Source organism: Mobula hypostoma, chromosome 12, assembly GCF_963921235.1.
Source record: "Mobula hypostoma chromosome 12, sMobHyp1.1, whole genome shotgun sequence".
NCBI lineage: Eukaryota > Metazoa > Chordata > Chondrichthyes > Myliobatiformes > Myliobatidae > Mobula > Mobula hypostoma.
In genome coordinates, this window is record NC_086108.1 from 35,867,638 (window position 1) to 35,939,726 (window position 72,089).

Sequence of the window (72,089 nt, forward strand, 5' to 3'; positions counted from 1 at the left end):
AAACTATCTGTTCTATTTTCTTTGGCCGTTTATAAATCTGAAGCTACTTCTTGCGACGACAATGTGACTGCAATAGGCCATAAATTTATCAAGCATTTCATGTTTCAGCCCCGCAATGGAAAATCAGTTCGAGACTGTTTAGTGAGTCAATGCTTTCATATACCCATCGTCAGTCACACCACTCTGAGGCATCACTGAAATCTTAAAATATTGCAGTTTGTGAGGTCACGAACAGTACTTCCTGATTTCTTTTGCTGGTTAAATCATGAAGCATGAACGCTGATGGCCAACTTCCTTCTTCTCACTCTCAGCTCCCCCTCTGTATCACCACGCACACATCACCTGCTGCTGTGAAGCCTTCACAAGCTGTAGTTCACGCAGGGCAGCCTGCGTGGTCAGCTTCCCCGAATTCAGGTCACATTGGAATCATCAGAGCCGTTACCCCATCCTCCCAATGAGTGAAATCTGGAATTTGTTAACTGAAGGAGATGGGCACATGACTTTCGATGGGAATTGGAGAAAAACATAAAGAGGAAACATCTACAGAGCTACAGGCAATGAGAATCAGAATAAAGTTTAATATCACCAGCAAATGTCACGAAATTTGTTTTTTGCTGCAGCAGTATATTGCAATACATAATATGAAAAACTGTGAAATACACTAACTGTATAGTTATATTCAATGAGTAGTGCAGAAAGTAGTGAGGTAGTGTTCTATGTCTATTCAGAAATTTGAGCAGAGGAGTGGAGGTAAAGAGACAGCGTGGGTAAGGAAGGTTGAGTTGCTTCCTTCGGTTCTGCATAAACTTCACTTCAGAAGCTGGAAATCCACAAGCAAATGAAGAACAAAACATATTCATGGCTCATTCCTGCCAAGTCACCAAAATTAAATCTCGCCCAGTGCAATCACTACCCAGGGATATGTTCCTCTTCCTCTCATAAACTCACAAGTTAATATAATAAAAAGCCCTGGTTTCTACAAGGTGAAATAACATTTGAAGTAAACAGATTCACACCTTCACATTAACTTGTGAATGTTTTAACAGCCTATAATGGGATACCATGGCACTTGCATATCTACATAAAGTCTGTGACACATGTCAGTACAGGTGAGGGCACATCCTCAACTCCCTCTCATTGCCAATGTCTGATTGGTTGTGGGAGGACAATGCAGTCCTTAGCTTGGTTCACTGTCAGCCTGGCTGCAGTCCAAAGTCCATCATATCACGTGTAAAGTTTACTCCCTACTGCTGTTTGTACCAAGCAATGGCACGGTAACTGAAAAATTGCCCATGTGCGATTAGCCTTAAGCGTAAAGTACAAAAATAAATCACTGTGGATCCAGACAATCTGAAATCAAAGCAGAAAATGCTGGAAATACTCCACAGCATCTGTGGATAGAGAAATCTTCCTAGAGATTCGGATTTTTGGAACATTGTGATTTGTTTTGGTTCTGAGAATAATGTACTGTTGCATGATTTTTTTGATGTTGTTCTCTGGGAGGGGAATGAGGTAGAGGAGCAGGAACATAGAACATAGAACATAGAATAGTACAGCACAGTACAGGCCTTTCAGCCCACTTTGTTGTGCCAACCCTCAAACCCTGCCTCCCATATAATGCCCCCCCCAAGAAGGAAAGGGACAACTGACAAAAAAAAATGGAAGGCAGAGAGACAAATGGGGCTAGATTTCCAAAACAAAAGCTGAAACATAATAATGTTATTGTAACGGTACGCACCCGACCGCACCAGCCTCCGGGTTTAGACACTCCGATTCTCAGGAATATGGCTATCTGGTGCAGTTCCTTTAAAGGTTCAGGCCTGCTCCACTAAATGGTGGCCATTTTGGCATGAAGATTTGGATATTTAAAGAGCACCTGAACTTGGGTACGGTACTCAATTGTCAGCCCAACTTTGGGGTTCAGTCTGCGATTGCATTTAGGATTTCTGTCTCATTTGGATTCTCATCTAGTCTCATCAGGTTCTTGTCTAGCATCTAGTCAAGAACACTACTCTCATTTCAGTCTCGAAATCATGTCTCAATTCTAGTCTCTGCACTTGGGTTCTTACCATCCTCGCCTTGGCCTCTCGTCACAGTTATTAAGAAATGCCTGAAAGCAGTGCACCTTGATGTGTGGGGCAATCAAAATTGGGTAGATGAATGAGCAATGCCAATAAATATAAAATGTTATGATACCACACGGGTGACAGAGATGTGACTGCAGTGTGTCAAAGAATGGGAACTGACCGTCAAGGAGTATGCATCACTTAGGAAGGACAGGTAGGAATGGAAAGAACTTTGGCTATTTTTGCTTCTAAAAGAGGAAACCAGTGGGGTCAGAAGTGGAAAGAGTGAGCAATTTCAAGTTCCTGAGTTTCAATATCCTAACCTGGTCCCCACATATCAATGCAGCTGTAAAGAAGACAAGACAACATCTATATTTTAATAGGAGTTAGAGGAGATTTGGTTTGTCACCTAAAACACTCAAAAACTTCCACAGATATACCATGGAGAGCATTCTGACTGGCTGTATCACTGTCTGGTATGGGGCAGTCGGGGTGGAGGGGGAGCTACTGCACAGGATCGAAAGAAGCTACAGACAGTTGTAAGATTAGTCAGATCCATAATGGGTACTAGCTTCCATAGTATCCAAGATATCTTCTGGGAGCAGTGCCTCAGAAAGACAACGTCCATTATTAAGGGCCCCCCCCTGCCCCCGCACCGCACTCCATCACCCAGGGCATGCCCTTTTCTCATTGTTACGATCAGAAAGGTGGTACAGAAGCCTGAAGGCACACACTCAGTGATTCAGGAACAGCTTCTTCCCCTCTGCCATCCGATTTCCAAATGCACATTGAACCTGTGAACACGACCTCATTTTTTTATTACTTCTGCTTCTGCACTCTTTTTAATTTAACTATTTAATATACATATATATAATTACTGTAATCTGTTTGTTTATTTATTTATTTATTTCTCTGTTTACCATGTGTTGCATTGTACTGCTGCCACTAGCAAATTTTACAACATATGCTGGTGATATTAAACCTGATTCAGATTATGATAGTGAGGAATGACATTGTTTCAAATTCTGATTATATGGAATCTGGATGGGTACAATTAAAAACATTAACTGACAGAAAACTTCAATGGGGGTTAATTACAGCCTCCCAAACACTGATGATAATGTAGAGGATGCAATCAAACAGTATATTACAGAAGCATGCAATAAAGGTACACTTAAAACCAAGGGTGTCATTAATAGGCAGAACTCAGCATGGTTTCCTTAAAGGAAAATCCTGCTTGACAAACCTATTTAAATTTTTTGAGGAAATTACAAGTAGGCTAGACAAGGGAGATGCAGTGGACGTTGTATATTTGGATTTTCAGAAGGCCTTTGACAAGGTGCCACACATGAGGCTACTTAACAAGATAAGAGCCCATGGAATTATGGGAAAGACATACATGGATAGAGCGTTGGCTGATTGGCAGGAAACAGAGAGTGGGAATAAAGGGATCCTATTCTGGCTGGCTGCCGGTTACTAGTGGTGTTCCACAGGGGTCCGTGTTGCGGCCACTTCTTTTTACGTTGTACATCAACAATTTGGATTATGGAATAGCTGGCTTTGTGGCTAAGTTTGCTGATGATACGAAGATAGGTGGAGGGGCCGGTAGTGCTGAGGAAACAGAGAGTCTGCAGAGAGACTTGGATAGATTGGAAGAATGGGCAAAGAAGTGGCAAATGAAATACAATGTTGGAAAGTGTATGGTTATGCACTTTGGCAGAAGAAATAAACAGGCAGACTATTATTTAAATGGGGAGAGAATTCAAAGTTCTGAGATGCAACAGGACTTGGGAGTCCTCGTACAGGATATCCTTAAGGTTAACCTCCAGGTTGAGTCGGTAGTGAAGAAGGCGAATGCAATGTTGGCATTCATTTCTAGAGGAATAGCGTATAGGAGCAGGGATGTGATGTTGAGGCTCTATAAGGCACTGGTAAGGCCTCACTTGGAGTACCGTGGGCAGTTTTCGTCTCCTTATTTAAGAAAGCATGTGCTGACGTTGGAGAGGGTACAGAGAAGATTCACTAGAATGATTCCGGGAATGAGAGGGTTAACATATGAGGAACGTTTGTCCGCTCTTGGACTGTATTCCTTGGAGTTTAGAAGAATGAGGGGGGACCTTATAGAAACGTTTCGAATGTTGAAAGGCATGGACAGAGTGGATGTGGCAAAGTTGTTTCCCATGATGGGGGAGTTTAGAACGAGAGGGCATGACTTATAGATTGAAGGGCGCCCATTCAGAACGGAGATGCAAAGGAATTTTTTTAGCCAGAGGGTGGTGAATCTATGGAATTTGTTGTCATGGGCGGCAGTGGAGGCCAAGTCATTTGGTGTATTTAAGGCAGAGATTGATAGGTATCTGAGTAGCCAGGGCATCAAAGGTTATGGTTAGAAGACGGGAGAGTGGGACTAAATGGGAGAATGGATCAGCTCATGATAAAATGGCGGAGCAGACTCGATGGGCCAAATGGCCGACTTCTGCTCCTTTGTCTTATGGTCTTATGGTCTAATCTACACTTAGATGTTCAATCCAGACTCTGGAGGATTGTTCCTGTGCATGATGTTTTAACGGTTAATATATTGAGAAACTATCCAGACAGCAGGTTAATTTGGACTGGGTGCAGTGCAATAAGAAATGAATAAATAAACAAATGGTTTCTTCGAGAATAATGCCCACCTACTCAACTATGTAGATGGAACTCGCCAGCCTGGGAAAGCAGTCCATCTAAGAGAGGGAAAACTCTGATTTCAAACCTCCGCTGCTTTGCAGCCATACCCATTCATGGGAGAGGCTTTGGGAGTAAACCCTGAGGACAAATCCGGAGCTGCAGTCCCGAAGGCAGTCCGACGTTGCTTTCAACCTCGTCCTGGCAACTCCTGTGACGACACTAATGCCAAGCTGTATCAGCCCTTGCCCTTCCCTTGGACGACATCAGTGTCCTGGAGAGGGGAGACTTGCTGCATGGGCAACTGCCGGACTTCCATACAACCTTGCCCAGGCCTGCGCCCTGGAGAGGACACTCCAGCATAGACTTTCCAGATGCAGATCCATGGTCTCACGAGACTAACGGATGCCACCACCACTCAACTATGTGATAGGTACTGTGAGTAAGCTCAGAGCAGCCATCTATATAGTCCATAGTCATCTATATCATATGCACATGGGAACACACATGGGAATTGACCCTCAAGGGGTATGCATCACTTAGGAAGGACAGGTAGGAATGGAAAGAACTTTGGCTATTTTTGCTTCTAAAAGAGGAAACCAGTGGGGTCAGAAGTGGAAAGAGTGAGCAATTTCAAGTTCCTGGGTGTCAATATCCTAACCTGGTCCCCACATATCGATGCAGCTATAAAGAAGGCAAGACAACAGCTATATTTCACTAGAGTTTGAGGAGATTTGGTTTGTCACCTAAAACACTCAAAAACTTCTACAGATGTACCATGGAAAAATACCCTGGGTATTAATGTCATTAATGACCCTATCAAACGATGTAAAAAATCTTTCCTGATACAGAGTTACAGAGAGAGACCAAAAAGAATGGAGAAAACTAAATACCTCTCAAACTAACAGCTAGATTTTCCAGGTGATGAATTATGATATAGACAAATATATCCATGGTTCTTCTTTACTAAAAGCAATTTTTGTTAATCTACCCCAGATTGGGTTAACCTAAAAATAAACTCAGTTTAAAAATTTGAATCCATGTAGATCTACGCTCAAGTTATTGCTAAATGTATGCTCTTGGAGGAAGATTAAACATTGAGTTCGAGCTTTGTACCAGTGGCCTCTTTCCACCAACACCTCTCCCAATCCATCTCCAGCACTTCCATCAATCCCACCACTTTTATTTGGTGTCAGCACAGGTTTGATAAAACCAACATGCCACTGGGAATGGAAACTAATTTTGCACCCACAGTCCCAGTTGACATTTCTCAGCAAGTTCCTTGGGGCATTAAAAGATGGATTTATATTTATGCTTTTCTCACTGTTTGCAGAACATCTCATCCTCTTTTCCAGCTAATGAAGAACAACTGAAATATAATGCAGACAATATGACAGCCAATTTATTCACAGCAAACTCTAACAAAGAGTAGGGTGATAATAATTGCTTTTTGTTTTAGTAATCTCAATCAATGGTTAAAGGCAGGAGACATTTCTCTTGTTTCTTCAAAATAGCACCTTAGGAACTTTTGGATTCACTTGAAGAAGTAGGCATAGAACATAGAACACAGAATATAGAACATAGAACACAGGACATAGAACAGAAAATATTGAACACAGAACAGTGCAGCCCAGGGACAGGCCCTACAGACTACCATGTCTGTACTGAACATGATATCAAATTAAACCACTTTTCTTCTACCTGTGCATGATCCATATCCTTTCATTTCCTGTACATTCATGTATCTTTCTAAAAGCCACTTAAAGGCCGCATTGTATGTGCTTCCACCACTGTCCCTGACTGCTCATTCCAGGCGCGCTACCACTATCAGTGCAAAAAACTTGCCCCATACTTTTTCTCCAAACATCCCCTCCCCCATCTTAAATATATAAACACAAGATGCGGGAAATCTGAAGGGCCACCCACAAAGTGCTGGAGGAACCCAGCAGGTCAGGCAGCATCTGTGGAGAAGAGTAAACTTGCCCACTCATTCCTCCCCATTGATCTCTCTGATGGCACTTACCCCTGCAAGCAGGACAGGTGCTAGACCTGCCCCTACACCTCTTCCCTCAACACCACTCAGGGCCCCAAATAATCCTTCCAGGTGAGCCGACACTTCGCCTGCGAGTCTGTCAGGTCATCTACTGTATCTGGTGCTCCCAGTGTGGCCTCCTGTATATTGATGACCCCCGATGTAAAGTGTGGTACCGTTTCATCAAACACCTTCACTCTCTCCAACACAAAAGGTGGGATTTCACAGCGGAAACCCATTTTAATCCAACTTCCCGTTGTCATTCCAACATGTCAGTCCGTTGCCTCCTCCCCTGCCGTGATGAGGCCACACTCGTGTTGGAGGAGCAACACTTCATTTTCTGTTTGGGTAGCCTCCAATCTGATGGCATGAACGTCAGTTTCTCTCCCCTTCCTTCCCTTTCTCCCATTGCCACTGTCCTCTCCTCTCTAAATAATTCTTCTTCAACCCTTTACCTCTTCTGCCTACCAACTCCCAGCTTCTTCCATGATCCCCCTAACACACTCACTCACCTTCCCCATCACCTGGCTTCACCTATCAGATGCCACCTGCCAACAAGAGGTTGGACAAACTTGGATTGTTTTCTCTGGTGTGCAGGAGGCTGAGAGGAGGCATGTCCAGGAAAGTTTCCTTAGTGAATATATAGAGGGCTCAACTCAGGAGGGTCCAATATTAGACTTTCTCTGAGGGAACAAGGTAGGGCTGGTAACTCAAGTGGCAGTTAGGGTGCACTTTGGCTCTAGTGACCACAATTCTATTAATTTTAAAATAGTGATGGCAGAGGATAGGACATGTCCTTTGGTTAAGGTCCTAAAGTAGAACAGGCTAATTTTGTGGGAATTAAGCAGATTCTTGTGGAGATCAAATGGGTGACCCTATTGAAAGGAAAAGAACAAATGGCAAGTGGCAGGCTTTTAAGAATTTGATATCAAGATTCCAGTGTCAGAATGTTTCTGTTAGGGAGGGGCAAGTTTAGGGAGCCCTCACTGACGAGAGATATTGAGGCTTTGGTCAAGGAAAGTAAAGAAGTGTGCCTTGCATTTAGAAAATCAAGGATTTGTGATTCCCTTGATGACTATAAACAGATTGAAAATAAATTTTAAGAATAAACCAGAAGAACAAAGAGAGGGTATGAAATGGATCTTATAAGTAAGGCTAGGGAAAATCCCAAAAGGTTCACAACTATATTAAGAGTAAAGGGGTGGCTAGGGAAAGAATAGGGCACCAAGGTTGTGTAAAGAAGGAGATTGGAGAGATTTTTAACAGGCACTCTTCCTCAGTGCTTACTGAGGAGAAGCTCATGGTTGTTCAAAAGATAAGGGGAACAAATGGAGATGTTGGAGAATATTCATTTTACAAGGAAGGAGGTGTTTGCAGCCATACAGTCCATTAAGGCTGATAAATCCCCAAGGTGTTTGCATCCTTGGACTTTGTGGAAGACTAGAGAAGAGATTATGGAGACACTTCCTGAGATATTCACTTCATTATCAACCACTAGTGAAGTTCCTGAGGACTGGGAGGGAGCTAATTGTGTTCTGTTATTTAAGGGTAGAAAGGAAAAGCTAGAGAAATGCAAGCCAGTCAGTGGCTGTGAAGTTACTGGATGAAATTCTGAATGACAGGATCTATCAGGCATTTGGAAAGGAAGAGTCAGCATGACTTTCTCTGTGGTAATTCAAGCCTGACAAATATTTTAGAGCTTTTGAAAAGATATCCAAAAGGTAGGGCAGTACACTTCCGCTAATTGGACTTTATCAAGGTCTTTGACATGGTAGGCTGTTCTGGAAGGTACAGTAAGTTCACATGGAATTCAAGGAAGGCTGTCTAAAATTGGCTTAGAGGTAGGAAACGGAGGGTAATGTTGAAATTTACTCCTGGAATGAAGGCCAGTGACTAGTGATGCACTGCAGGGGTTGGTTCAGGAACCCTTGTAATTTGCTATTTATATAAATGATTTAGAAATGAATATAGACAATAGACAATAGGTGCAGGAGTAGGCCATCCAGCCCTTTGAGCCAGCACCACCATTCACTGTGATCATGGCTGATCATCCACAATCAGTACCCTTTTCCTGCCTTCTCCCCATATCCCTTCACTCCACTATATTTAAGAGCTCTATATAACTCTTTCTTGAACGAATCCAGAGAATTAGCCTCCATTGCCTTCTGAGGCAGAACATTCCACAGAACCACAACCCTCTGTGTGAAAAAGTTTTTCCTCAACTCCGTTCTAAATTGTCTACCCCTTATTCTTAAACTGAGGCATCTTGTTCTGGACTCCCCCAACATCGGGAACATGTTTCCTGCCTCTAGCGTGTCCAATCCCTTAATAATCTTATATATTTCAATCAGATCCCCTCTCATCCTTCTAAATTCCAGTGTATACAACCCCAGTCACTCCAATCTTTCAACATATGACAGTCCCGCCATCCCGGGAATTAACCTTGTGAATTTACGCTGTACTCCCTCAATAGCTAGAATGTCCTTCCTCAAATTTGGAGACCAAAACTGTACACAATACTCCATGGCCCTGTACAACTGCAGAAGGACCTCTTTGCTCCTATACTCAACTCCCCTTGTTATGAAGGCCAACATGCCATCAGCTTTCTTCACTGCCTGCTGTACCTGTATGCTTATTTTCAGTGACTAATGAACAAGGACACCTAGATCTTGTTGCACTTCCCCTTTTCCTAACTTGACACCATTCAGATAGTAATCTGCCTTCCTGTTCTTGCCACCAAAGCGGATAACCTCACATTTATCCACATTAAACTGCATCTGCCATGCATCTGCCCACTCACCCAACCTGTCCAAGTCACCCTGCATTCTCATAACATCCTCCTCACATTTCACACTGCCACCCAGCTTTGTGTCATCTGCAAATTTTCTAATGTTACTTTTAATCCCTTCATCTAAATCATTGATGTATATTGTAAACAGCTGCGGTCCCAGCACCGAGCCTTGCGGTACCCCACTAGTCACTGCTTGCCATTCTGAAAAGGACCCATTAATCCCTACTCTTCATTTCTTGTCTGCCAACCAATTTTCTATCCATGTCAGTACCCTACCCTCAGTACCATTTGCTCTAATTTTGCACACTAACCTCCTATGTGGGACCTTATCAAAGGCTTTCTGGAAGTCCAGGTACACTACATCCACTGGCTTTCCCACGTCCATTTTCATAGTTACATTCTCAAGAAATTCCAGAAGATTAGTCAAGCATGATTTCCCCTTCTTAAATCCATACTGACTCGGACCTATCCTGCGACTGCTAGCCAAATATGCGCTATTGTATCTCTTATAATTGATTCCAGCATCTTCCCCGCCACTGATGTCAGACTAACTGGTCTATAATGGCCTGCTTTCTCTCTCCCTCCTTTCTTAAAAAGTGGGATAACATTAGCTACCCTCCAATCCGCAGGAACTGATCCTCCTGAATCTATAGAACATTGGAAAATGATTACCAATGCATCCACGATTTCTAGAGCCACCTCCTTAAGTACCCTGGGATGCAGACCATCAGGCCCTGGAGATTTATCAGCCTTCAGTCCCTTCAGTTTACCCAACACCATTTTCCGCCTGATGCGAATATCCTTCAGTTCCTCTGTTACCCTAGGTCCTCTGGCCACTATTACATCTGGGAGATTGTTTGTGTCTTCCCTAGTGAAGACAGATACAAAGTACCTGTTCAGCTCGTCTGCCATTTCCTTGTTCCCCATGTTTACCATTTATATTGACGATTTGGAAGAGGGGACTGAGTGTAGCGTAGCAAAATTTACTGATGACACCAAACTGAGTGGAAAAGCAAATTGTGCAGAGGATGTGGACAGTCTGCAAAGGGATATAGATAGGTTAAGTGGGTGGGCCAAGGTCTGGCAGATGGAATACAATGTTGTTAAATGCGAGATCATCCACTTTGGAAGGAATAATAGAAGAGCAGATTATTATTTAAATGGTGAAAGATTGCAGCATGCTGTTGTGCAGAGGGACTTGGGAGTGCTTGTTCATGAATTGCAAAAAGTTGGCTTGCAGGTACAAACAGGTTATTAAAAAGGCAAACGGAATATTGGCCTTCCTTGCTAGAAGGATTGAATTCAAGAGCAGGGAGGTCGTGCTGCAACTATACAGGGTACTGGTGAGGCCGCACCTGGAGTACCGTGTGCACTTCTGGTCTCCGTACTTGAGGAAGAATGTACTGGCTTGGAGGCAGTGAAGAGGAGGTTCACCAGGTTGATTCCAGGGATGAAGGGGTTAACCTGTGAGGAGAGATGGAGTCGCCTGGGACTATACTCTCTGGAATTCAGAAGAATGAGAGGGGATCTTATAGAAACATACAAAATTTTGAAAGGGATAGATAAGATAGAAATAGGAAAGTTGTTTCCATTGGTAGGTGAGACTAGAACTAGGGGACATTGCCTCAAGATTCAAGGGAGAAGATTTAGGATAGAGATGAGGAGAAACTGTTTTTCCCGGAGAGTGGTGAATCTGTGGAATTCTCTGTGCAGGGAAGCAGTTGAGGCTTCTTCACCAAATATATTTAAGATACAGTTAGATAGGTTTTTACATAGTAAGGGAATTAAGGGTTATGGGGAAAAGGCAGGTAGATGGAGCTGAGTTTACGGACAGATCAGCCATGATCATATTCAGTGGCGGGGCAGGCTCGATGGGCCAGATGGCCTACTCCTGCTCCTGTTTCTTATATTCTTATGAAGGATGTCCATATAGAACTGAGTTGCAGAGAAATTACTTTAGTCAGAGGGTGGTAAATCTGTGGAATTTGTTGCCATGAGCGGCTGTGGAGGCCAAGTCATTGGGTGTATTTAAGGCAGAGATAGATAGGTTCTTGATTAGCCAGGGCATCAAAGGGTATGGGGTGAAAGCAGGGGAGTGGGGATGACTGGAAGAATTGGATCAGCCCATGATTGAATGGCGGAGCAGACTCGATGGGCCGAATGGCCTACCTGCTCCTATATCTTATGAATCTTATAATAATTTCACCCGTTTCTGTCTTCAAGGGCCCAACTTCGGTCTTAACTAATTTTTTCCTCTTCACGTACCTAAAGAAGCTTTTACTATCCTCCTTTATACTCTTGGCTAGCTTACCTCATCTTTCCCCCTGTATTGCCTTTTTAGTTATCTTCTGTTGCTCCTTAAAAGTCTCCCAATCCTCTGGCTTCCCACAAGGCTTGATCAGTAAGTTTGCAGTTGACACAAAATTAGTTCAAGTTTAACATTATTATTCAACCATACATGAATACCCATGAACACAGCCAAATGAAACAGCATTATTCCTGGGCCAAAGTGCATAACACGGCACCAATAGTCATACACACATAGCACACATAGGATAGAGAGTAAACATATGGTCACACAAAAAAAAATATCGAGCCCAGTCCCTGAGTGACAAGTCCTGTAAATAGATGGTGTGTGGGTTTTATCGGCAAGAACAAGCACTTCTCTGCAGACCACAGAGAAATGTATGCATGCACGTAACCCAAATTATCTTCCACCAAGTTAACGCTGGAGAACAGCACCAATAGGGAGGGCAGTCCCCAGCCCAGCAAGGATGCCGTGCTACACCGTCTCCAGCATCTCCTCTCCTGGACTCTTAGGAAGTGTTGTGGATAGTGAAGAAGTTTATAATAGGTTACAGGGAAATCTTGATCAATTAGAGAAGTGGGACAAGGAGTGACCAATGGATTTCCATGCAGGCAAGTGTGAGGTGGTACATTTTGGAAAGTCAAACCAGCAAATATAGAGTTAATTGGAAGTGGCATAATGGGTAGAGAAGGTGGTGAAAAAGGTATCTGGCATTCTAGCCATCATCAGTCAGGGCAGTGAGCATCAAATTCGAGAATTATGCTGCAATTTGTATAAGCTGATGGTGAGGCTGCACATGGTGTAGTGTGTACAGTTATAAGAAGGACATAGTTAAAATGGAAAAAGTTCAGAGAAGATTTATGAGGATGTTAATAGGACCAGAGGGTCTGAGTTATAGGGAGAGGTGGGCCAGGTGGGTCTTTATTCCTCAGAGCATAGGAGAACAAAGGGCAACCACACAGAAATGTTAAGGCAGATGGCAAGAGTCTATTGTCCAGGGTAGGAGAGTCCAAAGCTAAGACTCATGTTAGCTCTTAGCTTTGGACACATAACCGTATATGTTTAGGGGCAAGAGGGGGAATGATTTAAAAAGGATTGAGGGATAAATGCCTTGTTTCACATTTGCACACATGTAAGAGGGAAAATGTTAGAAACTATCGAATATTAAAGCAAGACACTTCGAAAATAAAGACATAAATGTTAATCAAATACAATGTGGTTTTGTAAAAGGGGAAATAACGTTTGCCCACTTGATTATAGTTCTTTGAAGAGGTAATATATCCTGCGGATAAAGCCAAACAGGAAAATGCATTGTGCTTAGAATACCAGAAGGCACATGATAACGTGCTGCACATTGATATGGATTGAACTTTAGCCTGGTTATGGGATGCAGAAGCAGTTTTAAAAGGGTCCTATTATCCCAAAGAGAAGTGAGTCATGGGGATTAATGCCGAACCTTTTTAGAATTTACATAAATAACTTAGATGAAAGCATAAAAGCTACAGTTGCTGAGTTGGCTGATGACACAAAGGGAGGTACGAAGTAAGTTGTGCAGATGACATAAAAGAATACAAATGGATAGACTGACATTAAATGGATACAGATGTGGGAAATGGAATATGATATGGAAAAATGTCAATCATCCATTTAGCAAGAAAACTAAAAATAGCATATTATCTAAATGATGAGAGGCTGCAAAGCGGTATCAAAAGTGCTTGAAGAACTCAGCAAGTCAGGCTATGCACTTTGGAGTGATATGGACAGTTGATGTTTCAGTTTGAGACCCTTTTATCTGGGCTGAAGATGAAGGGGGAGATAGCCAAAATAAAGGGAGGAGACTGCAGAGCTCTAAGATGCAGATGGATCTGGATATCCTCGTGCATGAATCACAAAAGACAGGTATTCAGGTACAAGTAATTAGACAAGCTAACAGAATGCTCTTGTTTATTACTAAAGGAATAGAAAACAAACGTAAGGTGATTATGCTTCAGTGACCCCACATATTCGTGAAACTGTATCATGTACAGTATTGGCTTAGTTACTTAAGGAATGATATTCATACATTGGATACAGTTCAGAGAAGTTTATGAGACTAATACCTGGAAATGGAAGGATGTCTTATGAGGAAATAATACAATAAAACACAGTATATGGAGTCATAGAGTCATAGAACAGAAAATTGCACAGAAACAGGCCCTTTGGCCCATCTAATCCATGCCGAACTATTATTCTGAAGAGTTCCATCAACCTGCTCCCGGACCATAGCCCTCCAAACCTTTCCCATCCATGTTCCTATCCAAACTTATCTTAAATGTTGAAATCAAACGCACATCCACCACTTCTGCTGCAGCTCGTTCCCCCACTCTCACCTCCCTCTGAGTGAAAAAGTTCCTCCTCATGTGGCCCTTAAACATTTCACCTTTCACCCTTAACCCATAACTCTAGTTCACACCCAACCTCAGTAGAAAAAGCCTGCTTGCATTTTCCCCAATCTATACCCCTCATAACTTTGTATATCTCAATCAAATTCCCCTCAATCTCCTCTGCTCCAGGGAATAAAGACATAAGCTATTTAACCTTTCCCTATGACTCATGTTCTCATGTCCCAACAACATCCTTGTAAATTTTCTCTGCTTGTACTGGATTATACTGCATATTTCCATATTTTATGAACATGACATATTTTTGGAAAAGAAATTGGGCAGCTCTCTCAGAGAGATTGGAAAGCCACAATGGATCCAGGGACAATGATGTCCTTGGAGATTCATTAAGTGCATGGTGGCTTCAGCATAACTATTAGAGGTTGATTCAGGAATGAACATTGGCCAAGGTTGTGGTCTTCCACATCTGCACCTGGGCACCGGCTGTGCTGGAGTAGGTCAGCAATTCTGACTTCTTGTGGGGATAGAACTGAGTACGGACATCCTTGCAAATGAAGTGAGACGTGCCAATGATATGCACATTAGGGACCTACTTAGAACAAAGGAGAAATGTGTGGAAACCTAAAAATAGTTTAATCATAACTGTGCTAAAATAGAACTGGTGAAGGAATGTAGGAAGATCACAAGTCACCGATTGTGGACTGCGAGGGGAGGGCCACAGGTCAGACAGACCACAAGGATCAGAGTAACAGCATCTAAATTTGCACACAAGGTTTTAGCGATGTCATCTGAAAGGTAAACAGTGGCCAACCGCCAAATGAAAACTCATTTTGCTTGTTTAAAGGGTGTCCTGGTACATTCTCTTTTTCCAATAACTTTAGTTCGTTATCTTCTCTTGCTGATGGTAGTCTTGATTGTGCAGCATTAAACTTCTGTACTTTGTCTCCAGAATGAGATTTTAACAATCAAACCACTATGCAGGGGTACAAATGACACATTTGAAAATCCTGTCCATCCAGTCTAATTAGAATTGCATTAACCACACCCAGAGCTGTTACGCCTTTTGACAGAGAGTACATGATCAATTATAACTACAAACCAGTGCTACAGGTATTTATCTCTATTGTTAGGTATATAGTTATTTTAGTACTGTACCAAAATAGATTCTATTTGAGGTGTGGTTGATGAAGTAGAACATTCTTTTCATAGTATTCTGCACACTAAAGTATCAAGCTGCTGATTTAATGTATTTCATCATTGCATAATTAAGTTCAAGCATGATGGAATCGCTGAGTGATAAGATAGCAAAAGTGATTCTCATTGCAAGCAAGAACATACTGTGAAGGTGGAGAAAATCATCATTTTTTAAGTGTGAATATTCAGGTATCACATGGTATCTATTTTGCAACTAGATACCTGATGACGCAGAGTTGTGCTTCTCACCATCTTTACACAGTTTTCAGAGGATGGGCACCTAGCAGAGTAATGTAAAACATTCTGCAGAACGTTGTGTAATTCGGAAATGCTGGCTTAATATCAGTGGTGCAGCCACCTCTGATCGCTGTTAACAAGTTGACGTCTAAAGCACAGCTGGCCCTTCAAGAGGATCATGACCTTGTCGGAAAAGAGGATGCTATCCAAGTTGCATGCCATCTTGGACAATGTCTCCCATCCACTACACAATGTACTGGTTGGGCACAGGAATACATTCAGCCAGAGACTCATTCCACCGAGATGCAACACAGAGCGTCATAGGAGGTCATTCCTGCCTGTGGCCATCAAACTTTACAACTCCTCCCTTGGAGGGTCAGACACCCTGAGCCAATAGGCTGTTCCTGGACTTATTTCCTGGCATAATTTACATATTACTATTTAACTATTTATGGTGTTATTACTGTTTACTTATTTATGGTGCAACTGTAACGAAAACCAATTTCTCCCGGGATCAATAAAGTATGACTATGACTACTACTACAATCTGGAGGCTTGTTTGCCGTAATGACCTGGAGAGCTATGCTGGCTGGAGTCGGGTCCTTATGCTTTTGCTCTTGGTAGGGTCACCCATCCCAAACAGGTCAAAGGGTAAAGGCCAGGCTTAGAGTGTTCCACTGGATGTCCACGTTTGGGGGTTCAGCTCAGGGCTAACAACCTTGATTGGTAAAACAAAATTGTTAAAGGAACAGTAATGAAGAATCTTTCTACACCTGAGTGCGACAGCATTCCTGAGTCTCCATGTGGGACTTGCATGAGTGACAGTAGTAAAAACCAAAAGGAAGCTTTTGACGTGACGAAGGAAGGCCTGTACACCACCAGAGATGGAGAACCTTCATTGCTGCCCTAAACACCAGCGACATAATGGGCAGTAAGTAAGTTCCGATATATTGATAAATAAGTCAAATAGAAGTTGAATCAGAATTATAGAGCATGGAAGCAGGCCTTTCAGCCCAACTTGTCTGTCCTGACCTTCCTGAACTAGTGCCATTTGACTGCATTTACCTTTCCTAGCCATGAAACGGTCCAAATGTTTTTCAAACACTTTACTTGTACCTACCTCTAGTCACCACCCTCTGTGTTACAATCCTGTCTCTCAAGTCCCCTTTTAAACTTTCCACTCTCACCATAATCCTATACTTTTTAGATTTAGACTCCACTAGGCTGGACCATCCACCTTACTTATGCTCCTTGTGATTTTATAAACCTCTGTAAGATCACCACTCAACCTCCGAGCTCCAGGGAAAACAATCCAGACTCTTCATTTAACTCAAGCCTTCCAGTTCCAGGCAAAATCCTTGTGAGTCTTTTCTGCATTGTCTTTTGTTTAATCACATCCTTCCTACAGAATGGCAATCAGAACTGCACACAATATTCCAAGTGTGATTTCACAAATGTCTTGTACAGCTGTAATAATGATATCCCAACTCTTCTACTCAGTGCCCCATCCAATGAAAGCAAGTGTGCCAAATCCCTTCTTCACCACTTTATCATTTTGTGTCAATACCTTCAGAAAACTAGGTCTCTCTATTCTATAACACTCTCCAGAGTCTTGTCATTATCCCTTCCCTGGGTTAAGTTCCAAAAAAACGCATCTCCTCGCACTTGTCTGAGTTAAATTACATCTGCTGTTCCTTGGTCCACTTTCCCAATTGACATTAGACTCTGTTGTAGCCTTAGACAATTTCTTCACTGCCTACCGCACCACCAATTTTGGCATCATATGCAAACTTACTAATCATACTGTTTACATTTTCATCCAGATCATTAATATTAATGACAAACAGGGGACCCAGAACTCAACCCTGTGGTACACCATTCCAATCTAAAAATAATCCTCCTCTCTCACACTCTCACTCTTACCACCAAGCCAATTTTGTATCGAAACAACAGGAATTCTGCAGATGCTGGAAATTCAAGCAACACACATCAAAGTTGCTGGTGAACGCAGCAGGCCAAGCAGCATCTATAGGAAGAGGCGCAGTCGACGTTTCAGGCCGAGACCCTTCGTCAGGACTAACTGAAGGAAGAGTGAGTAAGGGATTTGAAAGCTGGAGGGAGAGGGGGAGATGCAAAATGATAGGAGAAGACAGGAGGGGGAGGGATAGAGCCGAGAGCTGGACAGGTGATAGGCAAAAGGGGATACGAGAGGATCATGGGACAGGAGGTCCGGGAAGAAAGACGGGGGGGGGGTGACCCAGAGGATGGGCAAGAGGTATATTCAGAGGGACAGAGGGAGAAAAAGGAGAGTGAGAGAAAGAATGTGTGCATAAAAATGAGTAACAGATGGGGTACGAGGGGGAGGTGGGGCCTAGCGGAAGTTAGAGAAGTCAATGTTCATGCCATCAGGTTGGAGGCTACCCAGACGGAATATAAGGTGTTGTTCCTCCAACCTGAGTGTGGCTTGAACGTCGACTGCGCCTCTTCCTATAGATGCTGCTTGGCCTGCTGCGTTCACCAGCAACTTTGATGTGTGTTGCTTCAATTTTGTATCCAGTTGGCTCGCTCACCCTGGATCTCATGTGATCTTATCTTCCTGACTATTATACTATGCAGGACCTTGTCAAAGGCCATGGAACAATACCTACCATCCTTCCCTCATTATTCCTGCAGGTCACTTTTTCAAAAAGTTAACTTGAATTTGAGAGGCACAATTTTCCGTCTTTCCAAAAGCATTTAGACCTTGTTTCTCGGAATCCCTTCCAGTAACTTTCCATCACTGATGTAATGTTCACCAATCTGTAGTTTCTTTAATTGACTGCAGTTCTTAAATAAAGGCACAACACTGACCATTCTTCAGTCTTCCTGTATCTCTCTCATGGCTAAGAAAGATACCCATGACAAGTTTACTACTGCAATAATGAGAGTGAAACTACTAATTGCTTGATCATTCCTTTTGTTATTCTAAAACAACAGTGCCATAAACAACAATTAGGTCAGACTTCAAGTAAACATGGAAAACTGAATGAGGAACCACCTTTGTAGAAATGGATTATTGTCACCCTCAGTTCCTCCACTTCTTTCTTAAGAACATTGACTCAGATCAGGTCAACTGCCATGGAGTTTTCCTGTGCTCCAATATCTCATTTTAGATTGTAGAGCTGTGCTCCCTACTTTACTATAGTCAGTGCAGTCCATCCTGGCTTCATTGTTAATCCTGAACCAAGAAATCCTTGGCTAATTGTGGCAGTCTTTCCACCAATTATTTTTCTTGCCAAGTGGTCCCTTCAGATGAAAGATAATCTTTTCCCATTTATGAGCTCAGTGAAGTCCATCGATGCTCATATGGGAACTGCACACTCTTCCACAGATTGGGGAGCAAGTGCCTGTGAGGAGGGGTTAGGTCGCTTGTGAACTAATGTGTTTCTCCTTTCATTCACATGGGGAATCTGTGCACTCCATGACACAAGGTTCTCAGTTCCACCCTGAATATTCCTGCTCCTACCTCAGGAAGTCACAAGCCAGAGATTCCACGGAGTCGGTAGGGAAATTGTACTCTTGCTCAGTACCAGTCAGCATTATGATTTGCTTGGTTGCATACCCTTTGGTTAGAAATATCACAAACCGCCATCACAAAGCAAATATACTCTAGAGGTGCATTTCTCAACAGCTGAGATTGAGGGAAGTCCTCCATGTTCCTGATAGCAATCCCACAGTCGATGTGTTTAAAACCTACCAAATTCAGGATAGGCAAGTTAAAGCAAGAATCCAGAAACACCCCGACCAGAGTTCCTGAGTGAAGTTTCAAACTAAGTAATAGAAACTCAATTTGGGAGATTGAATTTCAATGTTACAGTATAAACTGTGACCTGATTGGTGGCTTAGTAGTGGATCCCAATATGACCAATTGGCCTGACATTTAATCTAGTGTGATACATCACGAGGATGATTCCTGGAATGCAGGGGCTAACATATGAGGACCGTTTGTCGGCTCTTGGACTGTATTCATTAGAGTATAGAAGAATGAGAGGGGATCCCATAGAAACGTTTCGAATGTTGAAAGGATTGGACAGAGTAGATGTAGAAAGGCTGTTTCTCTTGGTGGGTGAGTCCAGGACAAGAGGCTACAGTCTTAGAATTAGAGGGTACCCAGTTAAAACAGAGATGAGGAGAAATTTTTTTAGCCAGAGGGTCGTGGATTTGTGGAATTCGTTGCCACATTCAGCTGCGGAGGCCCAATCATTGAGAATGTTTAAGGAGGAGATTGATAGGTATCTAACTAGTCAGGGTATCAAGGGATATGGGGAAAAAGCTGGAAATTGAAACTAGATGGGAGAATAGTTTAGCTCATGGAGGAGTGGCGGAGCAGACTCGATGGGCCGAATGGCCTACTTCTGCTCCTTTGTCTTGTGATCTTATGATTAACTAAACCAAGAATAACTATCTTAAGCAGTGTGAGCAACCATTTCCCTGGACATCTTCATTCTATAAGTTTAATTGTCAATGAGACAATAATATGATTGAAATATGAGAATCAAATATAGGTCAGAGTCTACAGAGGATTCCAGCAAACCAAAGCCTAAGTGGACTCTGAGTAGGTTCAAAGAGAAAGTGAACCACAAGAGGATGTGAAATTAAATTTTTGTTGGAACTGTCACAAAATGTTGCAACAGAGTGAGAAAGAGACATGAATATCTTCTTGCCTAGACTTTGGAGGCAAATTCTACAGAATTCACACATTACTCATAAAAGACATGATGACACATTTGATCACATGAGCAATTATTTCTCTGTTGGTTAACAATTATCAGGAAATAAGCCCCGCATTTACAAGTGTGATTCACCTTCCATGTCTGAAGCTTGGCTGACATCAGGTACATAATCTAGTGCTATTATCTGTGAACAGTAACCACTTAGGCTTTTACTGACTAAAGCCAGCCATTAGACTGAGAACAAACCCTGGAGTTCTTTGTTTCCACTCACAATAAAACAAAGAAAAATCCTTGTAGAAAATTGACGAGTTGAAGATGAAGAGGAATCAATGAAATGTCAATGTTTTTAATCCACCCTTGTCCAGAGGCGTCACTGACAATGATGGCGACACTTAGTGTTTAACGCTGGCATCAATGTTACCTGCACTGTCTTGGGGGCTTGAGAGAGTGGGAAGTATCCAGACACAACAGGAGAACATGGAGACACAATAAACTGCAGGCATTGCAATCTAGAGCAACAAACAAGATTCTGGAGGAAGAAGCAAGATGTAGTCTGACCCTTTGATTTCCTCCAGCACCTTGCTTTCTGTCCCAGTTTCAGCATCTGCAATCTCTCTCATCTCCATTTGGCGACTTCACTATGATGTCTTGCCAAAGTATTCTCATTTTGAAGAAGTTTTCCTTCTCTTAGATGCTGTCTGATCCACCGAGTTCTTCCAGTATCTTGTTTATTGACACCCGAAACCACCTTGCACTCTCTTCACTCTCCCACTCTCATCACCCAATGCTGTTGGCCTTTTATTCTTTTGCTCTGGGTATTCTATAAGGTTTGGGGCCAGCACAGCAATAATGCAAGCTATGTCATCTGGAAACATGTAGACAAGATGTATTCAGGGTGAAAACCATTCTAATGCTTTTTCACCTGGGTTTTTCACCAACTTTTGCAGGTGAAAATTGTGCACACCCACCACACAAAGACTCTAATTTCAGGACACAAGTATCTTTTCCTGAGAAAGCAGACATAGACTCAATAGACCGGGTAATTAGAGCTGCAGTTTGATGGGAAATGTGCCCTTTATTTGCCAAGTTTACTAGCAATATCATTGGACATCCTTGGAACTAAAGAGGGAGGCACAAGTACAGCATGGGATATAATCATGTATATTTTTAGTTCTGGTAGTTCAAGAAGAATTCCTTCCCCTCTGGGTCTTAAAATAATCTTACAACATGTTTACCAATTCAGAACATACATTCCAGAATTATAGAAGATCTGACGCAAGCACGAGGGCTCAGTAGGTTTCTTCTAAACCCAACAAATGGAACTGGAACAAAGATGGAGGATGCTAGTCCCTGTAGATTTCCTTGCTTTGCTGAGCTCTAATTCTCTCGGCTGTCTACAAAAAACCTCATGCTTAGAACCATAAACCTTAGAAAATGCTTGTGAAATGGCAGAGCAGCAGTTTAGTTGTTGGATTCATAATCCAGAGGCATGGATTGATGATCTTGAGTCCTGTGTTCAAATCCGACCACCACAATACAAGTTAAATTTGGTTATTAGTTTAGAAGAACAGGTACTACAAATAATTGATCTAATACCCTGCAGAGGATGAAATCTTCCCTTCTTAGCTGACCTGACCAAAATGTAAAAAAGACTGGATGCTCGTTGAAATTCTTGTCCACTCTTTAGGAGTCAGCTGGGACAGCAATAAATCTTTCCAGAGACAAACTGATCCCCAAATAATGGATAAGTGAAAAACACCAGAACCTTAATTGCATTGACCAAGAACCAAGTCTTCACTAAAGAAATGAGAGGCATTGATATTGTGGATAGTCAGAGACTTTTTCCCAGGGCTGAAGTGGCTAGCACGAGAGGGCACAGTTTTAGGGTTGCTTGAAAGTAGGTACAGAGGAGATGTCAGGGGTACATTTTTTACACAGAAAGTGGTGAGTGCATGGAATGGGCTGCTGGCGATGGTGGTGGAGGCGGATATGATAGGGTCTTTTAACAGTCTCCTGGATAAGTACATTGAGCTTAGAAAAATAGAGGGCTATGGGTAACCCTAGGTAATTTCTAAGGTAAGGACATGTTAAGCACAGCTTTATGGGCTGAAGGGCCTGTATTGTGCTGTAGGTTTTCTATGTTTCTGTGTTTCTAAATACATTCAGTGGCGACTTATAGATACGCCTGCTTGTTAATGCAAATAGCTAATCAGCCAATCATGTGGCAGCTAGTCAATGCATAAAAGCATGCAGGCATGGTCAAGAGGTCCAGTTGATGTTCAAACTTCAGAATGGGGGAGAAATATAATCTAAGTGACTTTGACCATGGTTATTTGTGCCAGATGGGGTCATTTGTGTATCTCAGAAACTGCTGATCTCCTGGGATTTTTGCGCACAACAGTCTGTAGAGCTTACAGAACATGGTGGACTAATGAAGAAACATCCAGTGACAGTTCTGTGAGTGAAGATGCATTGTTACTGAGGGAGATCAGAGGAGAATGACCAGACTGGTCCATACTGACAGGAAGGGCACAGTGTCTCAAATAACCACACATTACAGCATCTCTGAATGCGCAACACATTGAAGCACATTGAAACACATTGAAGTGGATGGGCTATAGCAGCAGAAGAGCGCAAACAGTACCTCCTATACCTAACAAAGTGGCCACTGGGTGTGTACTAACAACAACAAAAAAATCAACTGCTTTCTGAAAAATTACGATTGATGAAACAAAGTGCAGAGTAGAGTTTTTGGAGAATTACCCCTTGAACTTGCAGTCTCATTTAAGTGCTTCGGAGCGTGGGGAATGAGGGGCGGGGGTGCTGAGTAGAGACTGTTCTTGTCAGAGGTTGGAGTTGAGAAGCATCAGCAAGAAAAGTAAAAGGACTACATAGCATTTGGCCTTATCTTTCCTCAGCTGCCCAGCTCACACAAACGTGAGTGCATGCAGCAAATGATTTATGATTCACCCTGAGTTTTGCTGCATTACATTGGCAGCCTATCCCAACATTACAATGGCAAATTGTGCAAGAGCCCAGTGGCAGTTTGTGTAAAAGGGTTAAATAAAATGATAAAATACAGTATACTGGAGTCAATTGATGAGCTTCCAACAGTGCACACGAACCTTTATTGGCACTTTGAAGTTATTGCATAAATATTCCTTCCTAATGATAATATTTTTCTTTAATCTCAAATTATTTAGATATATATAGCTTCAAAATTCAACGTCACACAAGGTATATTGAGACATCATTAATAAACAAAGTGCGCAGATTTCCACAGGTTAGAGCATGAATCAAAAGACTGGTTAGATTTAACCAAATAACTGCCCTTTCAGCTCATTCTTAAATATATTTTCAGCAGCAGGACACTAGAAATATTAAGAATAAAACAGAAAATGCTGGATCAGGCCACATTGGGAAGCTCAGGTTGAACACAGGTGTTCTGTAAAGTCATCTCTCCAATGTGTGTTTGAGAGAGGGAGGGAGGAGAAGATGGCGACGCGACGCATCTCACAGCGGCCACTCCGGTGTTGATGTCTGTTATTTGTCAAGTAGGGTGCTGTACACAATCCTGATTTGATGGAGAGGGACGTGAGAGCACGGAGGAACATCTGGTGAAACTTCTGAAATGCCTGCTTCGCTGCTGCTGCTACTGTGTGGTCCAGAATCTCCGGTGGGGAAGGCCCCGAGTCCTCGGCTTTGCTTGTTGCTCGGCGGCTGGGGAAGGGTCAAAGCGCTCAGCAGAGGATGGTGCTCGAAGAGGCTGTGTCAGAGGGGCTGATCGGAGGCTCGCAGTTTTCGGACGGACCCAGAGTCCTCTGCGGCCGGGTGCTTCCAATGGTGCTGCATCAGCAAGTTGGCGGCGCTTGGAGGCTCATGGCGGGGAGAGTTCCTTCCCGTCTGCCACCTGCGTGAGATGATGAGTCTATCAGGACTTTGAGACTTTTTTTTTACCGTGCCCATGGTCTGCTCTTTATCAAATTATGGTATTGCTTTGCACTGTTGTAACTATATGTTATAATTATGTGGTTTTGTAAGTTTTAGTTTTGGTTTGTCCTGTGTTTTCTTGTGATATTATTCTGGAGGAACGTTGTATCATTTTTTAATACATGCATTTCTAAATGACAATAAACGAGGACTGAGTGTCCTCATAATCTAATCTAATTCTCCAATGTAGAGGAGACCAAACTGTGAACCAGCTGCGTTTATCCTTGGAAGTTGGGAAGGAAAGAGGTGAAAAGATAGGTGTAACATTGTCAGTGGGAGCGAGGAGAAGTGCCATGAAGGGCTTTGTTGGTGACCCAAAGAATGGATCAGGGAGTCATGAATGGAATAGTTCCTGCAAAATGTTGAAAGGGGAAGAGAGGGGAAGATGGAAACACTACCCCTGTCCTGTCCTGGAGGACAGAGAGTGAGAAGAGAGGCACAGGAAATGGATGAGGTGTAATCAAGAGCATTATTAACAATGGTAGGAGGAAGATGCTTGGTTCAGAAAGAATGAGGTCAGTTCAGAAACTCCTGATCTCGTCAGTGGACCAAATACAATAAAGATGGAGGAACTAGAAGGTTGGAATAGAATCCTTGCAGGAGACAGGGTGGGATGAACCGTGGCCAAGATAGCTGTGACAGTCACTAGAGTTGTAATGTATTGAATGTTAATGTCTACCTCCTGAGATAGAGACACCAAGTGAAGAAAACCTTTGATGAAGGCTAAGAATCACAGTGAGCTAGCACATGGTGCAGTCTAGGAAAATCATGCAATAATACAATGGAGGCCACTATGCCTGCACTTTGAAAGAGCTCTTCATCAGTAGTGAACATTGTAGATCAGCAACAGTTTGCCAGATGAAGCAATTATGCTTCCACAATTTACCATTGTAACGATGGAACTGGCATTTTGATGCAAATTTCAATACAGTGAATTGTGAATCAAGTGCCACCTTTTGTCTGGGACAGGTGAACGGAGCTGCTGGGGCTTATTGAACAATCCATGGTCTCTCAGTACTTATCTCTGAAAAGAATTAATTAATTAACTGCATTCTGATTGCACTGAAGTCAAACTGAAGTTGAGACTTATCCGCAGAATGAATTTAGGAAGGATATCATCCACCACATAGAACAGTTCTAACCTCAGGGCTGATGTAAATTACCAAAACTTTGAGAATGTACTCTGCTTCTTCAGGAACAAAAAAAATAAGGATCCTTTCACATCACAAATGACTGTCACATTCCATTGCAACATTTTGTGACAGTTCCCAGAAGAGTACTGTTTCACATCCTCTAATTTGAGGTTCAGTCTCTCAAATTTCCAGCACATTTTGGGTTTGATCTGCCTGAAGGTCACTGTGGCTTCAAAACAGACAATAAACTAAAACCAGGCTTACAGTCCGTGATTGCTGAATCACAGATGCAACAGTTGGACTTACAAACTGAAGAATTCCAAAAGCAAAATTGCTTTAACTGTCTGAAAACCAGGTCTCTCAGAAATCAGTTAACATATTAAGCCAAATTAACTGTCTGGCATTTGACTTTAGTCTGCCTTACTCACAGCAATATCATTTGGTCTTGCCTTCTAAGTCCTATTCCCCTCCATTTTTTAATGTTTATAGCCACAACAGAATAACTGAGCAATCTGGACATAGTTTTCTCATGGTCATAAAGTAAAACAAGATTGGCACAGTGGGATATAGGACCTCCTTCTAACTCTTTATATCTTCGTGATTAAAAGTTGACTCATATTTCCTTCTGTATGGCAGTAGCCAAAAGTCCATCCACCATACACTTTGTAAAGTATCTATACAGTAGTTCCACACTCTTGTTCTTTTCGAGTAACCCTTCAAAGTTTTCAGTGGACTAATAATTATGCAAGAGAATCTTAAAAATGGCTTGAATCTGTGTCTGATATCTTCTGGGCAGTATGTTTCAGAACACTTTTGCAAATGAACATATCCTCCCAGCGAATGATTTTAAGAGCCTTTACAGTAAAATCAAGGTAGACATTGGAAGTGTCCAATAGAGTTGCCACTTTATTTTCCAGTATTATACGAGGGGTGATTGATACGTTCGTGGCCTAAGGTAGAAGGAGTGAATTTTAGGAAACCTAGCACAGTTATTTTTCAACATAGTCCCCTCCTACATGTATACACTTAGTCCAGCAGTCGTGGAGCATACGGATCCCTTCTTTGTAGAAGTGGTCCACAGCAGGGGTGATTGATAAGTTTGTGGCCTAAGGTAGAAGAAGATGAGTTATTAACTTCAAACTTTCTGCATTATCACTCAAAGAGTTGAACTGCACGTGCATGTAACAACGGCATCTTGGACCTCCAGGTGGTCCACAACAGGGGTGATTGATAAGTTTGTGGCCTAAGGTAGAAGGAGATGAGTTATACAGCTCTCATTACATGCACGTTGCAGTTCAAATCTTTGAGTGAAAACGCAGAAAGTTTGAAGTTTCTGCTCATCTCATTTTACTGTAGGCCACGAACTTATCAATCACCCCTGCTGTGGACCACTTTCTGGAGGTCCAAGACGCCAACTTCTACAAAGAAAGGATCCGTATGCTCCACCACCGCTGGACTAAGTGTGTAAATGTAGGAAAAATAAATGTGCTAAGTTTTCTAAAATTGACTCCTTCTACCTTAGGCCACAAACTTATCAATCACCCCTCATAGTAAGCAGTGAGAACTTTCACAGAATGACAGTCAAGTACTTTGCAATAGCAATAACATTTGGCTGAAACCTATCTGACTGTAAGAATGGAGACCGTGCAGATCAATTTCCTAAATTAAGTAATTATTTTGTAAGGAAATATTATTTTGTCTTGTGTAACCCTTGGGTCTTGTAAGTCTAGGGACGACAATCTCTGGCACCAACAAATGAGACTGAGGTGCAAAACCTCCTGTTTGTGTGGATGCTGTGTGATTTGTCACCCTGTTACAAATCAGTACCACGAAATAACAGACAGTACACCATATGCAATTAAATGATTTAGCTTTATAATTCTTAATTTGACTAAGGGTTAGAAAAATAAAACAAAAAGAAAAGGGCCCATTTTAACGAAACGATCTAACGTGCACAAGTTGGAGCTCACGGCCTCCCTTCCACTAGTCCTCCATCGATTTCCCCGGGCTTTGTCGACTCCCGGTCGCAGTCCAAGTCCACTCCTTTCTGGTGTCTACGACCTCTCCATTCTGGCATCTTCTCTCTTCATCTTCTACCAAACAAAAGATCCAGATCACCGCAGTCTCAGGCACACAACAAGAAAAACCACTCCCTTCATTGGATAGCGCACATTCCAAAGCCCCTGTTATCTTTAGCCATAACCCAGACACTGCTGCTACAGAAAAACCATTACATAAGCAGTGTTTCTACAGAAAGACCATTACATTAGCAGTGAAACCTTTCCCAGGGTGTTACACTAGCATTTAGAAGACTGGGATATAATCTTCCTGGAATATGAGATTCTGAGGGGCTTGACAAAGTAGATAATATATTTCCCCTGCTACTAAACATAAGAGATTCTGCAGATGCTGAAAATCCAGAACAATCCACACAAAATGCTGGAGGAACTCAGCAGGTCAGGCAGCATCATTAGAAATGAATAAACTGTCAATGTTTTGGGCTGAGACCCTTCACCAGGACTGGAAAAGAAGGGGGAAGAAGCCAGAATAAGGTGGTGGGGGAAGGGGAAGGTAGAAAGTGATTGGTGAAGCCAGGTGGTTTGGGGAGTTGAGTCTAAACTAAGTAGACATAGTCTCAGGATAAAGCATTTGATTACTTAGCTGGAGTTGAGAAAGAAATTCTTGGAAATGCAGGCAAGTGGAATTTTGGTCAAGATCATATTAAAGAGGAGTCTACTGCTCTTATTTGTTATGCACTAACAATGGACTAAAGGAAGATTTCCTCTGAACACTGTGATTAGGTGAAATCTTTCTGTTGAAGGGGTAAAAAAACTTTTTTTTATATATAGATTATGAGGACACGCAGTCCTCTTTTATTGTCATTTAGTAATGCATGCATTAAGAAATGATACAATGTTCCTCCGGTGTGATAACACAGAAACACAAGACAGACCAAGACTGAAAAACTAAAAAAAACCACATAATTATAACATATAGTTACAACAGTGCAAGCAATACCGTAACTTGATGAAGAACAGGCCATGGGCATGGTAAAAAAAGTTCAAAGTCTCTCGAAAGTCCCATCATCTCATGCAGATGGGAGAAGGAAGAAAACTCTCCTTACTATGAGCTTCCAGCGCCGCAAACTTGCCAATGCAGCATCCTGGAAGCACCCGACCACAGTCCGACTCTGAGTCCGTCCAAAAACTTCGAGCCTCCGAGCAGCGAGCACCATCTCTGCTGAGTGCTTCGACCCCAGCCCCGGCCACCAGCAACAGGAAAAGCCAAGGATTTGGGGCCTTTGATCCGGAGATTCTCCATTGCACAGTAGCAACAGAGGCAAAATGGGCATTTCAGAAGTTTCTCCAGATGTTCCTCCATGCTTCTCACGTCTGTCTCCATCAAATCAGAATTGTGCACAGCCCCTATTTAACAAATACAATATCATTTCACCGAAGAGGCCGCGGGCGCTGTGTCGCGCCGCCAACTTCTGCTCCCTCCCACTTAGTTGAAGATAATTCTAAACTATTCCTTTTCTATCTCTGATTGTTTTTTACTGTAATGTATACTGTGCAGTATATTAAGAAGCAATGAATGCCCTGAGGAGAGTTAGTAGTTACAAAGCAGTTTATTTAACTTGAATGAATCACATATCATTATTCCATTTAACTGGCTTCAAACAACAGTATGTTTCCTAAAATAATCTTAACTTCTTTCACTGAACAGTTACACTATTGGCAAATATTTTGATGGTGCTGAAATTGGGAACAAAGGATAAAGGGGTTACTTAAGCCTATTCATTTTTCACTGGTTTTATCCTTTCCTCAAAGAAATACTTCATCTTGGCGTACACAGGCACACTGTCCTTGGTCCAGTGTGACTACCTCCAGCTAATCTGATTTGAGTTATCTCAAACCAAATAGATTATTTTTGGTGGGATCAAAATAAAATGCATGAAGGTTCTGAGTCTAGGAGCTGGATCCTGCACCTCCTTTGAGGTTTGTAAGTCTGTATTTGATACTTTATGTTCAGATAATAACAGCTCCTGCATCTTATCCATTTGATTTTTACAATATCTTCTCACTGCATTCTATTATTTTATCTGAATGTAGGATGTCACAATCGTCCTAGAACACAAGAAATAGGAGCAGGAGTAGGCTATCCGGCCCGACTGCCTGCTCCGTCATTCGATAAATTCATGGCTGATCTGGCCATGGACTCATCTCCACCTACCTGCCTTTTCCCCATGACCCTTAGTTCCCCTACTATGCAAAATTCTATCCAACCTTGTCCTAAATACATTTACTGAGGTAGTTTCCACTGCTTCATTGGGCAGAGAATTCCACAGATTCACCACTCTCTGGGAAAAGCAGTTCCTCCTCATCTCCATTCCAAATCTACTTCCCCGAATCTTGAGGCTGTGTCCCCTCGTTCTGGTCTCACCTACCAGAGGATCATTTTTTCAATCTTTCTAAACAAAACCAGCCTCTGAAACACAACACTACTGAGTCCCCTAATCCGAAATTAAACAGAATTGAGGATCTTTCACTTTACAAGAGCAGATTAAGAAATTGAAATTCTATTGCCTCATTTTCATGCATTTTTTACTTGAGGTTATGACCCCAGTTCTAGTCTCACCCACCTGTGGAAACAACTTTTCTACCTCTGTCTTATCTATCCCTTTCATAATTTTATATGTTTCTATAAGATCTCCTCTCATCCTTCTGAATTCCAGCGAGTACAGTCCCGGACGACTCAATCTCTCCTCACAGTCTAACCCCCTCATCTCTGGAATCAACCTGGTGAACCTCTTCTGCACTGCCTCCAAGGCCAGTATATCCTTCCTCAAGTAGGAGGCAAGAACTGCATGCAGTACTCCAGGTGTGGCCTCATTAGTACCCTGTACAGTTGTAGCATAACCTCACTGCTCTTAAATTCAATCCCTCTAGCAATGGCCAACATTCCATTTGTCTTCTTGATAGCCTGCTGCACCTGTAAACCAACCTTTTGTGATTCATGCACAAGCACTCCCAAGTCCCTCTGCACAGCAACATGCTACAATTTTCTACCATTTAAATAATAATCTGCTCTTCCATTTTTCCTTCCAAAGTTGCATTTACCAACATTGTACTCCATCTGCCAGACCATTGCCCACTCGTTTAACCGATCTATATCTCTCTGCAGACTCTCTGTATCCTCTGCACAATTTTCTTTTCCACTTGATTTAGTGTCATCAGCAAACTTAGATACACTACACTCGATCCCCTCTTCCAGAATGCTAATGTATATTGTGAACAGTTGTGGGCACAGCACTGACCCCTGCAGCACACTGCCCACCACTGATTGCCAACCAGAGAAACACCCATATATCCCAACTTCCTGCTTCCTATTGGCTAACCAATCCTCTATTAATGCTAATACATCACCACCAACTCTGTGCATCCTTATCTTATGGTTGTCTTTTATGTGGCATCTTATCGAACGCCTTCTGGAAATCCAAGTTAATAACATCCGTCTGTTCCCCTCTATCCATTGTGCTTATTATATCCTCAAAGAACTCTAGTAAGTTTGTCAAACAGGACCTGCCTATGGTGAATCCATGCTGCGTCTGCCTGATGAGTCCATTTCTTTCCAGATGCCTCGCAATTTCTTCCTTAATGATAGCTTCAAGCATCTTCCCAACTACAGACATTAAACTGATTCACCTATAGTTACCTCCCTTTGGCCTGCATCCTTTTTTGAACAGTGGCGTGACATTCACCTTCTTCTAATCCACCGGAACCTGTCCAGAGTCGAGAGTATTTTGGCAAATTATCACCAAAGCCTCAACTATAACTTTGCCATTTCTTTCTGTACCCTGGGGTGCATTCCATCAGGACCAAGGGACTTGTCCATCTTTACACCCACAAGTTTGCTCAGCACTGCCTCTTTAGTGGTAGTTATTGTATTGAGTACTCACCTCCCATCAGATCCATAACATCTTTCTTTGATGTGTTAGATGTGTCCTCCACCATGAAGACCAACACAAAATAGTCATTCAAGGCCTCAGATATTTCCTCATTACCCAATATCAATTCACCCTTCTCGTCCTCCAAGGGACCTATGCTCACTTTGGCCAAACTTTTCTGCTTTACATAATTATAAAAACCTTTATTATCTGTTTGTATATTTTGTGCTAGTTTATTTTCATAATCTATCTTCCCTTTCTTTATTGCCCGCTTAGTGGTTCTTTGTTGCTTTTTAAAGTTTTCCCAGTCTTCCAGTTTCCCACTACTTTTGTTGACTTTGTACACATGAGCTTTTAGTTTGATGCCTTCCTTGATTTCCTTAGTTATCAATGGCTGGCTCTCCCCACCCTTACTGACCTTGCTTTTAACTGGAATATACTTCTGCTGAGCATTGCGAAGATTCTCTCTGAAAATCTTCCACTGTTCCTCAACCATCCTACCATATAGCCTGTGTTCCCAGTCTACCCTAACCAACTCCTTATTTGTCTCATTGTAGTCTCCCTCATTTAGGCATAACTCACTGGATTTAGATCAAACTATTGCACTCTCCATTTGATTGAGAAACTCAGTCATACTGTGATCACTCTTACCAAGAGGATCTCTAACTACAAGATTGCTAATTTTACCTATCTCATTGCACAGGACCAGATTCAAGTTAGCATGTTCCCTTGTAGGTTCAGTAGCATGCTGTTTGAGAAAGCTATCACCTATGCATTCTGTGAAGTCCTCCTCAAGACTGCCTCGACCAACTTGATTCACCCAATCTACGTGCAAGTTAAAGTCCCCCTCGATAATTGCTGTTCCATTCTTACATGACTCAGATAGTTCTCAGTTTATTGCCTGTGCCACTGTAATGTCATTATTTGGTGGCCTTTAGACAGCTCCCACCAGTGATTCTTTTTTCCCTTTACTATTCCTAATCTCTACCCAGATGTATTCAACATTCTGCTCCTTAGATCTTATATCACCTCTCACTATCGCCCTGATCTCATCCTTAATTAAGAGCACTATCCCACCTCCCTTACTTTCCTGCCTATCCTTACGTATTACCTGATATCCTTGGATACTTAATTTCCAATCCTTTCCACCCTGCAACCATGTCTCTGTAATGGCCACGAAATCATACCTTTTATACTGATTTGTTCCACAAGTTCACCTACCTTGTTACGAATACTACGAGCATTCAGATAAAGTGCCCTTTTTCTTTTACCTTATCGGTACTTCTCCAATCTGTTGACCTCACCCTCCCCCCCCGATATTTAGTATAAAGCACTATTCACAATGCTAGTTCTGCAATTCGCAGGATCAAGGCCCCATCTCGGTTCAGGTGGAGCCTGTCCCAGTGGAACAGCTCCCTCGTTCCCCAGTACAGCTGCCAATTTCCCATGAATTGAAACCCACTTCTCCCACACCAATTCTTCAGCCACACATTTAATACTCTAATCTTTTTAACTCTATGCCAATTTGCATGTGGCTCAGATAGTAATCCAGATATTACCACTTCTTTTGTTTTGCTTTTTAATTTAATCCCCAGCTGCTCAAATTCTCTCAGCAGAACCTCTTTCCTCATTCTACTTGTGACATTGATACCCACATGGACCACAACAACTGGATCTTTCCCCTCCCATTGCAAATTCCTCTCCAGGTCAGATATTTTTTTCTTCTAGAACCTAAAGACAGATGGCAGAATTTTTAATTTATGTCTAAGATGGTTAGGGATGATGCCAGAAACCACTTCACTAATAGTTATGAAAGTCTGGAAGATTATCTGCCAAAATCTGCTGAGAAAAGGTAAAAACTGAGATTGACAACTGTCTGTTCAGCAAAGGCTCAATGTTGATGCAATTATAAAGAGAAGGTAGAGTTAAAATACAGATCATCTGAAGCACCTTCAATTACTCCAAAAGACTGAGGTTTGGTAAAATACTGAAAGGCTTTTATTCGCTGTACAATACGACCTCCACAGTGAGTGTCTGCCCCCGGACTGAGGGGGAGGGGCAAGGCGAACACCTTTATACAGGACTCTGTGGGAGGAGCCACAGGGTCAGTCAGCAGAGGGGTGTGTCCAGACAGGTAACCGAGTTACAACATATATACATGGTTTACCACATTCACCCCTCCTTTTTTTAAAAAGAGTCCCGCGGGGTGAAGTGACTGACAATATTTACGAGAAGTATATTTACAGGTTAAGTCTATCAGGCGGTCGAGTCCGTCGCTGTGATCTACGTAGCACCGGCGGTGATTGCACCGGCGATGGCGGTTGTGCTGGCTCCGGCCTGACTTCAGGTGCCAGCACGTTAGGCATCGGTAATCCCTCGTGCGTGTGCGTCGCGCCCGGTATGGGAGTGTCGTGTGGTGTCTGTATAGGGTTTGGGGTGCACGGTGTCTCGTAGGTACATACATTGGTGGGTACGGGGTCAATAGTCACCACGGAGTGTTCAGGGTAGGGGCCCGGAGCTCCTGCGGGCGCCAGGTCGCGGATGGAGACCGCGTCCTCGCACCCATCAGGTAAAACCACGTAGGCATACTGGGGGTTCGCATGAAGTAAGTGAATCCTCTTGACCATCGGGGAGTATTTATTGCTCCTCGCATGTTTCCGAAGCAGCACTGGCCCCGGGGACGTCAGCCAAGTTGGTAGGGTGAACCTTTTGCCGGCAAGATAGTGCCTCCAGTGCCTTATAGCTTCCACTGTGGCCTGGGCCTCTTTCTCTACCGCAGAGTGCCGAATTTCAGGGCCTTGAAGGGTATGGGAGAAGAACGCCACTGGTCTTCCTGCCTGGTTGAGGGTAGCAGCCAGCGCAAAGTCGGAGGCGTCACTCCCTACTTGGAAGGGAATGGCCTCATCCACCGCATCCATTGCTGCTTTGGCAATGTCCCCTTTTATGCGGTTGAAGGCCGCGTGGGCCTCGGCAGAGAGGGGGAATGTGGTGGACTTGACCAGGGGGCGGGCCTTGACTGCATAATTAGAGACCCATTGGGTGTAATATAAAAAGAAGCCCAGGCACCTTTTGAGGGCTCTGAGGGTGTTGGGAAGAGGGAGTTCCAACAAGGGGTGCATACGGTCGGGGTCAGGGCCAATGACTCCATTCTCCACGACACACCCAAAGACAGCAAGTCGGGTGGTCCCAAATACACACTTGTCCTTGTTATAGGTGAGGTTGAAAGATTTGGCCGCTTGGAGAAATTTTTGGAGGTTGTTGTCGTGATCCTGCTGGTCGTGACCGCAGATGGTAATGTTATCCAGATATGGGAACGTGGCCTTCAGTTGGCACTGGTCCATCATCTGGTCCATTGCCCTCTGGAAGACAGATACACCATTCGTGACACCAAAGGGGACGCGCAGGAATTGTTAAAGCCGGCCGTCGGCCTCGAAGGCAGTGTAAGGGCGGTCCTCCCGACGGATGGGGAGCTGATGGTGAGCGGATTTTAGGTCTATGGTCGAGTACACCTTGTACTGTGCTATCTGATTGACCATATCCGCGATGCGGGGTAGAGGGTACGCGTCGAGCTGTGTGAACCTATTGATGGTCTGGCTATAGTCCACGACCATCCTATTCTTCTTCCCGTTCCGAACAACCACCACCTGGGCCCTCCAAGGACTTGTGCTTGCCTTAATGACCCCCTCCCTGAGCAGCCGCTGCACCTCCGACTTAATGAAAGCTCTGTCCCCCGCGCTGTACCTCCTGCTTTTAGTTGCCACAGGTTTACAGTCGGGGGTCAGGTTGGCGAACAGCGGTGGGGGAGGGATCCTGAGGGTGGAGAGGTCGCAAGTGGTGTCAGTAGTGTGGCAGTTGGCATGATGTTGGGTGGGATGCGCAGGTCGGTGTGTGTGTGTGGTCAGTAGTGGGGTACGTGACATATCTCTACAAAACAGGGGATTTATGACAGTAATTGGCGGGAGGGGCCCATCATACTTCATTGTCACGCTCTTCAGGTGGCTCTGGAAGTCCAACCCCAACAGCACAGGGGCACACAGTTGAGGCAAGACCAGTAACTTAAAGTCCCAATATTCTGTGCCCTGCACCACTAGTGTCGCTACACAACCCCCCCGGATGTCTGTTGTATGCGACCTGGAGGCCATGGTGACCCTCCGACTTACCGGCCGTATCATGAGTCCACAATGCTGCACCGTGGCCGGGTGGATAAAACTCTCCGTGCTGCCTGTGTCAAACAGGCAGTTTGTCCTGTGCCCCTCCACCAGGATGTCCATCACTGACCTTGTGAGCTGGTGGGGAGCGCTTTGGTCGAGGGTCACGGAAGCCAGGGTGGGGTCGCTGTCTTGGTCCGGCGCGGTGGGGTGGCCCGTGAGCACCCGTTGGTCGTAGGTGGTGGGAGGTGGCGCCGACCAAGATGGCCACGCCCATGTCTCGCACGTGGTGGTGGCGTGCAGGGAAGATGGCGGCCCCCATGTCTCGCACGTGGTGGTAGCGTGCAGGGAAGATGGCGGCCCCCATGTCTCGCACGTGGTGGCAGTGTGCAGGGAAGATGGCGACCCCCACGTCTCGCACGCGGCGCTGCTCGATCCCGCTTGCAGTTTTGACTTACAGACCTTGGCGAAGTGGCCCTTCTTTCCGCAGCTGGAACAGGTAGCTTGTCGAGCCGCGCAGCGTTTCCGGGGGTGCTTCTCCAGTCTGCAGAAGTAGCACTTCGTGGACTCACGACTGGCTGCAGCCGAGGTCAATTCGCCGGCGGGTTGCGGGGACTGCGGCGCCCACGAGGCCATCGGGGGATCGCGTGCCTGGAGAACCTCGGAGTTATGCAGAGTGGCCTCCAACGTATCAGCTAGCTCCATCGCCGAACTTAAGGTAAGATCGTTTTTTTCCAGCAGCCGCTGGCGCACGTACACTGACCTGGTCCCCGTGACGAAGGCGTCCCTCACTAGGAGTTCTGCATGCTGCGTCGCCGTCAGCTCCTGGCAATTGCAGGCCCGCACAAGTGTCTGTAGGGCCCGGACAAACTCAGCACTCGATTCCCCGGACCGTTGTTGCCGTGTCGCTAAACGGTGCTGAGCATAGACGCTGTTTATCGGCCACAGGTATTGTCTTTTGAGTGCGTTCATTGCGCCATCGTAGTTCGGCTGGTCTCTGATCAGCGAATAGACCCGTGGACTGACCCTGGAGAGTAGAACTCTGCACTTCGCTACGGGGTCGGTCGCTTTAATCTCCTCTAGATACGCTTCGAAGCAGGCCAGCCAGAGTTCGAAAGCGTTTCCAGCGTCAGGCATTTGCGGATTGAGGTCTAATTTGTCTGGTCTCAGAGCCTGTTCCATGTTTTAAAATGTACAGCGAATAAAATTGAAGCACCTTCAATTACTCCAAAAGACTGAGGTTTGGTAAAATACTGAAAGGCTTTTATTTGCTGTAAAATACGACCTCCACAGTGAGTGTCTGCCCCCGGACTGAGGGGGAGGGGCAAGGCGAACACCTTTATACAGGACTCTGTGGGAGGAGCCACAGGGGCAGTCAGCAGAGGGGTGTGTCCAGACAGGTAACCGAGTTACACCATATATACATGGTTTACCACATCATCCTTGATGTATGGAAACAACAGACAAGATACGTCTACCGTGTATCTGATGTCCTTATGTTCTGTGTTCTATATTCTATATTCTGTTGTAGCAACACATCTTCATGCATCCAAATAACTGCTCTTTACCCCAGAACTAAAGCAGTGGATGAAACCAGCAGCAAGTGGCCTTGTAGATATCCACAGAGGAGGCATTTACCACGATCAGGGTTAGCAAACCCACAACTACTGGTCCCTTACGTTCTGACTGACAATGCACTGAGTTCAGGCCAGGAACAAATTCTGAGTGAAACACAATATTCGTACATGTTGACTAAGTCATTGGACATGACATATAAGTGCAAAATTCTGGCAGAAATATTATTTCTGAGTTCTTTGCCACAGTGGGTTATTGACCCTGCTCTACCTTAACCATGACTGGCTTTAATACTGTACATCTGCAATACGCCATGTGAACCCATCCTATTTCCTATGGTATACCGTATCTGAAAAATGCAGGGAGTGCCGCAGTTAGGTGTTGAATAGTACATTCTTTTGGATGCTTGCCAGTTATATTTAGTACGTGATGTTCAGTGAATATTAGAACTAGCACCCTTTCCATCTATCTGTCGCATTTTTTTGAATAAAGTAAGTTATTTTTGGCTTTTCTGAGTCATGTAGACTCTGATCAAGATCAAGTCATCTGTCAATATCTCTAAGCACGCAAACACTCTCACTGTTTTGGAGTTCAGCAGAACTAAGCCTCCCTAGCCAGTAGTTAAACTAGTTTAAAATGCTTTTCTTTTATTAAGTGCAATGGTGAACAATAGCCAGATCAGAAATGCTGATCAAGTCAATTAGTTCCCAAAGAGAACTCTGATAGGCCAATCAGATGGTTCACTGCTACTCAGCGACAGAACACAAAAAAAATCATATGTACAATTAAGAAACATTTAAAAATAGTAGAAATACTGGAGTCATGATGATCATGATGAAGTCTGCTGGAGAGAGACATTTATACACATGCTGCCTTCCATAATTCAGAGATTGAAGGATAAAATTGCAGGGTGACAAAACATGGCAGGAGCACTTGGAACTAGAAACTAATCCCTACCGGGAGAAAACAGCTTTATGTAGGAGCTAAATCAACAGTCAGAAAATCGTGTTTTCGTATTTAATTATTCTTAGAAATTTTGTTTTAACTAATTTGGCAAACTTTGTTTTCGCTTCCAAGCAAACTGCCCAGTTTCCATTACCGTTCTCTGATTTTTGTAAAAATTCCTCACCAAATATTTACAATACCTTTGTCATTCAGCTTCACCAGAAATGAGTGATGCACTCCCAGCTGTTATACCATACCACTCTCATCCTCTTCCCAACTGCCAGGGTATCTCCGCTGCAGAAGCATGGCAAGACGGTTCTGATTCTGAGCCACCACTTGGCCATTTTATCAATTCTCTAGTGGCAACTTTGTCAGATCACCAGCTATTGAAAAGACATATATACTCCCCAGTGTTACCTATGATTCACTTTCGAACACTTTTGCTTCTGAGGTACAAGGTTGTGGGTTCAAGTCCCCCTTCGGAGAAACAAACACAGACGTCCAAACTAATAGTCCAGTGATGGACAAGGGAGAACAGTGCTGTTGGAGAGTTAGTCTTTAGGCTGGCACATTAAACTGAGATTTGCTCAGGTGAATGGAAAATATTCTATGATAATTCTATCTGAAGAAGAGCAATAAAGCTCTCCTAGCAATTAAATGAGGGTACCTGTCCATTATTACATTACTGATATGGGAGTTAACTATAGCTGTGGGGAGCAGACTGTACTACTCGACAGTAAAATAATCTTTATACTACAGTCAGTAAAGCACTGTTGACAAGTTTTCTGGGATGACATCAGTGAAGCTACGGAAGTAAAAACCTTGCTTTTCTTTACAAATGAACTTTGCGTTGAAAATATTTTATCAAACAACTTTCACAACAGGTCAGCTCCATTCAACCTCTCTACTCTTGCACTCCCACCAAAAGGGTTTGTAATCCCTAGGATTAATTTCCTTCAATCCCACTTCATTTAGTGTCCATTCACAATCGTCCTCTACTTGTTCAATTCAGTTTGTTCATGAGTCAGGCAAGTGTTCCTTCAAAGAAGTTCTCCCTGTCTGAGAAAAGATTGTAACTATGGGAATTGCTGTGTTCTGGCTATGATTGCCTTTGCATGGGATCCTTGGAAATGTCATTGTTGCTCGATCACTGCCAATTAGGTATAGGTTTGGAATCCGACTCTAGAGTCACATCAAAAGTAGAAAGGAAGCTGAAGCTCATGACAGCAGGAAGAAGCAAGCCCTCTCCACGGGATGGTAAAATGTCCTCAGGGCAGCAACTGAGGAAAGAAGTCCCAGTAATGGTGCCATGTTCAATCCAAACTGAAGTGAGTTTTTTTGATAAGGTACAGTCACTATGCATGCTCCGCCATTTCTGTTTCCATGATTTGGAGACCCTTTAATTTGGCAATACCATAAACAACTGACAAAAATATTAAAGATGAATGGACACATTTACTCAATATTAAAACTAGTGTATGGTTTTGCTAAATAAAAGTTTGGAACATTTATACCTTGACGGGTCATTGCTAAATATTTGACTCTTGTTTTAATTTGTAATCTTTATAATTGTAATGATTAGCTTGGTAAGATGTAATCATTACATAAATCATGAATTCAGTGGTTGCCTTGGTTAGATGAAATATGCAACTAAAAATAACAGATGAAGTCTTTTCCTAAGGGGCTATTACCTGAAGAGTCTCATTAGGGACAAAACAAATCAAAATACTGCAGTTGTAAACTCAAAAGATTCTGCATATGCTGGAAATCTTGAACAAACACACAAAGTGCTGGAGGAACTCAGCAGGTTAGGCAGCATCTATCAAGAAATAGTCAAAATTTCAGTCCAAGACCCTTCATCAGGACTAGAGAAGGCTCATGGCCCAAAACTTTGAGTATTTAGACCATGACCATGAGACGTAGGAGCAGAATTAGGCCATTCGTCTCAACAAATCTGCTCCATCATTTGATCTTGGCTGACCCATTTCCATCTCAACCCCATTCTCCTGCCTTCTCCCTGTAACCTTTCATGTCGTGACTCATCAAGGACCGATCAAGCTCTGCCTTAAGTACACCCAATGATCTGGCCTCCGCAGCCACTAATAGCAACAAATTCCACAGATTCACACCGTCCGGGTAAAACTATTACTCCTAATCTCCATTTTAAATGGGCATCCCTCTATTCTGAGGCTGTACCCTCTGGTCTTTGACTCATCAAAGGAAGCATCTATTCCAGTTAGGCCTTTCAACATTCAATGGGTTTCAATGAGATTGTACCCCTCCCCCCATTCTTCTTAGTTCCAGTGAGTACAGGTGCCGATCCATCAAACTCTCCTCATATGATAAGCTTTTCATTCCCGGAATCATTTTTGTGAACCTCATTTGAACCCCGTCCAATGGCAGCACGTCCTTTCTTAGATAAGGGGTCTGAAACTTCTCTCAGTGCTCCATGTGAGGCCTCCCCAGTGCTTTATAAAGCCTCAGCATTGCATTTGTACTTTTATATTCTAGCTCTCTCAAAATAAATGCGAGCAATGCACTTGCCTTCCCCGCCACCGACTCAACCTGCAAGTTAATCTTTAAGGAATCCTGCACAAGGACTACCAAGTCCTCCCATCTAAGAATGTTGCAGTTACTGGAAATCTGAAATAGGTAACAGTAAATGCCGGAAACATTCAGCAGGCTGGGAAGCCTCTGTGGAGAAAGAAGCAAAGTTAAAGTTTAAATCAAAACCCCTTCATCAGAAATAAGCAGCAGGCTTGCTCTATCATGGGTACCACCCTCCGTAGTATTCAAGATGTATTCAAGGAGCGGTGCCTTTGGAAAACGGCGTCCATCATTAAGGATCCCCATCGCCCAGGACACGTCCTCTTCACACTGCTACCATCAGGAAGGATGTACAGAAAGCACACACTCAGTGATTCAGGAACAGCTTCTTCCCTCTGTCATCCAATTTCTTAATGGATATTGAAACCATGAACACTACCTCACTCATTTTTTTATTTCTGTTATTTTGGACTAATTATTTTAACTTAACTATTTAATAGACATATATATATATATATATATATATATACTTAATGTAACTTCATTTTTTCACTATTTATTTATCATGTATTTTATTGTACTGCTTCTGTAAAGTTAACAAATTTCTCAACATATGCTGGTGATATTAAATCTGATTCTGATTCTGAATGGGTCATGATACAGAAATGTCCCAGTCAGTCCTTCCAGATGAGGCAACACTTCACCTGTGAATCTTTTGGGGTTGCCTACTGTACCTGGTACTCTCAATACAGCCTCTTCTTCGTTGGAGAGACCTGACATATATTGGGGGACCGCTATGTTGAGCACTGCGCTCCATCCGTAACAAGCAGGATTTCCCAGTGGCCAACCATTTTTAAATCCTAATCCCCATTCCGACATGTTGGTCCATGGCCTTCTCTACTGCCACGATGAGGCCACTCTCAGGGTGGAGGAGCAACACTTCATATTCTGTCTAGGTAGCCTCCAATCTGATGGCACGAACATCAATATCTCAAACTTCAAGTAACTCTTCCCCCCACCCCCACTTCCATTCCCTACTCTGGTTTCTCTCTTACCTTTCTCTTGCCCTCCCCTGCCTATCACCTTGGCCTGGTGCCTCTCCTTCTTCCCTTTCTCCCATGGTCCACTCACCTCTCCTATCAGATTCCTTCTTCTTCAGCCCTTTATTTTTTCCACCTCCCAGCTTGGTACATCATCTCCCCTCCCCCACACACCTAGCTTCACCTATCACCTTCTAGCTTGTACTTCTCCTCCTCCCCCCAACCACCTTCTTATTCTGACTTCTGCATTCCTTTCTATTCCTAATGAGGTGTCTTGGCCTGAAACATTGACTGTTCATTCATTTCCGTGGATGCTGCCTAACCTGCTGAGTTCCTCCAGCATGTTGTATGTTTTACACTGAAATGTCGAATCTATTTCTCTCCCCACAGATGCTGCCTGACCTGCGCAGATTTTCCAGCATTTTCTGTTCTTAATTCTAAAAGGTTCTTAATTTTAATAAATCTTCCGCCATCCTGCAATGATAGAGCCGAGCTAATTTACATCTCCATTACCTGTTCTGAGCTCTTTGGTCATCTGGACTTATGTGACTGGTCATCCTTGGTATTATCCAGCCAGCATCCCACTGATCTCATTCGCCTTTGGGATAGAGGGTTTTTGGTGTCCTAGTGCCTGAATAACAAACACCTTACAGGCAGGTCGAACAGAAAAATCACGCAGCATTTTGGCCTTCATTGTAACAGAAACTCAGTATGAAACGGAATCAGAATCAGAATCAGGTTTATTATCGCTGATATACTGTAAGTGTGAAATTAGTTGGTTTGTGGCAATACAGGGCAATACATAAATATGACTATAAGTTAGAAAACAAATGGCACAAAAATGAATAATGAAGGGATTGGAACAGGCATAGTGTTATTAAAAATAGGGAGGCTTTGTTGGAATTGCATAGTGTGCTAGCAAGCCCTCACCTGAAATGCCAATCACAGTTTTTGGCCCCTTACTGAAAAAAATTGACCTAATGACAGGTCTTGACCTGAAACATCGACGCTTTATTCCTTTCAATAGATGCTGCCTGACCTGCTGAGTTCCCATGTCTCATCCTGAAACGTCGATTCTTTACTCTTTTCCATTGATGCTACCTGATCTGCTGAATTCCTCCAGCATTTTGCATGCATTATTATGGATGGCATGGGTTTTAGGTGAACGGTAGAAGTTTTAGAGAGATTCAGAGAAAGCTTCTTTCTCCCAGAGGGTGAAAATGAGACCCATTTATGTCTAGTCCATTTCCTGCTATCTAGCCAATCTTCTATCTGCACTGTTATGTTGCTTGTTAAACTATGCACTCTTACTTTCGCACTAATTTTCCCAAAGAAGCAGGAATGTCCTTTTTTATGTCTTCTTTATTCCTCACACTTATCACCACAGCATCTTGACATGGTCATTCTGCCTTCTGTTTGTGATCTGCGTATCCTCCTGCTCCACACAGTACATTTTTGTTAATGTCTAATCTCAATTTTTATTGTCCTTCAAATACATTAGTCTCTGCAAAATCTATTTTAGATGTTACCATACTGTTTAATCAATGGTGAATGGAGATCATTGAAATCCTAGCCATATAAAGCAACTCCTCTGCTAGTCAAACGTAATCTTTAGTGCACTATGCATTATACAGTACCGCTTAAATAAATCAGGGTGATAATTGCTAAACCACACTAAACATTCTATCAGCCATACACACAATACCTACATTAAAAAATAAGCACTTAGGAAATGTCAGGATCTCTAAAAATACAGTGACATTTGCATATTTATCTATCACCCTACTGCTGATTTTCTGTTTTTAATAAACTCTGTCAGCACTGTTAGACATGTTCTTTATCTTTATTTATACAGTGTGACAACTTACCCCGAGGCACCACACTTTCTTAAAGACATACATTATAAGCTCAGGTCAATCATCTGAGTTGCAACAATAGAGGCTGTGTTCTATAAATCTCACTGGAATTTGTCTCAGTGTATGCAGTCAATTCATTGCATCTAGTCATAATCTAAGGTCACATTTTTCTAATTGCAGGACCAGTTCCACAGAGCTTAATATTCTACTTCACTATAGCTTTACCAGATAATTCTCTTGGTATCCTCCCTAAATTGTCCTATAAATGGTGCATTCATTTTACTCTCCATTCTCAATCGCTTTCCACTGTTCCTCAGGTATTTTTTTCCTACTTTATGAATTTTATTAAAATTCCTGCAATGTTCTCTCACTCACCTGCAATAACTGGGTATCTCGTGTTACCTGTGACAGAATACTACTCTCAAATCAGAAGAATGTGAGTTCATATCACTCTGCTGGACATGGAGCTGAACAAATCAGATGCCTCTGCTGTTTCTCTCAAGTACCAGCAGAAGGTCTCGTCGTTCAGGATTCAGGCCAGGGCAGACATTAGCAAACACTACCAGAAAGCTTCCACAACCTTGATACCCTCAGGCCAGGCAGCTGGCTCCCGGCTCCCCTGTGATGTTTCCTCCTACATCACAAAGGTTAAACAGCTACTGCAAGTCACCACTTGACTTAACTAAAAAGAGAATTGGTGAGTAAGCAAGAGAGAATAAGCTGCAGGGCGACATAGGAGTGGGGAATTGGATTGATGGGTTTATTCGGCTATGAGCCAGCATAGACCTTATTGGTCTTTCACTACATCATAAATAAATGTCACCAGTTTCACCTCGCACGGCAGCATAGTGATTAGCACAATGCTTTACAGTTCCAGCACCAGGGTTCAATTCCCACAGCTGCCTGTAAGGAATTTGTACATTCTCCCTGTGTCTGAGTGGGTTTCCTCTTGGTGCTTTGGTTTCCTCCCACAGTCCAAAAGACGTACCAGTTGGTAGGTTAATTGGTCATTGTAAATTGTCCTGTGATTACACCCAGATTAAATTGGGGGTTACTGGCAGTGTAGCTCAAGGGATGGGAGTGCCTATTCTATGCTGTATCCCAATAAATAAATGGATCACTTTCAGTCTCCATCTATTGTAGTTGCAATGGATCAATGGATAGAAGATGGAGGTACAAGCTGCCACCACGAGTTTTCTTCACAGTATCATCATCATCGTTATGAGCCGTGTCATATGACGTGGGTGATCAAGGTCCTTGACTATGATTGTCCTTGGCAAATTCTACAGCAGTAGTTTGCCATTGCCTTCTTCTTGGCAGTGTCTTTTCATTACGAGTGACCCCAGCCATTATCAATACCCTTCAGAGATTATCAGCCCGGTATCAATGGTCACATAACTAGGGGTTGTGATAATGCACCCAGTTGCTCATACGACCATCCACCACCTGCTCCCATGGCTTCAACTGACCCTGATTGGAGGGGGGTTGCTACACCTTGCCCAAGGGTGACCTGCTGGTAGGGAAGGAGCCCTTTACATTTCCTTTGATCGAGGTGTATGTCCACCCTGCCGCCCTTCTTTACAGAATATAAATACGAAAGAGGAAAGATAAGCTATTATGTCAACCAATTCAAAGACAGTGCAATCATTTGAAATTTGGATAGTTTTCATTGTGCTATTGGTGCAAATTTAACTGAGAATATTTAATAGTTAGCTGCTGATATTATCAAACATCAGCCCAGGCTATCCGCCTCAAGTATTTGCTGTATCCTTTGAGTAAGCATCTAACCAATGTGGTGTCTACAGTGATGGGTGGTGGAAGACAGATGAATTATCTGTCACACCACGTTGAGATGCATCATTACACCAGTGATAACTGCACCAAACTCAAGCATAACAATTTACATATCTAAACACACCACACATGCAAGGGAAAAACACTAAATATTTTACAGGAATGAAGAGCTTGAACACCATGGGGGATTGACTGGATGCCAAGAGTGAGGAGAATGTTAAAGGCAGGAGACGGGAGATGAATTTGCCCTCCTGTAGGAATGTCTGTTGGGGTCCTCCTCTATGCTACATTAACAATTGCAACCCTTGTTTTAGCAGTCTGTTATGTCTGTATTATTATTGAAATCTCGTAGATGTGATAATGTAGCAATTCAATTTGAGTGTTCCTGCAGTCAGCATTCAGGACCAGTGACATCCCAGACCAAGAACAGGTCAATATATACATCACAGGAAACAGATAGCCTAATAAATAGCAATCTACCAGGATCAGACATGCACCAAGTTAACATAAGCCTAATAATAATAACAGTAAAGAAAATAGTGTCAACAAAGAATGACCAATCACCAGGGTAAGGGATCCCATCCCAGGATTAAAAAGGAATCAGTAGAGTGCATTGCAGATGATAGGTTAGAATTTTATTTCCTAGAATGTAGAAAATTGAGAGGAGATTTGATAGAGGTATACAAAATTATGAGGGGTAGAGATAGAGTAAATGCAAGCAGGCCTTTTCCACTGAAGTTGGGTGAGACTACAACCAGAGGTCACAGGTTAAGGGTGAAAGATGAAATATTTAAGGGGAACATGACAGCAAACTTCTTCACTCAGAGGATGGTGAGATTGCGGAATGAGATGTCAGCGCAGGTGGATGTGATTTCAATTTCAACATTGACGAGAAGTTTGGATAGATACATTGATGGGAGAGGTATGGACGGCTACGGTCAGGTGCAGGTCGATGGGACTAGAAAGTTTCAATGGTTCAGCACAGGCTGGATGGGCTGAAGGGCTTGTTTATGTGCTGAAGTTTTCTACAACTCTATGACTCTATGCTCTAATGTAAGAATTGTTCCTTCAGATTAGAAATTGACGCACATCATTCTGCTATTTAAGAAAGGAAAGAGGGGGAAATGGAAGCATTGACCAGTTATCCAGGTATCAGATTTTACTATAAAATTGTTGTTTGTCCTTAGGAATTCAGTGTGGATTTTTAACAGCAGGCAGGGGTAACGGTAAACCAATATGCAGCGGTAAGAAAATAGCTGACAGAATTATTGCAAAAGGGTTAAATTGGCAATCACACCAGTGAACCAGTAAGAAATTTACTCTCTCCAACTATTGGCCATATTTCTCAAGCATGACTGAATGTTTTGAAGAGGTGACTAAAGAGGTCAATGGGGATCATTTATCAAAGAGGTTGATCAAGTTATCTTGTTAGTCAAAACTGAATCTGAAGCCAATAGAATTCATGACAAATTATTGTCCTGGCTGGGAAACTGAGCAGAAGAAAGAAAGATGATAAGGATAAAGAACAATGACTCAATATGACAGAACGTGAATGGAGGAAATGGAGGAGTTTCTCAACACTTACAGTACATCTATTCACAATGTTTATTAATAAGTGTGATGATGGAAAAGAAGGCCAATGATGAAAAAGTAGATGTTGGGATTATATGCAGTGCAGATGGAAGCAATAAATGTGTTAATAGATTGCACAAATGCGTAAAATATATCACAGTTCTATTTAGGCAAATTTGGATTGCTACTTTAAATCAAAAATAGATGTTTTGCAGTCACACAGTACAAAACCAGACCCATCGAGTTCATGCAACTATCAAGCACCCCTGTACACTACAAGACGCAAAATGCAGGAGGAAATTAGCAGGCCAGGCAGCATCTATGGAAAAAAGTACAGACGATGTTTCAGGCCGAGACCCTTCAGCAAGACATGTACCCTAACCGATTTTATTTTTTCCATACCCCAATCAACCACAACTCTAACATCACTACCAACCCCAAGGCTGTACCACTAATCCACCACTTGCAGCATACTTGGATTCAATAGCAAGGAGAGATTACTAAACCTAGATTTGAATTCTCTGCAATTTAGAATGTCTAAAGGTGATTTAATAAAGGTTTAGCTATTTTATTTCACGGTGATATAAATGTAGAAAAGCAGTAATTTTGTATTTAGGGTGGTTCAGGTAATTACTTCAAAGTAACGATGACTCCTTCAGACATGTGAACGATGTTCTGAGATATTATACAGCTGCGTTTTGTTGTTTCTTCTAGACAACAACCATTAGTCATAGTCATAGTCATAGTCATACTGTATTGATCCCAGGGGAAATTGGTTTTCATTACAGTTGCACCATAAATAATAAATAGAACCATAAATAGTTAAATAGTAATATGTAAATTATGCCAGTAAATTATGAAATAAGTCCAGGACCAGCCTATCGGCTCAGGGTGTCTGACCCTCCAAGGGAGGAGTTGTAAAGTTTGATGGCCACAGGCGGGAATGACTTCCTATGACGCTCTGTGCTGCATCTTGGAGGAATGAGTCTCTGGCTGAATGTACTCCTGTGCCTACCCAGTACATTATGTAGTGGATGGGAGACATTGACCAAGATGGCATGCAACTTAGACAGCATCCTCTTTTCAGACACCACCGTGAGAGAGTCCAGTTCCATCCCCACAACATCACTGGCCTTACGAATGAGTTTGTTGATTCTGTTGGTGTCTGCTACCCTCAGCCTGCTGCCCCAGCACACAACAGCAAACATGATAGCACTGGCCACCACAGACTCGTAGAACATCCTCAGCATTGTCCGGCAGATGTTAAAGGACCTCAGTCTCCTCAGGAAATAAAGACGGCTCTGACCCTTCTTGTAGACAGCCTCAGTGTTCTTAGACCAGTCCAGTTTATTGTCAATTCGTATCCCCAGGTATTTGTAATCCTCTACCATGTCCACACTGACCCCCTGGATGGAAACTGGGGTCACCGGTATCTTAGCTCTCCTCAGGTCTACCACCAGCTCCTTAGTCTTTTTCACGTTAAGCTGCAGATAATTCTATTCACACCATGTGACAAAGTTTCCTACCGTAGCCCTGTACTCAGCCTCATCTCCCTTGCTGATGCATCCAACTATGGCAGAGTCATCTGAAAACTTCTGAAAATGTCCTCCCAGATGTAATATATTGAGGAGAATTTTATTTTCCTATTTGTACATCAGGTGATAATCACTATGTTTCTTGTGGAGACTTAATTCGAGATTTCCCCTAGTGATAATCCTAATGTCCATATTAGGTCCGGCACATGTTTGGTTGGGATTTCTTGTGACTCAACTAGTTTTCCACGTTTGAAAAATTAAGTCTGATGTTGCAGTTTTTCAGAATCCAGAAGAACGTAAACAATTTCAAACAATGGATAGAGGTATTGGTAGGGACCAGGGGATGGGGAAATGTCTGTTTGCCATAATTTGTTAGACTTCCTGTAGGGTTGTTGCTGTATAACAATGGTTGGGGAATGAAATACAACAGCATGGGCAGTCAGGAGCTGGCTTGAAGATTCCAATAAAGTATCATATTGCAACCTTCGGCTAGATATCAACAAGTTAAGAATAAATACTATCAGTCCTTATAGTAAGTCCAAGGTAGGACTTACACAGTGAATGGTAGTTCACTGAGGAGTGCAGTAGAACAAAGGGATATGGAAATATAGATCCATAATTCCTTGAAAACAGTGTCACAAACAGGTAGGGCCTTAAAGAGAGACTTTGGTACATTGGCCTTCATAAATTAAGAGTATTGAGTGCAGGAATTGGGATGTTATGTTCAAGTTGTGTAAAATATTGCTGAGACCAAATTTGCAGAATTGTGTACAATTCTGATCACCTACCTACAGGAAGGATATCTGTCAGTCTGAAAGAGTACAGAGAAAATTTAAAACGATGTTTCTGGGATTTGAGGACCTAAGTAATAAGGAAATGTTGAATAGATTAGGACTTCATTCCTTGGAGCCTAGAGGAATAAGGGAAGATTTAAAAGAGGTATACAAAATTATGAGGAGTATAGACAGGGTAAATGCAATCAGGCTTTTTTTTTCGCTGAGGTTGGGTGAGACTACAATTAGAGATCATAGGCTAAGGGTGAAAGGTTAAAATTTAACGGGAAATCTGAGGAGACAAACTGCCAGTAGAAGTGATGTAGGTTTGATTGCAACATTTGAGAAACCTTTGGATAAGTACATGAATGGAAGATAATGAAGGGCTATGGTGCAGGTGCAGATCAATGGGACTAGGCAGAGTAACAGTTCAGCATGGACTAGATGAGCTGAGGGGCCTGTTTCTGTTCTGTAACACTCTATAGTTTTATTGTCCATGCCAGCACATTGTGTTCAATAGAGGACAGCAGAGACATTAACATCTGTAACACTGAGACTGATGATCCTTAGGTTCTGCTTGCAGTTTGGTCTTTGTTATCCTTGCTTTGTTATTCCTTTCCATGCCTTGTGGCAGAACAAGTGGCAACCTTGCCTTTTTATTTAGTATTTGCCTATTTTTTTTTTAGGAGGCTATGAGGCTAAATTGCTAGCTCAACCCTTAACCAGCATGGACGAAAATGTGCAAGGAGCTGGCTGGATTCAAACCCAGGACCACTGGCCTCAAAGTCCAGTGCGCATGGCACTACACCACCAGCCAGTTTTGTTAATCTTAGTAGGTACAATTCTCTTTGGACAGAGTCACCAACATGCGATCCAGCCTGGCTCCACTGCGTGCGTGCGAAAGAGAGAGTGTGCATGGGTGGAACCGCGTCACACAGTGTCCCTGCAAAATTTTACCTTCAGGAAACGCCCTTCGCCATTGCTATTATGCTGAAACTCAGAAACTATTCTGTGGGTGTTTTGCATGTCTCTGACTGGGTGCACCTCTTAAACAGTATTTACATCAACGTGTGTGACGGATCCAACATCACTGAAGGGGGCTGTTTGCGTTGCCAGAAAAAGTTAATTCCATGTGATTTCATTTTCAGCGGATGTGTGTGCACATGTCTGAGCATTGGTGTGAGAGCTGAGCCTCAAGGCAAACACATAGTTGAGGATCTGGAACAAACATTTTGTTCCCAGGTGGAGACGCACGCACCTATTTCTCAGCGTAGTTCCTAGTTGGTGTAGCGCTCTGTGGCAGATAGCCATTATAGAAACATAGAAACATAGAAAATAGGTGCAGGAGTAGGCCATTCGGCCCTTCGAGCCTGCACCGCCATTTATTATGATCATGGCTGATCATCCAACTCAGAACCCCGCCCCAGCCTTCTCTCCATACCCCCTGACCCCCGTAGCCACAAGGGCCATATCTAACTCCCTCTTAAATATAGGCAATGAACTGGCCTCAACTGTTTCCTGTGGCAGAGAATTCCACAGATTCACCACTCTCTGTGTGAAGAAGTTTTTCCTAATCTCGGTCCTAAAAGGCTTCCCCTCTATCCTCAAACTGTGGCCCCTCGTTCTGGACTTCCCTAACATTGTGAACAATCTTCCTGCATCTAGCCTGTCCAATCCCTTTAGGATCTTATACGTTTCAATCAGATCCCCCCCTCAATCTTCTAAATTCCAACGAGTACAAGCCCAGTTCATCCAGTCTTTCTTCATATGAAAGTCCTGCCATCCCAGGAATCAATCTGGTGAACCTTCTTTGTACTCCCTCTAAGGCAAGGATGTCTTTCCTCAGATTAGGGGACCAAAACTGCACACAATACTCCAGGTGTGGTCTCACCAAGGCCTTGTACAACTGCAGTAGTACATCCCTGCTCCTGTACTCGAATCCTCTCGCTATAAATGCCAGCATACCATTCGCCTTTTTCACCGCCTGCTGTACCTGCATGCCCACTTTCAATGACACCCAGGTCTCGTTGCACCTCCCCTTTTCCTAATCGGCCACCATTCAGATAATAATCTGTTTTCCTATTTTTGCCACCAAAGTGGATAACTTCACATTTATCCACATTAAATTGCATCTGCCATGAATTTGCCCACTCACCCAAACTATCCAAGTCACCCTTCATCCTCTTAGCATCCTCCTCACAGCTAACACTGCCGCCCAGCTTCGTGTCATCCGCAAACTTGGAGATGCTGCATTTAATTCCCTCATCCAAGTCATTAATATATATTGTAAACAACTGGGGTCCCAGCACTGAGCCTTGCGGTACCCCACTAGTCACTGCCTGCCATTCTGAAAAGGTCCCGTTTATTCCCACTCTTTGCTTCCTGTCTGCTAACCAATTCTCCACCCACACCAATACCTTACCCCCAATACCGTGCGCTTTAAGTTTGCACACTAATCTCCTGTGTGGGACCTTGTCAAAAGCCTTTTGAAAATCCAAATATACCACATCCACTGGTTCTCCCCTATCCACTCTACTAGTTACATCCTCAAAAAATTCTATGAGATTCGTCAGACATGATTTTCCTTTCACAAATCCATGCTGACTTCGTCCGATCATTTCACCGCTTTCCAAATGTGCTGTTATCACATCCTTGATAACTGACTCCAGCTGTTTCCCCACCACCGACGTTAGGCTAACCGGTCTATAATTCCCCAGTTTCTCTCTCCCTCCTTTTTTAAAAAGTGGAGCTACATTAGCCACCCTCCAATCCTCAGGAACTAGTCCAGAATCTAACGAGTTTTGAAAAATTATCACTAATGCATCCACTATTTCTTGGGCTACTTCCTTAAGCACTCTAGGATGCAGACCATCTGGCCCTGGGGATTTATCTGCCTTCAATCCCTTCAATTTACCTAACACCACTTCCCTACTAACATGTATTTCGCTCAGTTCCTCCATCTCACTGGACCCTCTGTCCCCTACTATTTCTGGAAGATTATTTATGTCCTCCTTAATGAAGACAGAACCAAAGTAATTATTCAATTGGTCTGCCATGTCCTTGCTCCCCATAATCAATTCACCTGTTTCTGTCTGCAGGGGACCTACATTTGTCTTTACCAGTCTTTTCCTTTTTACATATCTATAAAAGCTTTTACAGTCCGTTTTTATGTTCCCTGCCAGTTTTCTCTCATAATCTTTTTTCCCCTTCCTAATTAAGCCCTTTGTCCTCCTCTGCTGAACTCTGAATTTCTCCCAGTCCTCAGGTGAGCCACTTTCTCTGGCTAATTTGTATGCTTCTTCTTTGGAATTGATACTATCCCTAATTTCTCGTCAGCCACGGGTGCACTACCTTCCTTGATTTATTCTTTTGCCAAACTGGGATGAACAATTGTTGTAGTTCATCCATGCAACCTTTAAATGCTTGCCATTGCATATCCACCGTCAATCCTTTAAGTGTCATTTGCCAGTCTATCTTAGCTAATTCACGTCTCATACCTTCAAAGTTACCCCTCTTTAAGTTCAGAAACTTTGTTTCTGAATTAACTATGTCACTCTCCATCTTAATGAAGAATTCCACCATATTATGGTCACTCTTACCCAAGGGGCCTCTCACGACAAGATCGCTAATTAACCCTTCCTCATTGCTCAAAACCCAGTCCAGAATAGCCTGCTCTCTAGTTGGTTCCTCGACATGTTGGTTTAAAAAACCATCCCGCATACATTCCAAGAAATCCTCTTCCTCAGCACCTTTATCAATTTGGTTCACCCAATCTACATGTAGATTGAAGTCACCCATTATAACTGCTGTTCCTTTATTGCACACATTTCTAATTTCCTGTTTAATACCATCTCCGACCTCACTACTACTGTTAGGTGGCCTGTACACAACTCCCACCAGCGTCTTCTGCCCCTTAGTGTTACGCAGCTCTACCCATATCGACTCCACATCTTCCCGGCTTATGTCCTTCCTTTCTGTTGCGTTAATCTCTTCTTTAACCAGCAACACCACCCCACCTCCCCTTCCTTCATGTCTATCCCTCCTGAATATTGAATATCCCTGAACGTTGAGCTCCCATCCCTGGTCACCCTGGAGCCATGTCTCTGTGATCCCAACTATATCATAATCATTAATAACAATCTGCACTTTCAATTCATCCACCTTATTACGAATGCTCCTTGCATTGACACACAAAGCCTTCAGGCGCTCTTTTACAATTCTCTTAGCCCTTATACAATTATGTTGAAAAGTGGCCCTTTTAATGTCACTTTTACTTTTCTCCTTAGTACTTTTTGCTTCTCCCCTCACTTTACACCCCTCTGTCTCTCTGCACTGGTTCCCATCCCCCTGTTGTGAACTAACCTCCTCACGCCTAGCCTCTTTAATTTGGTTCCCACCCCCCAACCATTCTAGTTTAAAGTCACCTCAGTAGCTCCCGCTAATCTCCCTGCTAGGATATTGGTCCCCCTAGGATTCAAGTGTAACCCGTCCTTTTTGTACAGGTCACGCCTGCGCCAAAAGAGGTCCCAATGATCCAAAAACTTGAATCCCTGCCCCCTGCTCCAATCCCTCAGCCACGCATTTATCCTCCACCTCATCGCATTCCTACTCTCACTATCGCGTGGCACAGGCAGTAATTATTGAAGCTTTAGTACAAGACTGGTCATCTAGGACGTTATTTTAAAAAGATAAATAGACAGAAATTATAAAGAACAAGATGGCATTGTCTGTAAATTAGAGCCCAAGTTTTTCGGCAATAGTTACAAAATACTTTGACAAAGAAATTGGAATTTGAAAATAGCTATGCAGGTCGATGGCGTGGTAATGGAGGTATGTGACATGCTTGCCTTCGTTGGTCAGGGCATTGAGTACAAGTGTCAGGAAGTCATGTTGCAGCTATATAAAACTCTGATTAGGCTGCACTTGGAGAATTTTGTGCAACTCTGGCCACCCCATTACAGGAAGGGTGTAGAGGCTTTGGAAAGGGTACAAAGTGGTTTACCAGGATGTTGCCTGGACTAAACGGAATGTGTTACAAGGAGAGGTTGGACAAATTTGGACTGTTTCCTCTACAGCACTGGATACTCAGAGAAGATTTGATAGAAGCTTATGAAACTATGAGAGGAATAGATATAGTAGACAGACTTTTTTCCCAGAGTAAAGATGTCAAATGCTAGAGCATATTCATTTAAGGTGAGAAGGGGAAATTTGAAAGGTGCGGTATAGAGCAATATCCATGTTTGACCCTGACCAGTGGAGGCCCTCACTGTTAGGTGCCTGGAACAGACTGCCATCTGTTTCACCTAGAGGAAATTGCCCAAAGGTACTGCAATCATAAGAAGAAGGATAAATTCAATCTTGCCAATTACTGCTCCATTTATCTATTCTAAACAACAACCATTTAATGGCAAATGCTATCAAACAAAACTTGCTGATCAGTTTGAGTTCTCCCAAGATCACACTGCTTCTGAACCTGGGCCTCCATTCCTCTCTCTGTAACTGAATACTTACCTTGCCTCATAGAGAGACTACAGTCAGCGTGGATTGGTAATTGCATCTCCCTCTTGCTGATGACCAACACAAGATCACCTCAAGGATGGGTGCTTAGCCCTCTCTAAACTCATGACTATGCAGCAAGGCACAGGTCAAACACCATCTATAAATTTGCCAATGACACAGTTGTTGTTAGCCAAATCTCAGGAGGTATACAGGAGAGAGATAGACCGGCTGGTTGAGTAATGTCACAGCAACAACCTCGTACTCAATGTCAGCAACACCAAGGAATTGATTGTGGACTTCAGGAAGGGGAAGTTGGGCGAACACACGTCAGTCCTCATTGAGGGAGTCAGCAGTGGAAAGGGGGCTGTTTCAAGAACTTGGGCATCAACACCTCATAGAGTCTATGCCGAGCCTGTACATCAATGCAGTCATGAAGGCGGCACGGCTGTGGCTATACTTCAAGTTTTCTGAGATTTGGTACGTCACCAAAGACTCTAGCAAATTTCTACTGGTGTATGCTCAAGCACGTTCTGATTGGTCAGATCTCAGCCTGGTATGGAGGCTCTAATATACAGGATTGAAAGAGGCTGCACAGGGCTGTAGGCACAGCCAGCTCCAACCCTCCCCATATCGAGGACATCTTCACAAGGTGGTGCCTCAAGAAGGCATTATCTATCATCAAGGAACTCAGCAGCCAGGTCATCACTACCATCTTCTCAGGACTACCATCAGGGAAGAAGTGCAAGAGCCTGACAGCCCACGGTCCATGTTTTAGGGACAGCTTCTTCCCCTCCGCCATCAGATTTCTGAACGATCCGGGAACCCATGAACACTACCCTGCTATTCACCTTCTGCACTTTTTATTTATTAATTTATTTATGTGACAGTAAATTTTATGTCTTCCAATGTACTGCACTGCTGCCACAAAACAACACATTTCATGACTTATGTCTGTCATAGTGGGGGGCGTTGGGAATGGACCCAAAAGCAAGACACAGACAAGGAACAGGAACAGACAAAACTAAATGACGGGACAGGACGCAGACTAGGAGTGGGGACAGGAATGCAGACTAGGCTAGGGAAGCAGGACCAGGACGAGGGACTGGGTACAAGGAGCCTGGGCGTGGACTCCAAGCCAGAGACTAGACAAGGACCCAGAACCTGGGTCTTGACTCGGGCTCGGACCCCAAAACCAGGCGAAAACGTGACGAGGCTTGGGTTCTTGGAGACCAGGCGAAGACGTGGCAAGGTTCGAGTTCCTGGAGACCAGGCGAAGACATGACGAGGCTCGAGTTCCTGGAGACCAGGCGAAGACGTGACGAGGCTTGGGTGCTTGGAGGCTCAGGTTCTTGGAGACCAGACAAGGACATGGTGGGGCAAAGGTACTTCGAGGCAACTCCTGGGCAGGACACAGGACTCCATCCCATGGAGGCAAGGACAGGAAGGGACAGACCCACCCACAGGGTAACGGCAAACAGCCTGGTTTACCCGACAGAGGCACCGGACAGGAAGGGACATATCCAACCGCAGGGTAACGGCAATCGGCCTGGCTTACCCGACGGAGGCACCGGACAGGAAGGGACATATCCAACCGCAGGGTAAAGGCAATCAGCCTGGCTTACCCGACAGAGGCAAGGGACAGGAAGGGACAGAACCAACCGCAGGGTAACGGCAATCGGCCTGGCTTACCCAACAGAGGCAGTGGACAGGAAGGGAGCTAGGTCCGGGGTGGCTCCAAGACTCGAGGCAGCCGGTAACCTCGGTGGGCTATGGAACAGCCAAATCCATATCTCAATGACTGCACTAGCCTACTAAAACTGAATCAGGTAAATGACTCCAGCAATTGGGTCGTATCTAGAATAAATGGACAACTGCTGTAGTTATTGGAGGTCAGATACTTTAGCTCCAACACAGCAACATAGGAGCTACTCAGGGCAGCACTTCAACTGCAATAATTTTCAAATGCCTTAATAATGTCTTTCCTTTCATCACAAGGTCAGATGTTTAGTAGTAACTGGAATGATTTCATTCAATTCCACTTGGAAATCCTTAGAAAACAAAGCAGTTGTGTCTGCATAAACACAACATTTGCGGTATTCAGGGCTCTGCTAAAAAGTGCAAAGAATATTTGTGTAGCATAGATGACCACCTCCATCAAGGGAGAATCTCAGTATGAATTCCTGATATCCATTGACATTATTATCACAGGATTTCAGCGCAGGTCAGAAGCTGTGTCCTTGACTATGGTGTTTCACAGGCGATTGAAAGGTAGCCCTTGGGGAAATATGATGAAACATTCGCCAAGATGATTGCAGCTCCAGCAACTTTCAAATAAGTTTTTGCATGGCTCAGGAAAAGTTGGCTTGAATGACACTCCAAACTTCCATCAGTGGTTTAGTATGGTCTCACTGAGTACCCCGAAGAAATGAGCTACACCAGCTCAGTAGGTCTTTTTCAGCAGCATCTTCCATCTGTGACCTCTTCTACTTTGCATAGGAAAGGGGAAGGCATAAAGAACACCATCAGAATCCAGGTTTAATTCAAGTCACGTACATGTATGGGTGGTCTTTTCATTCTATCTGTGTCAAACCCCTTGAGCACCCAGCTTAACAGCACAGTGGCACCCTCCTTAGGGTCATTAAAGGATGACCTCTAAATGCCACTAATGAACCCTGTATTTTTTTAATTTGCATATTGGTAAATTAGAAAATTGGAAAATTGGTCTATTACAGACAAATGTATCGAGGCACAGTGAAAATCTTCATTTCCCCTGTCATTCATTCAGATCATTTCATTCCAGCCGTACATTGAGGTATTACGAGGGAAGGCAATGAAAGAATACAGAATCAAGTGGGACAACAGGGAAAGTGAAGTGCAGGCAGATAATATGGCACAAGGCCATAATAAGGTAGATTGTGAGTTTAAGAATCCACCCTATTGTACTACAGGACCATCAAATAGACTTACATATAACAGCTGGTTTTGAGTTTAATTGTACGTGCTTTCAGCCTTTTGTATCTTCTGCCCAGTGGGAAGGGGAAAAGAGAGAATAACCGGTCTATAATTATGCTTTCTGTTTTATGAAGGCAGCCAGAACTATAGAGGGGGGCCGTGATGGGGAAGCTGGTTTCTGTGATATGTTGAGATGTGTCCATATCTCTTTGTAGTGTCTTACGTTCTCGGGCGGAGAGGTTGTCATACCAAGCTGTGATACATCTGCATAGGATATTTTCTATGGTGTATCAATAAAAAACGTGAAATGACATGAAAATAGAAAGGAATTAATTGAACCCAAACTGGCTGAAAACTTGCCAGCAAGGGAGCACCACGCATCTGCAGCACACACCTGAATAATAAAAATAGCTTCAGCACTTGACGGCAGGGATGGGTGGGAGAACAGAACTACAAATAAAAGACATTAAGAGAATTACCAGTTCACCAAACCTCCTTGATAACCTTGGCTTAGCTGGGAAGACTTTGACATTTAGAAACATTCAGAACCTTAAAAATTAATTTCAACTATTAAAAAAATGAACGTTTTATCTCAAAAGAAGAACAAAACAGTTAAAAGGCACCTAAAAAATGTAGCTAGTCACCATTTCAGTTTTACTCAGTTGCCTAGACTCTGATCAGTGCATATGGTCAATTGTAAACTCCACATGAGCAAAATAGCAACCACCTCAGCACACCAGTCAATGATTTCCCATTACATGTACAGCTGTCTCAAATGCTAATGAACTTTTTGCAAAGCACTAGATACAACAGTCATCAGAAGACATAAAGAAGACTCTAAAATCAATTGACAGGGTCAGGTCAAGCAAAACACAATTAAATGCCCCCAACTGACAGCAATCAATCCCAAATCATTGACTGCATATCACTGTTCTGGGCGCCATGGTAGAATAGGAGTTGGGGCAACGCTGTTACAGCCCGAGGCGTTCTGGAGTTTGGAGTTCAATCCTGGTGCTGTTCTGTAAGGAGTCTCTGTACATCCTCCCTGTGGAATGATAGGGTTTCCCTTGGGTGCTCCAGTTTCCTCCCACAGTCCAATACATACCGAGTATGTTAGTTGGTCATTGTAAATACTTCCTTGATTAGGTTAGGGTTAATGGGGGTTGCAGGTTGCTGGGTGGCAAGGCTCAAAGGGCTGAAAGGGAAAACTCTGCACTGTATCACAAAATAAAGAACATCCCTACCATTGGGCCATATACGTAACACCCCACATCTTGTCACATTCCTTGATGGGTTTTACAGAGAACTGATCGTGTGGCATCAGGCATTGATCGTGTGGATGGTCAGAGGCTTTTCCCCAGGGCTGAAATGGCTAACACGAGAGGGCACAGTTTAAGGTGCTTGGAAGTAGGTCCAGAGGAGATGTCAGGGGTAAGTTTTTTTACACAGAGAGTGGTGAGTGTATGGAACAGGCTGCCAGCGATGGTGGTGGAGGCGAATACCATAGGGTCTTTTAAGAGAATCCTGGATAGGTACATGGAGCTTAGAAAAACAGAGGGCTAGGGGTAAGCACTGTGGGCCCAAGGGCCTGTATCGTGCTGTAGGTTTTCTATATTTCTATGTTTCTATGTTTCTTAGCATCTGAGAAGGAACAGCACTTTAGGATCAATGGCCTACACTTTATCTTCATACGGGACAATACGTCTTTCCACAACTCACCTGCAGTAACAAACCTCTTTCAGGCTCATGTACAGGGGCCCATGGAGTTCCATCTACCATGCTCCATGTTCCTTAATAATTTTGAGGAGTTCTTTTCCTCCTGTTAATGGACGGTCTGTGACAAGCATTCGCGCGACCAAATACTGACGGATGCTCTGACTGGGGCTTGTTGGATAATCATCATGTCAGACTGCCAGGGCTGGATTCGGCATCCCAGGAGGTATTTTTGCTCACTGTATTGCTAGGGATCACATTCCATTTGATGTTGATGAAATGATGCTGCCCAGCATGAGGGGCAGAATAGATCAAAGGTGACCATTATTGTGCCGTATTTCTGTTATCTGAGATGTATGATTTTTTTAACCCTGAAGATGAATTTTGTCTTTGACCTTCATGCAATGACAGACAGTAAGCTGCTGAGATTACCGTGAAGACTGTGTGTGTGTGTGCTTTCACTCTGCTTCTCATTCTGTTGGTCCTTACTCATGGTTGGACTGATAATCATTATATTTACAATAATGGACAAAATGTCCTGATCTCTGGCATCATAAGCAACAAATGTTATACCGTATGACTGTTCATGTTATGCCTCAGTGAGAAGGATAGTCTGTGTTTTGCCAGTGATTATCCAGTGATTGATTATACTGTATGTGTCAGTGATGTAATACTGTGTGCTACAGTTTTGATTGAATTATTCGCTTATGCTGCAAGTATTTATTTTTTGATGGGCTGAGTGTACTTTGCAGTGAAAATGAGGAGTTTTCCAAAATGTGTTAGTCTTTTAGACCATAAGATATGAGCAGAATTAGGCCATTTGACCCATTGAGACTGCTTCACCATTTCATCATGGCTGATCCATTTTCCCTCTCAAATCCATTCCCCTGCCCTCCCCCCTCTCCTGTATCCCTTCATGCCCTAAATAATCAGGGATCTATCAACCTCTGCCTTAAATATATCCAATTACTTAGGCTCCACAGCTACCTTTGGCAACAAATTCCTCAGATTCACCATTCTCCAGCTAAAGAAATTCTTCCTCATCTCCATTCTAAAAAGATGCCCCTCTATTCTGAGGCTGTGTCAGCACATCCTTTCAAAGATAAGGGCCCAAAACTGTTCACAATACTCCAGGTGAAGCCTCACCAGTACTTTATAAAGCCTCAACATTGCATCTTTGCTTTTATATTATAATCCTCTCGAAATGGATGCTAACATTACATTCGCCTTCCTCGCCAGATACTCAACCTGCAAATTAACCTTTAGAGAATCTGCATGAGAACTCCCAAGTCTCCTTGCACCTCAGAGTTTTGAATTTTCTCTCCCTTTGACAAACATGTTTTTACTTCTTCTACCAAAGTGCATGACCGTTCACTTCCCGACACTGCATTCCATCTGCCACTTCTTTGCTCCTTCTCTATCTAAATCCTTCTGTAGCCTCTCTGCTTCCTCAAGGCTACCTGCCCCACCACTTATATTCATTTTGTCTGCAAACTTGGCCACAAAACTATCAATTCCATCATGCAAATCATTAACATATAACATAAAAAGAAGTGATCTCAACATAGACCCTTGTAGAACACCACGAGTCACCAGCAGTCAACTAGAAAAGGCTCCCTTTATTCCCATTTGTTTCCTGCCAATCAGCCACTGCTTTACCCATGCTAGTATCTTTTCTGTAATACCATGGCTTCTCATCTTATTAAGCAGCCTCATGTGCAGCACCTTGTCAAAGGCCTTCTGAAAACCCAAGTACACAACATCCACCAATTCGCCATTGTTTATCCTGTTTGTTATTTCTTCAAATAATTCCAACAGATTTGTCAGGCAAGATTTTCCCTTAAGAAAACCATGTATAGCCTTTTTAATCATGTGCCTCCAAACCACATCCTTAACAATCAACTCCAACATCTTCCCGACCATTGAGGTCAGACCAACTGGCCTATAATTTCCTTTCTTCTGCCTCTCTCCCTTCTTGAAGAATGGAGTGACATTTGCAATTTTCCAGTCCTCTGGAACTATGCCAGAATGAGTTGATTTTGTGGGCCATGCCAACTGTTTGAGAATGTGGCTACTGCTTGACCAGTGTGTTAAGCGACTGAGAAAAGCTGTAAAAATAATTATAAGTAATTAATATCTCACTTATGATGAGATGGCTTAACCTTCCTAGAATATTTGAGTGGTTAATGATAGAAAATTGCCACTATTTTGCCACACCATCACCAGTTAGCTTGCTACTCATGAGCAACTGACTACTCCTAAGTGTTAGTGGAGAATTAACAAAGCTGCAGACTGCGCTTTGGCTACTAAGGAAGCTGCCAATATCACTCCCCCTCATAAAAGTGTAAGACAAGCTATATGAAAAGAAGAAAAAGAGAAAGGTCGGGAAAAGTTTAAATTATGATGAGATGAAATGGAGAAAAGAAATCAATCGGAAAGAAGTTTCCTCCACAAGAAAAATTAAAGAATATATGCAGTGAGTTTTAGGAGTTGTAGACTTAGTTGTTTACAGGCTAAGTAAAATGAAATAGGGGAAGGAAAAGTTAAGTAGGCAAAGAGCAAACTGTGAAATGAAGATAAAGGAAACTGGAAAACTTGTTCTGTAGCAGTTAAAGTTTGAAAAAAGAGAAAGAAGAGAACAGGATGGAATAGAGAATTAGTAAATTAATAGAGATTAAGATGGATTAGTACATGAGTCAAAGAATGTGGGCAATGATTAGAATGTAAGGAAATATAATGTGAGAAAGGGAGATAAAGGTAAAGGCAAACTAGCAAGAGGAGTGAAAATCAAAGACGAAACAAGGAGAGCAGAGGAAAGGAACCTTGCAAAATAATCTTTAACTGAATCAGGAATCATTAAACTGTTAAGGCACACAAGGCCGTGACTTGATCCAATGAGTTCATATCAGCTTTTTAAACATTCCAAGCCTGACATTATTTTCTGTATGTTGATGTTAATTGACAAAGAGATAGATGTAATTTCCTTCCTTCCTATGATTAACAGAACAAACTGCTGCTGATTAGAGATATATTAAAAAAATTGGGTAACAGTTCCTGAATAAAGCCATGTGGCTTTACCGAGAGATTTTATTGGTTACCTGGTCTATGTGAGTGAGTGAATGTGTGTATCTGTGTGTGTAAATGAGTGTGCATATGTGTGTAATTGATAATGTGCGTATGTTTGTGGATCTATAAGTTTATTATTGCATTTGTGTGTGAGTTTATGTATCATGTGTAGCCACTTGTATATTGCATTCTTGTACTGGTGTGTTTGCATGCTTATGTTTGTGTGTATGCATTTTTCAATGTAGGTATGAGCAAATATATGTCTGCAGCAGAGCCTGTGGGAGGGTTTGGGTGGACATTTGGAGCTACATATGTGCTGTCTTTAATTATACATGAGCTGGTCAATGAGAGACTGAGACATCAGTATTTTCCAGGTCAGACATGGGATACCCTGTAGTGAATGACTTACTTACAGACTCACTAATATCTTTCCTCTGCTGACAAGGTAAAAGTTAGGAGTATCACGGATTACTGCTATTTACATGGTACAAGCTACAACATCATTCAAAGAGGTTCATCAGTATCTTGGCTAAATCAGCCAAGGTTACTGGATTAGTAACCAATCTACCATCACAGATACATCCAATAATACACACACACCCTCCATAACTGCAGCTTGCAGAGATGTCTTGCAGAACTTTTCAACCACAAATCCCAATCTCCAACATCTACTAGGAGAATCCTAGAAGAATGTATAGATTCACCACTGCTTGGTATTTATTCTGCAAAGCAAGTATAATCATGACATGGAAACATGTTACTTTTACTTTAGCTGGATCTAAATCTGAGACCTCCGTACTCAGCAGCCATCTGGAAGTATCTTTACTAGAAAGATTATTGTCGCCCAGAAAGATGGCTCACTGCCTTCCCAAGGTCATTTAATAATGGGCAGAAAATGCTGGCCTTACCTATGATGTCCTTATTCTGTCAATAAATTTTAAAATATATTGCCACCTTGTATCAATGGAAAGTAAAATTTGGAAAGAGGGTTTCATCAAGCTTACTTTACTGCTTTACATATTCGGTGCACCTGACAAAGGATAGACTTCTTTCCATGGTGACATTGACTGTGCCCTGTAATGCTTATGCTGTACAATTCTGCTCTTTAGAAAGCCAGTAAAATACCCAAGGCCCTGAATATTTATTTCCATTTTTTTATAAAACTATAATAAATACATAGGATTCTTATTTCCTATTTTACTTTGAAAAGTTCTTAAATTAGGAGAGCAGACTTTATCAGTTAAGAAGATGCTGAGCTTGAGTCTATAAACAACCTTTTGTGAAATAGCCAGGTTATTTTGCTTTCTGAAATAGCATTATAACAAAGCAAGCATTTGACTAAAGAAAATGTCAAACATTTGTGTGCATGCTCTATTGCATTCAGCTGTAATTGGATGTGGAAAAAGAGCTGAGCCCTATTCACCTTAGTTTTCTCTCCTACATTAATGGTTCCATCATAACCAGCAGTATTTTCACGTTACAGAGTCAAAGAGTTATAAAGTCACACAGACCAAAAACAGACCCCTCAGTCCAATGGGGTCTACGCCAGCCAAGACACCCATACAAGCTAACTCCCTTTGCCAGAGTTTGGACCATAGTCTTCAAAACCTTTCTATCCTTTACCTGTCCAACTGTCATTTAAAGGTTGTTATTGTATATCTTTATAAGATGGTTCCTCACTCTCCTATGGTCCAAGGAGTTAAAGTGCTAGCCTGTCCAAACTCTCCTCTATAATTCAGTCGCTTGCCCTGAAAAGAACCTTTAAATCTCTATTGCACTCTTTCCATTTTAATAAGTTCTTTTCTACAACAGGATGAAAAAAACTGAATATTATTCTTCAAGTGCACCCTCAATAGTGTCCAACACGACTACATCTTGACATCCCAACTTTTATGTTCATTTTAATCAGTCACCCCCCAGAACATATCATCATCTATTTCTCCTGTCCTTGCCCTTCTAGAAGGCAAGCTCTATAACCACAATCGACCCTACATTATTTTGTCCATGTTTGACACTTGATTGTGAATAAAGAATGGAGCCATGCATCAACTACACAAACACACACACACACACACACACACACACACAATTATTTCCAGTGGCAGCATAAAAAAGTCATTGTATAAAATCTTTCCTAACATCAGGACCTCTCTAAACCACATAATTGCCATTGTGGCATCTCTGAAATTTAATACTTGTTGAAATATGGAAAATTCAGCAGGCAACCTGCATCCAGCCCTCACAAATAACAAGGTAACTGTCACATGATTGGTTTGTTATAGTGACATTAACTGAAGGGTAAAAATATTGACCAGGATATAGCAGAGAATTTCTGTTCTGTCTGACTTCAAAATAGCATCCTGAAATCCTTTACAGGCAGTCTAGAGGTTTAATGTCTCATGCAAAACATGACATTTCTGAAAGTGGACACTTCCTCAGTACAGTTAGTACAATCAGTTCAGCTGGTCTCAGCCAAGATCATGTATTCAAGTCTCTCAAGAGGGACTTAAAGCCCACAAACTTTCAGTCAAACCCAAGATTGCCAATAGCGAAATCACTGACAAGGGATATTGAACAGAAGTGAGAATTATGGCTGGTTTTACTTTTTCTCAGCCCAGGAACTCAAAATAGAGGAGCAACTGAACTTGGAAACAATCCAGAATGCTTATCCCAGCCTCATATTTACCAAGTAAGGTGTATGTAGTGACTGGAACAAGCCTGTTGAATCTAGTTCTCATTTTTTGTCTCTGTTCTCAGATTGAACTAGCAATACAAAGCAGAAAGATTGCAGTTTGGTGTAGGTCTCCACACAATGAGTTTTTCAGAAAGAGTTAAAGCCAGAGGACAGACAGACAAGGACGGCCCAAACTGGAATGATGAGTTAAAACCTATGCATCTCCTAACAGCTGGCAGCGTTGACAGAAGATTTTCCTGAATATCTGACCATCTGAATGATGCTACACCAACCAGGAGGCATTTTTTAATAAGTAATGTGAATATTAGTTCCAAGACAGATAAAAGAGATTAGATTATCTGCTGAACACTGCCTAATGTTTGTGCAGTACTCAAAAATAGTCATGGACAATGGGGTGGAGGAGTCTCCAAGACCATCCCTATCTTTACTGATGGCTGTGTCCAGCAGGTGAATGCAAAAGAAAAGATTGAAGCCATGTTCAGCCAGAAATAATGAGTGTTTGATTCAACTTGGTTTCCCACGGAGGTCCCCGCTATCACAAAAGCCAGTTTCCAGGTGTAATTCTGACAGTATGCAGCCCAGAACAAGCAGTGCCCCAAGCTTTTCCACTTGCTCAGGAATATCCTGTCCACAAAAGGCAGATAAAATCTAATGCAACTAATTACCACTTATTCAATCACCTCCAGTCATCAGCAAGATAGTGGAAACCATCATAGATAACGCTACCAACCTACTCTTCCTCACTCATAACCCACTCATAGATGCCTAGTTTGGGTTTATTCAGGATTTCTTAGTTCTTTATGCCATCACAGCCACAGTCCAAACAGGAATTCCAGAGGTGGTGTGAGGGTGATTATCCTTGACATCAAGGAACATGTATGGCTTCAAGCCATCCTGGTAAAACTAAAGTCAATAGGCATTTGTTCTTCTGCCATCAGGCAAACATCACAGGAGCATCAAAACTAAAACCACAAGGCTACTAAACAGCTTCCTTCCACAGGCAGTCAGACTGCTAATAGCTGCTCTACCTGACTCTGTTTTGGACACTTTTAACTTGCACTGGACACTTATAACTTGATTTTAACTGACATGTGGCTGTTGTGTTTTACTATTTATTGTTATGTTTATTATTTAGTGTTGCATTTGTTATGATTGCACTGCTCCTGGGAAACGCTGTCTCATTCTGCCCTGCAGAGCTGATGTACTGTTAGAATGACAATTAAATTTTTTGAATCTTGAATCTTGAATCAAAGAGTACACATTCTGTGGATGGAATTTAATCCCACACAAAGGGAAACGGTTGTGGGTATTGGATCCCAATAACAGAGTGTCATGATAGGAGTTCCTCGAGGTTTTGTCGTAAGCCCAGCCATCTTCAATTGCTTCATTAATGACCTTCCTTTCATCAGAAGGTCAGAGTCGGGATGCTCACTGGTGATTACACAACATTTAGTTACATTAGCAAGTTCCAGACAACATTCAGACTGAAAAATGACAAGTAACATACAGTTAGTGCCACAAAGGTGAAAAGCCATGATTATCTCCAACAAGAGAGTATCTGATCTAATTAATGAATGACATGACATTGCTGAGTATCCTGATATATCATAATATCCTGAAGGTCACTACTGTCCAGCCGCACAATTATCATGGTTACCAGACTGGTTACAAACTAGATATCCCAAGGCATGAATCACCTTTTGGCATCCTAAAGCCTTTCCACCATTTACAAGACACAAGTCAGAAGTGTGATTGAATGCTCTCCACTTGCCTAGCTGAGTACAGCTCCAACAATTCTCAAGAAACTAAACACCATACCGACCAAAGTAGCCCGCTTGATTAGGCCTCCATCAACCACTCTAACCATTCCTCTCCTCCACGACTGACCCATAGCAAATGCAATGTATACCATCTACAAAATGTTACTTCTCCAGGCTACTCTGATAACACCTTTCAACCTTACGATCTCTACCATTCAGAAGGATTAGAGCAGATAGCACAAGGAAACACCACCATCTGCAGGTTCCTCTCCTCATCGCAAACGTGACTTGAAAATTTATCATAGGCCCTTCTTTGTCACTGAATCTAAATCCTACAAACTGCTATGCAACAGCACTGTGGGATTACCTTCACCAGCAGGCTATAGTGGCTCAGGTTGGAAGATCATCTCTGCTTCTTCAAGGGCACTTACAGATGTTGGCTTTCCTAGAGCTACCATTTTTATTATTGGCATAATCTGTCCTCTTTTGTACATTGGATGATTGTCATCTTTGTTATGTATATTTTTCATAAACTTGATTGTATTTATTTATTTTCCTGTAAATGCCTGCATCAAAATGAATCTCGGGGTAGTTTATGGTGACATACATATGCTTCGATAATAAAATTACTTTGAACTTTGATGTAGGTGCCAACGCCACAACTACACTCTCAGGCAGTGCAGTCCAGATTCCAATCACGCTTTGGATGAAAAAGTTCTTCCTTAGAACCACTTAAACCTCTTACCCCCTACCCTGAACCTTGGGCCTCTCTGCAATAGGGAAAAGATTCTTAGCACCCATCCTATCTAATTCATCTTATATTCCTTCCCTTCTGCCTCTACCTCCTAAGCCCCAAGGAAAACAAGACCAACTAATCCATTGTCCCCCCCCCATAGTTGAAACTTTCCAACCATGACAACATCCTGATGAATCTCCTCTGCACTTCCGCAGAGCAGTCATATCCTTCCCATTGTGTGGCAGCCAGAACTGTACATTTTACCCTTGCTGTGGCCTAACCAATGTTTTATAACTTTATAACATAACCTTCTTGTTCTTATATTCAGAATTCTGGATAAATAAGGTAAGTATTTCGTATGCCTACTTAACCAAATTATCAACCTGTGCTGACACCTTTCAAGGATCCTCATTCATTTGATCCTCAGTAATCCTGAGGGCTTTAACAATCATAATGTATGCTCTGCCCTTATTAGGCCTCAAAAATTGTGTCACCTCATACTTCTCAGGATTTAGTTCCATCTGCCATTGTGTTACCCATCCCACCAAATGGTCAACATCATACAGTTACCTAATACAATCTTCCTCATTATCATCTGTACCCACAAATGGCTCATGTTTTATTCTGGCTTGAATATGCACAGCAGTTGGGTTCTCTTTCAGGTTTTTGCCATTCATCAGACAACAGAATCTCTGCCAGTACCGTGACTGGTGAGGAGTAGGGTTACCGGGAGGTAAATGCCATTTGCCTTGACTGGCAACTCCTACAACACCACTAGTGTAAAACTGTATAGGTCTCCACAATTCCTTTGGGTTCATCAGCTGCCTGCTACATGGGCAACAGCTTGCTCTCCATATCATACTGGCCTGGCCTGCGTTTCACATAGACAGCTGGGACACAACTTTTATGGTCAACCCTGACCATCAGAGTGCCTCACAGCGAGTACAGAAATACGTGAAGACAATGTAGATGAATGTGTGACTGAAGAACATTCAGTGCAGTAAAGAAGACATTAGATTCCTAGGACATTTGGACCAGTTCTAGGGAAGACAGCCTCTGGGCGAGCCATGTGGAATTCATCTCAGCGGTGTTGATAACAAGACAGACACAAGAGGCTAGATGCTAGAATCTGGAGCAACGCACAAAATGCTGGAGAAAGTCAGTGGGTCAGGCAGCTTCTATGGATATCAATATCACTAGAAGGAAGCTCTTATAGTCTGTCAGGATGTGTTTGAATCAGATTGGCCAGGCAATGGAAACCCGAGCATGGAGTCAGAGGAAGATTGGCAAGGTTGGAATTAGAAAACCAAAACTGAATAAGCAAGAATTACTGAGAGATACAGCATGGAAACAGGAGCTTTGTCCCACCGAGACCACATTGACAATCAGCAACCCATTTGCACTAATACCTGCATTTATCTAACTTCTTTATTTTTCACACATTCCCATCAGATCTCCCCAGATCCAACTGCTCAGCTAAACACTAGAGAGAATTTCAGCAGCCAATAGACCCAGCAGCCCTAATGTCTGTTTGAGCACCTGGAGGAGAGTCACAGAGAGAAGGTCTGGTCTCCACTGGGGGTCAGATCTCAGCTGCTGTGAGACAGTAGCACTACTAGCAGTGTCAGGGTGCGGCCCAAAGTCTTGAAAGCAAAGGAAAGGCTAGAAAATGGAGAGATATGGGTAACCCCAGGTAATTTCTAAGGTAAGGATATGTTCAGCACAGCTTTATGGGCAAAAGGGCCTGTATTGTGCTGTAGCTTTTCTATGCTCTATGTTCTATGTTCTAAAATAAACAACAAAGTTGGCCAATGTTCAATGCCATATCATTGTCATCAAAAAGTCAAATGAATAAAACAAATCAGCAGAAGGCTTAAATGTTTGCAAAAATATTATCATAGTTATGACTGAAAATGACTTCAAAGTGAAAGGAATGGCATTTCACTTCAGAGATTTCAGACTTGACTGGAAGAAAACAAAAGCATGGGGAAAGTAGAAAGGAGATTAGAGGAACAAAAAAAAAGGTCATGAAAGCAAATTAACGAACCAAATCAAGGAAAATTCATAAATACAAACAGATCAATGTTGGTTAAAAGAACAATTGTAGCTGTAATTATGCTGGATCATGCAATCAGACTACTAAGGAACATAAAGACGGGTACCATTTGCTGGGTGTGTGTACCATACTTTCTCAACCAAGGGATGATATGGTCTGACGGGTGCAAAGTAAGAAAGAAGGGCTATCAACAATCCTGATGCTATTCTGAGATTGAAGCGGTGTAAAAGAGTAATGACTTTTTTTTTCAGTGGGAGAACTTATTGGAAAACATGTTACAATCCTGCAAAGACGGGAGGCAGTTTTGGACTTAATTGCAGTGTGTAAATTTGGACAGGTAGAAAATGTGGGAGACCTCCTCTCTATGGACTCTGTCTACAGCTCTAACTGCCTCAGTAAAGTAGCGAATGTAATCAATGACACCATCCCCCCCCCTCCACCCTGCCCACCTCAGACATTTTCTCTTCGCCTCCCTCCAATCAGGCAAAAGATAGTAAAGCCTGAAAGCACGTACCACCAAGGCTCATAGACAGTTGCTATCCCACTGTTTTTGAAATATTGAATGGTCCCTTTGTACGATAGATGAACTCCTGACCTCTCAATCTACTTCATTATTATCTTGCACCTGACTGTCCACCTGAACTGCACTTTCTCTGTAACACTTTATTCTACATTCCGTTACTGTTTTCCCTTACACCACTTCAAAGCACTGGATGATCTGTATTGATCTAGATGGGTCACGTGCAAAACAAAGTTTTTCACTGTACCTTGGGTCATGTGACAATAGTAAACTAATTTACCAGTTTTGATGTTACCAATCACAGTGACATTTATTGTTGATAAAGAATATGGGAATTTTACAAACCTGAGATTTGGCTTGACTAAAGTCGGCTTGAAATATTCACTTCAAATTAAATCAGATTTGGCACACTGAGAAACCTTTGAAGAGACAATAAGGGAAAAATGTAACTATGTTCCCAAAGGAGAAGCAAATATGATGGTCCCATGGACTTCTTATGCATTCCCTCAGATTTCTGCCGGCTTGTTTCCACTCAGCTTCAGTGATTTCTCAGGTGACTGATGAGGCCAGGTGGGAACAACTGATTTTTCCTCTGTTAGGCACAGGAGCAGCCTAAGAGGAAAGGCGGGTGGGTAGTTTGTGAAGTTGTGTGCTCGCTTACACCAATTTTTTGTTGCAGTTCATGTCTCAAATGCTCCTTCTACATTCGGAGCAGTTATGTGTAATGGATCACCAGGAGTTAGTCTGGATGCTGCCTTTATCACAAAGAAAATTTGAAAACATGATTTTTTTTTTCTACTATCCACCAGCTAATCTCTTTCTACAACAGAACTTGGAACAGGGTCCTCATCTGCCTCTTCGTGAATTGTAGAGTGAATTTGAAAAAATTAAACAGTATGCCAGGTGGAAGACAGCATGCAGGTCCTCCCCAGCTTGCAAATGCCCAACTCATGTACAGCTCAAATGCCCAACTCAGGTTATGAACAGTTCACAGAAATGGAAACCAGCTGTAAGATAGGGAGGAGCTACATGTCAAAGTCAGACAGCTCAAATGTAGAGGGATGAAGGAAGTGCAGGAGTGAAGTAAAAAAGATGAGTTAATGAAAGGAGGTATTAATTACATCTTGATAGGTAAAGACAAGAGAGGTCTTAAGACATTTTATAAATGCACAACAAACAAGAGCACAACTAGAGAGCAGGATCAATTGGATACCAAATAGTTAACCCATGATTGAAGACTGACGGTGTGAGCGTGGTTTTAAATAAATGTTTGTATCTGTCTTCTCAAAAGCAGTGAATGATATCGATGTTGTTAAAATGAATAAGTGTAAAATATTGGTTGGAGTAAACACAGAGATAGATGGTTCATCAGAAAGATCACTGAAACTCCAACTCTAATATAAGAGTCCTGTCGTAGATGTTTGCTGATGATACTATAGCAGGACGTATCGTTGACAGTGAAGAAGAAAGCTATGGGTAGTAGGAAGTTAGCGACCAACAAAGTTCAAAGCTCAAAGTTCAAAATTTCAGAAGTTTAGCGTTCTCTTATTAGAGTGTACACTGTATGTGTCACCAAAAACAACCCTGAGATTCTTTTTCTTGAGTGCATATTCAGCAAATCTTTAGAATAGTAACTATGACAGGATCAATGAAAGATCAAGTAGAGCCTAGAAGACAACAGACTGTACAAATGCAATTATAAATAAATAGGGATAAATAACAAGTGCTTGAAATAACAAGATAAAGAGTCCTTGAAGTTGTGGGAACATCTCAATAGATGAGTGTAGTTATCCTCTTTTGTTCAAGAGCCTGATGGTTGAGGGGTAGTAACTGTCCTTGAAGCTGAGAGTGC